The 72,089-nt window shown below is 42.2% G+C and overlaps 2 protein-coding genes across 2 annotated transcripts; one reads left to right on the forward strand and one right to left on the reverse strand.

Annotated features, from left to right (window-relative positions):
* Positions 1 to 329: 329 nt before the first annotated feature.
* spg11 (SPG11 vesicle trafficking associated, spatacsin) lies at positions 330 to 42,813 on the reverse strand. Its single transcript, XM_080736782.1, has 43 exons — positions 42,655 to 42,813; positions 41,187 to 41,374; positions 40,201 to 40,419; positions 39,037 to 39,241; positions 37,340 to 37,477; positions 36,085 to 36,476; positions 35,683 to 35,828; positions 35,196 to 35,313; positions 33,908 to 34,063; positions 33,358 to 33,533; positions 32,546 to 32,722; positions 32,301 to 32,372; positions 31,728 to 31,855; positions 30,816 to 30,994; positions 29,834 to 30,044; positions 29,219 to 29,401; positions 28,687 to 28,793; positions 27,867 to 28,012; positions 27,213 to 27,380; positions 26,763 to 26,829; positions 26,120 to 26,282; positions 25,479 to 25,687; positions 23,932 to 24,040; positions 23,635 to 23,794; positions 23,178 to 23,474; positions 20,801 to 21,001; positions 18,642 to 18,749; positions 18,379 to 18,544; positions 15,656 to 15,870; positions 14,903 to 15,109; positions 14,290 to 14,522; positions 12,419 to 12,510; positions 11,294 to 11,533; positions 10,406 to 10,557; positions 8,871 to 9,075; positions 8,190 to 8,327; positions 7,236 to 7,369; positions 6,127 to 6,246; positions 5,155 to 5,323; positions 2,510 to 2,586; positions 1,974 to 2,129; positions 1,556 to 1,707; positions 330 to 1,133 (listed from the first exon to the last, which is right to left on the reverse strand). Exons 1-43 carry the CDS (start codon positions 42,765 to 42,767, stop codon positions 953 to 955), a joined length of 7,173 nt encoding a protein of 2,390 aa, XP_080592908.1. The 5' UTR covers positions 42,768 to 42,813; the 3' UTR covers positions 330 to 952.
* A 1,410-nt stretch (positions 42,814 to 44,223) lies between these two features.
* Positions 44,224 to 52,127, forward strand: ciao2a (cytosolic iron-sulfur assembly component 2A). The gene is made up of 5 exons (XM_080737504.1): positions 44,224 to 44,468; positions 46,108 to 46,272; positions 48,248 to 48,297; positions 49,313 to 49,358; positions 51,339 to 52,127. Exons 1-5 carry the CDS (start codon positions 44,345 to 44,347, stop codon positions 51,437 to 51,439), a joined length of 486 nt encoding a protein of 161 aa, XP_080593630.1. The 5' UTR covers positions 44,224 to 44,344; the 3' UTR covers positions 51,440 to 52,127.
* Positions 52,128 to 72,089: the final 19,962 nt, after the last annotated feature.

Here is a 72,089-nt window from a genome sequence, read left to right on the forward strand (position 1 = left end):
ACCTATCTTTGTACTTTTGCAAACTGTTAATAAAGTATCCAATCAATGTATGTATGTATGTATGTACATACTAGACTTACAGGCCTGAAAATCTAAATTAAAGGGGTTTCCATATATGGACATGTTAAGTTTGTAACGCCCACACCGTCCATCTCCATATAATGGGTATGTTACATCCACCCACAAAGAAAATGTAATTTAAACATACCGGTAATCTTATCAACTATAGGTTCGGGCTGCTGAGTGGCCCTCACATAACCTTATCTAAGTAAATCAGTTTCAACCTTCAGTTATTTAATCAATAGACAATTTATTCCATTCAGTAACAGTTTTCATTTAATCTCCACAGAAGACATTGTAGAAAGCATTTAGATTTGATGAGAAATGTGCATTCAACAAGAAGTTAATAATGTTAGACATAGCCTATCTAACAGGACGATCTGTTGGTCTCCATTAGCTGGTAGAAACACAAACTCAATGTGATGATGCATGAACAGTCACTCTCACACAATGAACCAGTTAGGTCCATTTAGCCTCGCAAGCCAGACAGCTCTTCCAACATCTTCGAATGCTACACTCTTGTATCTGTGTCTCGCAAATGATGTTAGGAAGCCGTCATCTGTTTGTTATTTCCATTCAGCAGTATCTATTTTAAGATATCTTAAAGTAGAATTCCCATTTCTGCTAAGCAGCAAGTTATTATGCTTAGACTCATTTTATTTACAGTAGGATTTATTTACGTGACTGCAGAAGAGAAACGGAAGTGAGGGTGGTGAAGGATATCCGTTTTATTTTCTGTGCATTTTCAGTGATTCTGATGTACAGACTGTTAGGCGGAAGCATTTGAAAATTGAGTGAGACAATAGTCTTTCTAGACAGATCACACACTCTTTCAATCAGAGAACCAGATGGTCAGTCACTTAAACAGTCACTCAGTCATTCAGGCGGTCAGTCAGTTAGCCAAGCGGTCAGTGAGATAGCTGCTGCTCTTGCAGTCTTGTAACAGTAGGTTGGCCAGGTCAGTGAGCTGGTGTTGGTAGGCCAGTCTGTACAATGTAGAAACATCATCACAGAAGCGCAGGAACCTACGCAGGTTCTGACTGCTAGCGCCTGCTGGACGACTCAGAGTCCACCTGGGAGAAAAAGCAAAGTGTGAAGCAGGGTGTTGTAACCATCAAGGACGATGACACATGAAAGAAGTTGTCAAAGGGTATTGCATGATTTGTAAATTCTCGGAGGCAGTGGTTCTCAACCTTTTCAGACCGCGACCCCCAAAATAATCATATTTTAACACCCTGACGAGCACTAAGAGTTGAGGCATTACATTTTGTATAACATGGTTCTGTTGTGAAAATAGCAGATCTACATGTAGATCGGCTATTTTCACAATTTCTGCCTAATATTTGTCAATTTGCCAATGTTTAATTTGTCATTTTAAAGGTATTAAAAAGTACTTAATACACTTAAACATAATTTGGGGACCCCCCCTGAGGGTCCCGACCCACAGGTTGAGAACCACTGCTCTAAGGATCAAAGTTTGTAGTTCAAATCGTACTTCTTGGAGACGTCTTCAAACAGACTGGAGGTCAGCGGCCGGTGTCGTTTCAGCTCCTCTAGGTACTGGAAGTCTCCATGAACAAGGACCTTCTGGTAGACTAGCTCCGCCCAGTCTGGACTGTAGTCGTAAGCCTCGGACACCACAAACACCTACGCACACACATACACACATAAGTACAGTACACTATCTGGGAGCTTGTGTGTGGTGGCTGTGTGCACAGTTCTAGTTTTTTTTTGGAGGGCATACGATAATTATTCCCTGCACGACATGCGCTCGTATAGGCCATACGCTCGCGAGTGGTCAATGGATGAAATGGTTAGTAGACGGTATACGCTTAAAAAAATACTTCTGCAACACAGTTAGTAGAACACACCACTGAGTGTGCATGTGATAATGTGTGTATGTGTGTGTGTACCTGGTAACATCGTGGCAGGGCTAGGGTAGCGATGGCCAGCTCAGCCTGATGCAGATTGACGATGCGTTGCTGTGAGCCCTCTTTCAGGAAGTGACTCTGCAGTAGCACCAGCTTAGCCATCCTCACACAACGAGTTGCTTGACGCACACACTGGTCCTAAGACAAATACACACACACACACACACACACACGCACACGCACACGCACACGCACACGCACACACACACACACACACACACACACACACACACACACACACACACAAGATCTTTGTTCCAGTCGAGCCAATGTAGTTGTTATTTAGTCATAAGCTGTTATAATCATTTCCGTTGGTTCAGTATTCATAGCATGCTGCATCACATTGGCTATCTTCTCTACTTTAGCGTGACACTGTTGTGTTGTACGATTAACTTATGAGAAAATATGGCGATACTAAGTTTTTGCCCGACAGTGCTGTATTGGAGCCATGAGCCCTCACACAGTATTTAGATAAAGGAGACATACATTATTTGAAACATTTTGAACAGCAGCGTTACCTTGGAGTAGCTCTCTGCGGCATCTTTAAGCAGATCAAACACCTTGGACAGACTTTTCTCCAACTCAGGAGTCACCACTGGATACACACAAAAGAAGATTAATGACAGCCCTGCCTATCTGCCTGTCTGTGTGCCTAGACAAACGAGTGCTCTCTGTCAAGCTTGGAATGACAGATTAAGGTTAAAACAGTGTCATCAGACAGTGTCAGGTCTACTTGGTCTCTGGTGAATTCTGTTCATCAGAGTAACACTTGTCTCTTAAATAGTTTCAGGACTGAGGGACATCTGTCTATATCACCTGCTGTCTGTCCCACCTGCTGTATGTCTCACCTACTGTCTGTCTGTCTGTCTGTCTGTCTCACCTACTGTCTGTCTGTCTCACTTACTGCCGCTAGAGGGCGCTATCCCCCTGGGCCATGGCTATTTTTTGTCATGGAATTCCCAAGAACTGTGTTCCAGAAATAAACAAACCACCCAGGAATTTTACTTAAAGGGGAAGACCACCCATTTTCAATATTGAACAATGTCATTAATATACCTTAGAGGAGTTGTGTGGAAATAATAAAAAAGTTCCCCCTCTTCTATGTTGCCTAAAACTGGAGGATTTTGGGGTTTGCATTGCAAATTACAACTTGATGACATCACACATCGTACTTTACAATACAAACCTCAAAATCAATCCTCCAGTTCTAGGCAACACAGAAGAGGGGGAACTTTTTTTTTATTTCCACACAACTCCTCTAAGGTATATTAATGACATAGTTCAATATTGAAAATGGGTGGTCTTCCCCTTTAAGTAATGACTTTATATTAAGTATCAACTGATGGTGGAAAAGTACATTTGTTTTTCCTCAAAATACAGAACGACAAAGAGTCACATACCTGACAAAATTACCCAGGTGGTTTGTTTATTTTTGGAACACAGTTCTTATATGATGCGATCGAAGATTCCCCTTAGAAGACAAAGAATAATGCCGTGTCCATGACCCGGTGAAGTCAGGACTTCAGTGCTCCATTATAGTCTTAATGGTTAAAAAGCTTCATAGAACATACAATAAAGCTACATAGAACTGACAAGTTAAGTCATTTGGATGCAAGGGGAGAGGGAGAACAGGTTAGATTTTTCTATTTTGGAACAACAGTTCCCTCAGGTTCTCCCAATACAACTACCTTCAACTTCCTCCCTGTGTCCATGTGGTGCCTGTCGCTGCCAACTGACAGTCTCCAGAGGGTCCAGAGTCCCACCGTTTCACAACCACCCTATCAATCAAATATTACAAACTAGAAGCTGTTTGCCTGCTCTGATCCACACAGACTCAGAGTCAACACGTGAAGGTTCATGTCATCTTCCTCAGTTCTACTCCCCTGCTGAACAGGTGCCCTGTCTAACCCCTAGGAGCCGCTAGTGTACCGACACGGTACACACCCTGTTGACTTCACAAACACTTAAAGGGGCACTCCACCACTTTTCAACCTATCTTCATATAATAGGTCCTCACTAATGTTCATGATAAAATATCATATTTTTTTTCTACTCAGTTTGGGTCTCATAGGAGAGCTGTGGGTGGGTCAAATCCTTCTACCGGTGACATCATCAATGGGAAATGCAAGCTAATAGAAACTGCAGGCTTTCTATTCCTGAAAAAGTTGCAATGTTAAAGTGGAAGCCATTGTTCTCGTGATAATAAAAATCTAAATATTCTTTTTCAAAAAAATATATATATTTTTTTTTTTGTCAAACGATGATGTCACCGGTAGAAGGATTTGACAGCTCGCCTATGAGACCCAGACTGAATAGAAAAAAAATTGTGCTATTTTATTATGAACATTAGTGAGGACCTATTATATGAAGACAGGTTGAAAAGTGGTGAACTAGTGAACTACTCCTTTAACAATGCATTAACCACTTAAGCCATATACTGTATTCTCTCGTACAGAAAATAGGAAATCGAAAACTGCAACGAGGTTGTAGATCTGCTATTGTTTTACAGAATGTTTCACTTATTTGAGAAAAATGATTATTATGGCATGCCCAGAATATACTATAGACATATGCTAGGGTTCATGTACCGAAGGCCTTAAAGGAGTGTGGATCCCTAGCATCCTTTAAAATCGCCCTAGCAAACCTAGCCCAAACTTACCCTCCCCTGACCCTTCTTTGTATTTTCCTACTGTATATATATTTTTTGCACTGTTTTTTTTTCCCCCTGACTATAACTACTGCATAGTACTGTGTTCTATCCGTCTGTCATTCAATGTTTTATGAGATACTTCAATGGTTTCCTGTGGAAATAAGCCAAGTGCATTTCTAGGATCTCCTTTTAGTTGACCTTGTACCAGTGAACTGTACCGTCATGAAACTGTACCTTTTCCTATGCAAACTTCTAATAAAGTCATCAATCAATCAATCAATGTGGTTATAACACCAATTGTATTTGCAGATGAAACCCAGGATCTCTGTAGTAGTCGGTGAGTGTTCCCTCTACACCACAACTGACAACCCTCTATGGTAAATCCCCCCTTTTCATCAGTGGGGGCACGTATATCACAATGCACCTCTTAAGGGGTAGAGCCCGCCCAATGTGGATCCTGATTTACCACCAATTACAGATGTTTTGACGGAGTTATTTTAGCACAAGTCTCACCCCAGGGTTGGGACTCAATGATCTTGAGTTGCGTCCTGGCGGCCATTTCGTGGTTCTCTCCGATCTCTCGCCTCATGCTGAAACAGAGGGCCACCATGTTGTGTTTTTCACTGTCTCCGGGAAGACAGCGCTTGATGTAGTCCAACAGAGCAGCCTTCAGACTGGAGCTCTACACACCACCAACACACAACATTGGGTTTTTAATGGGTTAATCACTTAAGCCTTATATACTGTAGTCTTAATATATAAGTCTGTCCCAAAAGGTAGATCGTGATCTACCTGTAGATCACAAAGGCTGTGCAGGTAGACCACATGACATGCCCATAAAAAAAATATATATATATCATTAAATTAAAAGAAAATATATTTTGATTGGACATCGAGAAGGGCCTGTCAGCTCCCTTCATGGCTTCTAAAGTAGGCAAACCCCTACAATGCAATGCTTTGTGCTTTTGTCAGTAGCATTACAAAGAACCCAAAAACCTAACACTTCCATACAGAATGGGATGAAGATTTCTTTCCCCACTATTTCCAAGTGCGTTTTTCTTATATGCAATGCCAGTGCCGCTATTCCAAAAATATTTTTGGGTGGGTAGATAATGTTGAGCTATTTAAAAAGTAGCTTGCAAGTCAAAGAACTATGGGCACCCGACAACATAGCAAAAGTAGATCTGCTATTTTTTAAGCATTTTGGAAAGCTTTGGACAATAATTTGACAATAATGACATACAGGGATGACAGTTTAAAAGTGGCAGTTTAACAGATTTCTTTTGTACTGTGCTTCACTTTGATGTGACACGAGGGAGTTAGGCATGTTAAAATTACAGTCTTGTACTATAGTAAGGCCTCATCTCCCCAGTTGTGATCTTTAGTGCCCAGACCCCATGTTGGGAACAAACAGTACTGAGCATTATAGTATAGTGTGTAGTGTTGGTGTACATTTATGATCTTGTGTGTGTTAGTGTGTGTTACCTGTCCAGGTGGTCTGTCTACATTCTTCCTCAGGAGTATCTCAAACCTGTGGTTCTGATGAAGCAGGTCAAAGATGTAGGTCATGTCATTATACCTGCCGATACCTGTCAACAAACGCACCTGCACACACACACACGCCCACGCCCACGCCCACACACACACACACACACACACACACACACACACACACACACACACACACACACACACACACACACACACTTTGTCAGCACGATTCATGTATAATGTGTTTACTGTGGCTCTGGTTTTAATTTGAATTAAAGTTCAGTTGGTTTCTGTTAGACTTATTTATAGTCTTGTCTGCGTTGTTTTATTTATTGTTATAAGTTCCTCTATATTGATGATATCTGTTGTATATTCAAGGGCAGCTGTAATGAAGTCCAAGAAGTTGTCACACAAACAAACAAAAAAAAACATCAAGTTCACATTGGAGTCGTGCATAGTGGATATATCTGGATAATATCTTTAGCGCCTAAATTCCCCCAGCAGTATCAAGAAAGGTCTTATCTTAATATTAATGGTTGTTTATCTGCCACAATAGTGCTGTTGTCTATTGCAGAGTGTGACTTACTGTAGATGAGAGCTGAGGAGGCAAGGTCTACCTTAATAGATCACAATCCTTTTTAAATGTATTTATACATCATCACTGTCACAAAAGCTTTGTACTGTTTTCTTTTTTTTTTCATGAATCAACACCCTGCTTTGTCATACAAGAGCTTGGCGAAGCAACGTGCGTCTTTACTCCATCTGCGACCCCTAGCGTCCCGAGTGTTGTGTAAAAGCAGTGAAAATATTCAATCCACAAGCTCATTGTATTGTAGATGGGCTACTTCTGCTATTTGATATTGAAAGTGAAAGTGGTTTGTGGGTTTTCTAAATATTGAACCAGTGAAAAGTATTAACAAGAGCTTGTGCCTAAATAATAACTACATTGCATCAATTGGATTATTGGAACACAGGTTTGTTTTCTTTTCCATTTGCTGAAAAGTAACAGTTTTGGGCAGGCAAGTTTTCCACCCGACAGCGACCATATATATTTAAATGACATCACAGGGCATGGCTGCTCAGAGTGATGGGTAGAGTCTCACCAGCAGGCCGTACTGCTCGCTGGGAGCCAGGTGGGCGTGGCTCAGGTGTCGGGCTGCCTGGAGAACTCGGACGATCCCCTCCATGTTACAACTCAGACTGAAACAGTCATGGACCACGATCAACACCTCCACGACTACACAGAGACAGAAATACCCACACACAGAGAGACAGAAAGACAGATGAGTGTGTTTCATTTATAAAACTTTGTCAAAGCTTTAGTCATTGCTGATTCCTTCCATGTGCACTGCCAGCACCCCGTTGTCACATGGAGTGTTTAGTGTGTACAGTACACCCCCCACCATTTGACAACAGGGAGTTGTCTACACCAGTGGCTCCCAAATTCATTAGCTCATGACCCAATAGAGAAATTAGACTTTTTCCACTGGACCGATCTACAAGCTCAAAGCGCCATGTTGTGAGCTTGTAGATCAGAATTTCTTTGATTTATTAATGAAATGACTTAGTAAAATCTCCAGCTCCCCTCCCTGCTGATCAGACATCAAGACCAACCAGTAGGAGTTTTAAAGTGCAGTGAAGAGGACACGGTCACCTGCCAGCTTCCCACCCACTAATACATGATTTATACATGGTTGTGTGCGCTGTTGTGCACCAAAAACAGTGGTGAGCTTGTAGATCAAACAAGACCTTGTTGTGCTTTCATCTCTTTTTATGCCACCCAGACTTTGACAAATGTTTAGAATCTCTTGTTTCGGTTTTCAATATTGAGAAAAAAGTACCCCTGGGGGGTACATTTGCCCTTTGCAAAGTTAATTCATGCGTCTTTTCTTTGTAATTATCAATATACTTCCCCCTCTTTCTTTTACTAACTATTTGAAACAGAGTGCCTCTGAATGTAGTGTGTGTGTGTGTGTGTGTGTGTGTGTGTGTGTGTGTGTGTGTGTGTGTGTGTGTGTGTGTGTGTGTGTGTGTGTGTGTGTGTGTGTGTGTCTTACTGCAGTCCAGTTTGCTCAGTGGTACAGTGGAAAGGAGGTCAAGTAGACTGAGTCCAACCAGGTTGGGGTCACCACATAGTTTGGCCAGCTGGACAAAACTCTCTCTCCCTTCTGATGGCCTATACACTTGTCTCTCAACTGGATTAATAAACAGACATAACAGTTAAAAAATAAAATCACAATACAATAATTAAAAGGCAAGGTGACACATGTGAGCTTGAATATCAGTGTCACTCAAACCTTTGAGTGACCATAGTGCTTAAGTGGTTAATTAATCTACACCTCCAACTTCTCAATTATTCCAAAAAGTAACTAATAGAATAATCGTTAAAAACATGAATGAGCAGGGGGCAGAGTGCCTTCCACAGTTCTGCACTTCCGCCAGTCCTATTTTACCAGTCGCGCCATGAACTGCAGCGGCGGATGAGGTATCTAGCTTTTTATATCTGTGGATGCTAGGGTTTTCACAATTATTACATAATCGTCTAATCGCAATTATTTGACATAATCGCAATTATTGCGATTATATATATATTTACATGTTGAAAAAATGTTTATATATGTTCAAACATTTAAAAAATAGCAGATCTACAAGCTCACAACACGTCGCAATGGTGGTAAAATGTCATAATCGTGACAGCCCTAGTTGTTGCAGCACCTACAAAAGCTAGTGTGTCTCACCAGTGAGTGTGTCTTGTGTGGAGGACAGTATTCCCTGTACTGTGGCGTTAGCAACCAGCTGGGCTACCGTGTTGGGTTGAAGGTTCTGGACTTTGATAAACGCCTGAGCCTTCTGGTAGCGCTCCGGCTGAGAAGACATGAGGACCTGAGAGAGCACAGCCTGGGGATCCTCTTTGTAGAGATCACTGAAAGAACAGTCCAACTCCTGGAGGGGAAGATTTTGTATTTTTATTTTCTTGGTAATGTCCCATAGGAATTAATGCAAAACAATGTCAACTGTGCACTTTCTGGTCCACACTGGATGAAAATGGCCGTCTCAGGGCATTGGTGATATTTTACAATAAATACAGAGACACGCTTTCTGAAAGCGAACATTATATTTTTCAGCGAGAGAAGCGTAGAGGAGCAACACATTACCTGAAAACAGTAGGTACTCAATACATCGATGGTTAGATATCAAGTTTAGTAAGCTTGTTTTTACTGCGGTCATTAAAAAAAACAAAGGAGGATGAAGTCTCTTTGAACACACACCTGACAAACAATAACACCTATTCCTTTTACTGTAGTTTCCCGATCAATGTCTGATGAATGGGCATGACAAACCTACCTTACCTTGGCAGTGGCAACTGTTATACAATAATTTTCAAGTTGGAGCCATACTTAGTAGGTAATCTTGGAAAGAAATGGTTCTAGGGCCATGTGGCCCATCTCTCTATGCCTATCTTTACCACTAATTTCGCACCAACACCAGGATGTTGTAATTTCCATGTTTGTACATGGAATAATACAATGGAAGGGCCATTTAACATTGCCAGCCAAATCGGATGGTTTGCATTGAGCCTAGCGGCTAGCAGAGGCTAATGTAAACAGGAAGGCCTGGTTTAGCAGTGACGTCATAATTGTATCCTTTTTTTTCACGGTTTACGTGTTGATACCATCCGAAGGTAAGCTAACCATTTCGCTCCGTCTATTAACCCAAATAAAAGCTTAAACAATGCTTTTATATAAAAGTCGATTAAAGTCGCTTGGCAGGGAAGTCCATAGTGAGATAGTTGATCTGAAAGTCGACTGGCGTCCAAGTTGTTAATTTAAGTGGACAGCTAAATTCCAACAAAGATGATTTAAAGGTTATGCAGCCATCGACCATTTGCCAGATATTGTACAGTAGTTGTCATGGAATATAATAAAACAGTTGTATGTAGTCATTGGTTAGCGCCTGTTGACTGGAGAATGGTTGGATAAAGAAATTGACTTCACAGTGGTTGAAGTTTAACCTCTTCAAATTAGAAATGTATGACTTCCTGTTGTGTCAGGAAGGAAGGCAGTATTATCCCTGGCCTTCATCCACCATGCACAGTCAACATCCTACCCTACAGCAACTTAAACTATACAGAAGTTCCATTGATCCAAGTTGGAACACAATCAATCGATTGATCGTTAAAATAAACATGCTCTGAATCGGCTGCCGTGTTGTCTGCCGTGGTCAGATAGGTAGGCCGCGAACGTTAGGATCTAGATATAAAGTAAAAGTGTACCTTGGAGAGCTCGTACAGGCTGAGGACCTGCTTACAGTAGTTACTGCCATGGCGACAACTGTTGACCAGTGTCTTCAGCTGACAAAGCACCTGGTCGTCAGTCGGGGGAGAATATGTGAAGTCAAAGGACAACAGAGTGCTGACTGATGGAGCTGAGAGAGAGAGAGAGATGGGTGGTGGGGTTATATTCAGAACATACCGTACCACTGAGTTTATAGATCACATGAAGACATTCTAGTGTAGACAAGTTCATGAAGGGAAAAAGGAGAGAGGGGGAATAGAATAAGGGATGTGCAACATCAAGGTTAAAGCACCTCTCCATTTTATTTATTTTGTCTTTTATTTTACAGCTACTCATTGATGCCCAGCATGAATCTGTGTATTGATCCTATAGGCACCATAAACATTTTTGACAAAAAGAAAAAAAGTGCTTTATGAGTGCAAAGTTCAATATTCTATTCTACATTTGAGGTGGTATTTGGCTAGCCTGGTAAACCCTCCTTCAGGAAAGCACATTTGCAAAAATGCAATGCAATTTCCAGGTAGGGTGGTTTATCAGGCTAGTATTTGGATAAAAGGGATAAAACAAAAGTATGATTATTATCCAGATCCCACTGACTGGTTATTTGGTTGACAAATCTAGGCTCTACCGTTCTGGATTCCAGAGGTGAATCAAAGCGGTGCTCTGAGACATCGCTTTTGCTTTCAATTTCACTTTATATCACCTTCACGAGAATTGGCCTAGTCTACCTGGCTGCCATGGCAGCGTGAGTTGTGATTTCAAAGCACCACCAAAACGCAGATTGGTGAGTAAGTTATTCTGGAGGGTGGTTTTAAAGGTCACAATATGAAGATTAAATTAATGTCAGGGGTCAAACGGATGCTTACAGGTAGTGAGGTTTCTCCCAGCCTGTGCCTCGGTCACTTCCTGGGTGTCAGGCTGGAGTTCTCCAGAGGCCAACCCACGGCACCGTAGCACCACCCGCATGTCACTGTGGTAATAGGAGAAATAGCGACACACGCGGCTCGCCTCGTGGACACGCCCCTCATCCAACAACTGGCCAATGAGCTCAGAGAGGACTTCCTGTTCCTCGGAATTCCCTGCCGAGTCATGGTTGGCAGCCTCCTCTGTGGGCGTGGACAGACAGGGTTATTATAGTTGACTAAAACTGACAAAGTAACAGATCTAGAATTGACAAAAGATTTTAGTCAACTGAAATAAAAACTAAAAACAAGGCTTTACAAAATGTATTGTGTTTTTCTTGAGTGCCAATCCCGAACTAGTTCGGCTTTATTATCGTATCGCAGAGTGCCGATCCCGAACTAGTTCGGCTTTAAAAAAAAAAAAAAAAAAAAAATTGAAAAATTTTTTTTAAAATTTTTTTTTTTGGACCCCATCAAATCTGGTGAACATGATTTCAATCGCGATTTTGCATGTTCCACCCCCATACAACCCCATCTAACATACAGGGCAGCCATTTTTGTTTACATAACATGTAAAACATAATGGCTATTATCTCAAGAATGCCTGAACGGATTTCCAATCGGATTTTTTTGTTTGAAAGCTGTGAACAAACTGCACAAATCCACTCCAATGCAATGGATTTTTTAGAGCTCATTCTTCTCTGTTTTTTTCCCATGCATGAGGTGTGCAAGGTTTAATCGTGGCTAAATTGCAGAAAATAGATCTTCTAAAATGCTTGGTAGCCAATAGCTAACTTCAAGCTAACTTCATCCTCTTCCTGTACATGCACAAAGGAAAGTGTTCAGGCATGTCATGGCTGCAGGGCTTGTGCATATACCAGCACTGTCTAAGTAGAATTCTCTGGTCATTGGGGCCCTCTAGTGGTGAAAAAGGGGGCACTCAAAGAGTTAAAATCTCTTTGCAAATATTTCATCCATAAGCCTATAACTTTCGCTACTTTCTCCAAAAATAGCGTAAAAACCTAATGAAAAAAAACGAAATTACGATAAAAAGATAAAAACAAATGAAAAATTCAAAATTGTAATAACCTTGGGGCAGATCATCCATTGTGAGGTCACTCTCCTGGTTCAGAGCAGAGATCTTGGAGAAACAGAACTGTTCGTTGACCAGCACCTCGTACCTAGGGTTGTCACCATCAGTTCACCATTAATTAAGTGTGCCTGCTATGCAATAGCAGAACACTTATTGTAATCCGCCATACTTAAGTCAGTCAGTCAGTCAGTAAGTAATGTTCTTGCAAATTTCTGCTCGTAATAACTGCCGCACAATTTACGCCACCGCCGCAATATATACATCAAAACGTGCGGCTCGGCCGGGAATGGTGTGCTATTACTTTTCTTTCCGATCCGCGTTACCATTGCGACGTAATTCGCAAAAAACGACGCCAAAAAACCCCATTGACTTAGAATGGGGGAAACTTCGGCACGTAATAACTGCCGCACAATTTACGCCACCCCCGCAATATATACATCAAAATGTGCGGCTCGGCCGGGAATGGTGTGCTATTACTTTTCTTTCCGATCCGCGATACGATTGCGATGTAATTCGCAAAAAACGACGCCCAAAAACCCCATTGACTTAGAATGGGGGACTCCGAAAAAAACCCAGAAACCTTGGCGCCACATAACTCTGCCATACTTTTGCCTAGCAACGTGATTTAAACTTTAAAATGCACACACAACTTTGGTCTTTTTCCGGCCAATAGGGATGAGCTGTAATTGATTAAGCCCCGCCCCCTCTGTAACAGGAAGTGTCCTTCGCCAAACAGGAAGTGCCTCTATAACTCATGAACCGTTTGTCGTACAGACTCGCGGCTGGTATCATAATTCTTTTTTTTTCTCAATTTTTTTTTTCTCAAATTTTTTTTCTCATTTTTTTTCTCAAAATTCTTTTTTCTCAAAAATTTTTTTTTTCTCAAAAATTTTTTTTCTCAAAAATTTTTTTTTCTCAATTTTTTTTTTCTCAATTTTTTTTTTCTTTCCGATCCGCGATACGATTGCGATGTAATTCGCAAAAAACTACGCCCAAAAACCCCATTGACTTAGAATGGGGGACTCCGAAAAAAACCCAGAAACTTTGGCGCCACATAACTCTGCCATACTTTTGCCTAGCAACGTGATTTAAACTTTAAAATGCACACACAACTTTGGTCTTTTTCCGGCCAATAGGGATGAGCTGTAATTGATTAAGCCCCGCCCCCTCTGTAACAGGAAGTGTCCTTCGCCAAACAGGAAGTGCCTCTATAACTCATGAACCGTTTTCTCAAAAAAAAAAAATCTCAAATTTTTTTTTTCTCAAAATTTTTTTTCTCAAATTTTTTTTTCTCAAAATTTTTTTTTCTCAATTTTTTTTTCTCAAAATTTTTTTTCTCAAAATTTTTTTTTCTCAAAAAATTGTTTTTCCTCAATTTTTTTTTCTCAAAAAACTTTTTTTTTCTCACAAAACAATTTTTTTCTCACAAAAAATTTTTTCTCAAAAAAACTGTCGTTAAAGTGCGACCCGTGATAACGGCCAAAAATGCGCCAAAACGCCACTAATTAGTCGAAATGGCTGTGGGTGGTGTCATATGAAGAACCATAATGTTAAAGCTTATGCAAAAAATGCTAATGTTAAAAAATGTAACGCTAATGCTAACACCAACCGCTACACAAGGTTGCACAGACTTAGCGAGCTGCAGGCACACTTAAAATTTCTTGGAAATTTTCTTTTCTAGTTGTCATATAATATTAATTGTTTTAGGCACCGAACATTACATTAAAATTTGAATTTCTGTTTGTTTAAAATAAATTGCAAATGACAAAGAAATGACTGACAATCCCTGGTGCCATGCAATTAATCAGTTTATAATCATTTATATCAAAATTCTGCAGAGAAATAGGGAATCAAATAGCGGAAATACCATGAAGACAAAGAGGAAAAGGAAGACGAGTCGGCCTCCTCTGAACCGACAGGTGACAGCGGTGGGAACGGGAGGCTGAACATGCCCTCTGTCTCCATGGAAACACGCAGGAGAACCCGCTCCTGGATACGATTGGTCCAGAGGCATTTCTCCAGAAGGCGAAGGCGGGGCAGGGGAACCGGATCGACCCGGGACAGCCAATGGCCTGCCAGACTCAGCAGCACACGCCGCTCCTGTCAAAGGTCACACATTACAGTTTAGATGCCAATGATATGGGAAGTACATGTTGTGAATTTGTCAACTCACAGTCTAATATTATCTTTAACCGGATACACATTATTAAGCATTATTTTATGCTTTAACTATTAAAAAATAGCAGATGTACAAGCTCACAGCGCGGCACCGAGTGCCGCGCTGCGAGCTTGTAGATCTGCTATTTTTGAAAAATTGTGAACATTTTTGTGCAAGTCTGAGCTTGTATATCATCAGCTATTTTTCAGTAGCTAAAGTATAACATAATCCCAGGCTTAAATGATTTAATAAACTAGTCTAGGACTCAAAATCGGGATCAGCATCTGGCCCAAAAAATCTCATCTCATCTCATCTCATTCACCTGGGTTCTCAGCAGTTCTGTCTGGGTTGAGGAGATGTGAGGAGTGGTGTTGTCTTCTTCAGTCTGGGACCAGAAGAACTGGGCGGCTGGTTCTGGACGGGTACCGTTGGTCTCAAACTGCTCATGGCATCTCCTCCAGAAACACACCCTCGCCTCCCTCCGCCCCCAATGCCGCTTGCCCTTCTGGGTAATTAACTCCTGGTGCAACTGATCAGAGAAAAATAGGTTGAAATGTATCACCCGCAGTGATGACGGTCACAGTGAAGATGGTTGTTCTCAATGATGGACCCACAAGTACCCTTTGATGATCTGGGATCAGATCCCACTAGAACCAAATGTATTTACCAAAACCTCAGTCTGGACCCATTTGTGGGTTATGGACCCATTTTTATGGGTCACGACGAGTAGATATTCATTTATTTTTAGTTTCCTACATTTAGTTTTTAAACATTATTTCAAAAGATTTAAAAAAATTATCCGAAAAACGTTTCATTAATTAGACGTTTTGATGTGCTATTTTCACTTAACTAGTTTGGGTCGCGGGTAGATAAAATGTAATCTTTTGGGTCTCGAGCTAAACAGTTTGGGAACCACTGGTCTATCCTACACTGTATGCCTCTCAACTTTCGGTCCCCCTCCTACGCCGTCTGCTTTCCTAGATGTTGACTCATTCTATGTCTCTGGGTATATTAGCATCAGATAAATTACCTCAAAGATCGAATCTGAACTTTGTTTTCCGTGTTGACGTCTCACCTGATTGATCAACAGGCTGTCTACAGGCAGGGCTGCCAGCTCCGCCACCTGCCTGGCCTGGGGGAAGAGGCCTGCAGCCTGCAAGCTGTCCACCAGGCCCTGGTACTCTGTCTGGAGCTCCTGCTGGGAGCACGGCTGCAGGAGTCTGCTAGAGACACACACTGGACCAGCCTGAAGAACCTCTGACAACTGGCTCAGCTTTTTAAAGTCAGGACCTGGACCAACACAAGAGAGAGTTGAACGCACCCATACACAAACAGACACGCATGTATGCATGCGCGCACACACAGAAACAGACGTGCATAAATATATACTGTATGCAGGTCTATGCATCCATGGACACACACACACACACACACACACACACACACACACACACACACACACACACACACACACACACACACACACACACACACACACACACACACACACACACACACACACACACACACAGTATAGTATACAAACTGTATATTGTCTATATAAAGTGTATCAAGTATGTTAAGATATTAATTACCCAGGCCAGTACACACCATTACACACACACACACACATATATATTATATATATATATATATATTATATATATATATATATTTTCTTTTTTTTTTTTAAGACTTGAAATAATGCTTAACCGATTTCGTGCCACCGACATGAAAGGGTTAATTGTCCAAAGTGCCGGTCGATTTCTCCGTCCGCGGCCAGTCTCTTATTTTGAAGGCCGGAAGTAGATCGAGCTCACAATTCCCACTTGACGATGTTCAAGATTCACCCGTGACTAGTTCCGGTCCCGAGCGTACACAATGATCTAAGATGGATGCCTCCATGGTTTTGCTATTCAAAAGTGTTTTTTGGATTGGTTTCTATAGGATAGGATCACTATTGTGTGCACGTGGATGCGCGATGATGATGAATTGGCGACTTCACCCGTGCCAAGGGTTTTCACCGGACCGAAGGTAACCAGCGCCACGTTTACTGTATATACAGTATATTTCGCCAGTCATCCCGCGATCAGCACTGTAGACACCTTTTAATATTTTGCAAGTCATCGTGGGATTGGCATTAATTGAGTTAATATGTTTTGCTGGCCTCTTTGCTCTGTCTCAAGTCTAAAAATCACAACCAAGTGTGAAGTGAGCAGTGCTATTTATGAGTTCATTTCATTAAGCGTCCTGCGAAGCTTGGCCAATGTGACTGGGTGTACAACAAACTTTGAACGCTTTGTGCCAAGATGTAGGCCAGATGTAGGCCACGCTTCGCGTCCCTGACAAAGCCAGGGGCACAGCTCAAAAAACTCTAAGAAGTGATGTTCTATACTCCTGGTATGCAAAGGATTATTCATTTACGAACATGTTTCATTATTGCATCAGTCGGCAAATGTTCAAAAGGGGATCTCTGATAATAAAACCAAAGAACTCAGTCGGCACCCAGAAGCAACAGCAGTGCCTTGATGAAATAATATTCTGTATTCTGTAATGCCTTTTTCATCCTCGCCACCACCACAGGTGATATCCCAGGCCAGGATACTTCATACGGTATCCAGAAATTAAATGGATTCTCACGGTGGAATAACTACCTGTCAAAACATGGTATTTCACGTAAGTACTGCGGACATGAAAGACCATGTTTTCTCAGTGTCCTGCGGACATGAAAGACCATGTTCTATCTGAGCCAATTTCTACATCTGTCACTTCAAAATTAGATGAGGCCTCTCATTTAAACTAATACATCAAGTGAGAAGCATCTTGCATTAGTTTTGACAGCTGACAGAAGAACAGAGGGAGTTTGATGTTGTAGCGGCAGCCCTGCGGGGTGGATTATCCTTAGGTTTGGTGTTATTTGTAAAGCTGCTGTCCTGTCTTATTATGTATCTGCTTATCTGAATCAATATCACACTGACACAGGAGTGTCTGGTGGTGATATTGATTCAGGCATCTAAATAATTAATTATGCTATTGTTATTTAATATAAAAGCGATATCCAAGCACACCGCGGCTGGGTTTGAAATCCCGACATTAGTAAATGGTAAATGGTGCATTTGTATAGCGCCTTTATCTAAGGCGCTGTACAGAAAATGTGCATTACATTCACCCATTCATACACACACATTCATACACCGATGGCAGAGGAAACCATGCAAGGCAGAGCCTTCTACCTACGGATAGCTGCGTCACTCCTGTTCACTTCATGGAGCCAGATCTTCTACGCACACATCTATTGGCGTATAGTGACAAACCGCGAACCGGATGCATTACAGAATGCATTGAAGTCTATGAGGGGTAAAGGGACAACGAACCACGTGACCAGCGCCGCTTCTGACCCCGCAATGGCAGAACTCTCTGATTAGACGACTCTGAAGCAAGGCACCAACCTGCTCACCGGGAGCAACTAGGGGTTCAGAGTCTTGCTCAAGGACTCTTCGACACTAACTCTGGGGGAGCCTGGGATCGAACTGGGAACCCTTCGGGAACCCTCTGTGTTCTAATGACGGCCACTCTACCCCTGAGCCACTGCTGCCCCACTCAATGTGTTAAAGAAAACCAGTTCCCTGGTTTGATTCCCATTTGTTGCATGCCACTGCTCCTACTCTCTCTCCCTGTTTCCTGTTTCTTTACAGTACCTGTCAAATAAAAAAGCTCCAAATCTACTTAAGAAAAGGACCATTTGGTTAAATGGGTAAAATTAATAATCAGGATTTGGCTGCATATGAACGTTCTCACCGTTGGACTTGAGCAGTCCGTCCATCCCCGCCAGGAGCACCAGCAGTCTGTGGAGTTCGTAGCGAGTAGCGCATCGCTGCAACATCGTCATCAACAACACCGATGCCTGGCTCTCCACCCACTGGACCGGGAGGCCCCCAGGGACCACACACACACTAGACCGCAACTACAACACAAGGACAGAAACAGAGAGGGGTTACAGAGAGAGAGGAGATGAGGCCGTGGTCGTCGTGACATGGGTGTCACTATGGCGGTATGCTTACAGCTACGAGGCTCCGCTGGAAATCCAACAGTTTGTCCTTGGCCTGAGAGAAGTTCTTATGGTCTGAACATAACTCAAACATCTGGAGGACATGAACCAACACACAGTCCTGTTAGAGAGACAGAGAGAGACAGGAAGTCAGTCTCAGGAGAATCATTATTTCCCCTCAAGTCATTGAAAGTAAAAAAAATCACACCAGTGTGAACTGAGCGGTGGTGTCCATTCATTTCAAAGCTGTGTGTGTGTGTATGCGCACGCGCGCATGCGTGTACATTTCAAGGCTGCTCAACAGCACCTCTCTGGTCACTTAGCGGTATTGCAGGCCAGGCTCAGGCTACAGACACACATAGGGCGGATTCACACTGCAATCCGTTTGATTAGAACTGATTCTGAAAACGGTTGCTGGTTCACGCTGGCCAGCATTCACATTGGCATGCCTTCTGGCCTCCCTGGAGATCACTAGCACTATACGTCCCGATCCTATAGGTGGCGGTATGCACATAGTGCCTCGCTGTTGAATACAGACGTCATCAACTATGCGACATTGCTGATTCTGGTCGCCAAGAAATTCAGGCACGAAAGTTGATGTAACAATACAATGACGCGCGACAGCGCAGTGTGGAACAGTGTTACAGTGATCCCCGACGACCAAACCTTTTCTGAGTCGGGGTCTCGCACCCCCCGAAGTTCACACCTCGAGAACTGTTTAACAAAGAAACAAGCCTATTTGCATATCAATAGACCTGTATAGTAGGCGTCGAGTGACGTTCGCTGATCTACCAGCTCACAATGCCTCGCATCCGCGACGCGTTGTGAGCTTGTAGATCTGCTATTTTCCAGGCGCAGAAATGAATGAATGATGACGAGCGAGTCACTGTGTCAGACTTCCAGCGCAGCGCACGTTATTATTTTTATTATTTAATAATCAACATAGCCTACAATTGAAACGCTTTCACAAGCCACAGTGTGGCTTAATTAATGTTCACATTAAGGGTAACAAGCACGTCAAGCAGGCACACTGCATGCACTGCACATTACATTAGAACAAGTGTGCTAGTGAGTGCAAATCAGTGGCTTCCTCAAAGAAAAAGAAACGAGGCGAAAAAGCGTTGGTACACTAGTATTAACGCTACGACACCAAAACGGGACATGCCCGTGCTGTCTTCGGCTGGAGAGTGGAGTCGGAGATGCTACTGGTGCTGCTGATGATGATGATGATGATGATGAAGAGAAGTTGGCGGTGTTGACGGACTCGGATTTATTGGACGGGTGATGGGTTGTGATTCTAGGTCTAGGATGTCAGGGTTAAATAAATGTATCTTTTTCATCTGTGGAGCTGCCAGTTTTTAGCAGAGCATCCTTAACTTTATGATAGTGTAGTTTGAGCCACTTGACTTTAGCACGGCATTGTTCTATTGTTCTGTTAAATCCACGCTCACGCATATAGGCCTACTCACTGATTACCGAAAATATGTCTGCATTTTTGTGGGTATTGTCTAATTGCGTTTGGATGTCAGCGTCTGCGCAAATCTCCAGCAAGCAAGCAATCTAACGCGTCGCTGATCTTATGGCCATGTCGACAACTGTTACCTAGTGTTTATTTGTGGCGACGCCTGACTCGTCGAATTTATATGAGGTCACGTTCAACATCAAAACCGGTTTTGTGGACGGTTGCTTCACACTGCAGCTCACCATTCACAAGGTCGCATCAAGCAGCCTCGAGACTACCTCTTGAGGTGGTTTCGAGGCTATCCGGTTCTGAGGAAAACCGCAGGCTTCACACTGTCAAAACCGGTCTAAACATCTGCCAAGTAGCCTCGAGACCGGTCCCGAGACTGCAGTGTGAATCCGCCCATAGACACACGCATAGCTACACACACGGTCACGCTAAGGAGACGGTGTGACCACCGCTCAAAAACAGACATTATCGATGTGTATCTATAACAGTGGTTTTCTTTTTTTTTCAAGGAATTTCAAGGAACGCCATAACTCTCAAAGTGTACAAAAAAAATGTAATGTAAATGTTCCATTTGTACACTTTCAGAGTTACAGACCTGTGAGAGTCACACTGACCCCCCCCCCCCCCCACGGAACCCAGAGGGTTACTCAACCTCACTTTGAGAACCACTGATCCATATGTTCATTGGTTATCTCATCTACCTTCTGGAAGAGCTGGAAACCTCGGAGGAGGGGCCTAACGTGGCCCCGCCCCAGCAAGACCCTCCAGATGATTGACAGGTCATGGAGACTCCAGGAGTGATGACGCCAGCTCTCCTCCAGGTGGGCGGTGGCTTCCGTGGCTGTGACATCATCGACGGAGGACAGCAGCCATACGCACAGACACTGCAGAAGCTCAGCCTCCTGTCAATCAAAAGCACAGAGACACACTCACACACACAAACACAGCAGTATAGTTCTGAAGCCAGAATTTAGAAGATGACATGCCACTGGAGAACTGTTTATATGCTAACCAGTCTGTTAATAGCTTAGTTCTTTTACATTCCTTGTCAGCAAAAAAATCATGATGTAGGGTCCAGGGTAGGGGACCACCAGGGGTCCAAAAAGACCCTTTTGGGAGTGTAAAAATGTAACAGGACCAAAGGCCCTTTGTACACACTCAGAGTCAAATAAATACATTTTACAGTTTTACTGTATTGCACTCAGAGTCAAATAAATACATTTTACAGTTTTACTGTATTGAATGGGCTAGCAAACTGGAGGTCCTTGAAATTAACGATAAAAAATGTATGCACACACTGCCAACTTGCACGGTCAAGGGAAAAGTATTAACGAAGCAACATTTTGGTCATGTTGACCTTCCACAGGCATCTGAGAAAGGTCTACGTGACCGTAACATGTCCTTGAAATGAAAAGGGTTGTGAATGGAGAACCGAAGTCTGACATCACTGCCGCTAGAAGCCACTATCCCACTGGGTCACAGAGTTAATCTTTCCATTGCAAATTCCTTAGGGTCATTTTAGATCGTGTCATACCAGTAAGACTACCTAATCGGGAGATAAGCAACCGTCAGGTCGCATGTATACACAAATTGGCCTTACCAACCTCATGGTGGCGCTAGAAGAGGGGCATGTGAGAAATCAGTGGCGGAGGTTGTGGTTTGCCAGCCAAGGAGTGTGTGTGCAGTTTGACATGGATAGGGGCAACGGTGCCGGAGATAAGAGTAGGGCCGTGACGTGACGGACAGCCGGTGGAGGTTTTCATAGTAACTTGCGACCTGACGGTCGCAATAAGAACTGTGTTAAAAAAACAAACAAATCAGCCCTATCTGATGATTTTACTCATATTGAATGAAGCATCAAATGTACTAATTTATCCAAAGAGCATATTTTTCTTTGCTCCAAACACAGACATTATCAAATGTAAAGGTCTTTGCACACTGCTGCGTTTTTCTGGCCGAATATCGGAGCGAATTTGGGAGCCCGTAAATAAAAAAATCACACCCGTGTGAAGTGGAGCTGTGTGTGTGTGTGTGTGTGTGTGTGTGTGTGTGTGTGTGTGTGTGTGTGTGTGTGTGTGTGTGTGTGTGTGTGTGGATCATGTGTACCGATTTTTGTGACATTTGAAGAAAATATGTAGGAAAAGGAGGAAAAAGGGTGTTTTGGAGAAAATTCAAGATGGCGGAAAATCTATCATGGCGCAAATGGGCGTGGCCTATATGGGAGATGCGTCATGACCCAAGGAATCCAGGGAAAACATATTTTTAATTTTCCGACCTACGGTTCAAGAGTTACAGGCCAAAACGTAAAGTGGGGTGTTATGGCGCCACCATGCGGCCAAATGACACAATTATTTTTTATTTAATCCTTGAAATCATTATGAACCTCCTCTCCAAGTCTTGAAACTCTAGCCCCTATGGTTTGCGAGAGACAAATAATTGAATGTGAGTTTTTGCGATTCCCATTATAAGTCAATGGGGAAAATTAATTCACTAATAAATTAATATCAATTAAACTATTGAACCTTTCTCTTAGCAAGTTACTAGCCCACGATTCCCGAGTAAGCCGGTCGATTTGACATATGGCGCGAGTGTGTGGTGGCAAAACTGTGGGACTAGTAGCGTGCCGAAGTTTAGGAAGTTCAGGCTACATACACACAGACACACACACACACACACAGACAGACAGACAGACAGACCCACACGGCCACGTATAGGGAGCCTGTGCTTCACACAGCTCCAAAAATCAACCTCACCTTACGTCAATCACGTTTGCACACTGCCGCCCGTTTCATATTTATTTTCGGACCAAGGTTGATTTTTTTCCGAACTGTTGCCACTGAGTCCCTTGCTCTATCTCTCTTTCCGCTCTCTCTCCCTGGCCTCCGGATACCGGATTTCCAAAATGCAACGAAAACCAGCTTAACTCAATACGTGACACAGTCACATACCTGACAGAATCGCACAGGAACACAGTTCTTACATAACGCGATCTAAGATACTTCTGTGCCCCAGGGATAGTGGGAGTGACGTCAGGACGTCGGTATGCCATCACTGTTGCAGAGCGATTGTCATTCTGACCTGGTAGCAGGCAGCCAGTATGGCCAGTAAGGGGCAGCGTTGTGCCAGTGCCTCTCCCAGCAGGTGAGTCCAGGAGCGGGGCTCCTCCTGGCTCCGCAGAAGCACCTGAAACAACTCCCTGGGGGGCTCAGGGCCAGGGCCGGGCTCAGGGACCTCCGCCTTCACGCTCTCCTCCTGCTCTTCGTCCTCCTCATCCTCTCTGACCCCGCGCTGCCGGCTGTTGAACTGCAGCTCCTGGAAGGCCAGTGACAGGTGCGCCTGGAGGGCGGGGCCAAACTGTGTGGCCAGCAACCGCACCTGGAGGAGTGACCAAATTATGGTTAAAGGAGTCGGTAATAACTGACAAGGGTTCATGATTTTTTTATTTGTCTTTCTCTGTGAGTTGTTTATTATTTACGTACTAGTTGAATTAGTAGTAGTTAGCAGTAGTATTATTAGTTCTTATTAGTAGTAGTACCTGTTGAGGAGGATAGCTGTGTAATTGGACAAACAGCAGGAAGTTGATCCAGTGTCCGTCAGCCGCACAGTGGGCGGGGTAAACAGAGGTGATTGGCAGGTGGTGGAGCTGACAGAACTGGACTGGCACCGCCCACTCCTGACCCGCCTCATAGGAAGTCCTGCAGACAAAATATGGATTCCAGATTAATAATGTGTGCATGCACGCACAGTCGCACACGCACACACACACACACACACACACACAGGCATACGTCAGTACATGTTGCAGTCATGTGGCTCAGGAGATGTAGCTAACCTGCTGATGCCTCTGTGTTCCAAGCTGTCGATCACAGCTGACTCCAGGTAGCCAATCAGCTCCTCTGCTGCCGTTTGCTCCACCTCCAGCAACCCATTGCCTTTAGCCACTGGGAGGAAGACAAAGCACTGGTTGGACGGGATGACGGAGGCCGTACAGTACAGTACGGCAGCCTGTTGCACCAGCTGTGCTTCATAACATAACAACTTCTACAGTAGACCATCTAAAAGCTCACAACGCGCCGCAAGTGAGCTTGTAGATTGGCTATTTTTGGGTGAAGGGATTTAGCGTAGGTTGAAGAAAGTGCACCAAGTGGTTCCTGTGGAAATAAGCCTTGGCTTTCAAGGATTCCTGAGTGATTTGTGCTGTCATGAAACTGTACTTTTTTCTAATGCAAACTTCTAATAAATTCTTCAATCAATCAATCAAAAACTCAGGTCCATTTGACTAAGAATAAAGGGTTCAAGTGGTAATCTGTTACGGAGAACGCGTTGCCCATGCCTATAATTTGCTGCTCCTCTTGCTCCAAGATATTCAAATGAGCTGCCAAGATAATCACTGTTTTATAAAGGACTTTACACATACTGTACTATGGACTAGGTGTAAGAATTAAGTTGTAACTCATGCCTACGTTGGAACTACTTCAGCAGTTGCAAGCCGTGTGTGTGTGTGTGTGTGTGTGTGTGTGTGTGTGTGTGTGTGTGTGTGTGTGTGTGTTAGAGATGCGCGGTTGGCGGTTTTAGCCACGGTGCACCGCGGTGCAGTCGGATTTGGATCAATCAAATATAATTATTAATTAATTTCGGATAACCGCGGATGAAATAATGCAGGAAATAAATTATGACATTATATATCTATCAATGAAAAGCGAAATCTATGTATGCTTGTGTCTGTGTGAGAGTGTGTTATTTTGTATAATTTGTAAAGTAAGCATCATTTTTCATGAGGCAATGTCCAGTCCATGATAGAACTAAACAGCTGTGTCCACTTAAAGGCAACGGCATCATGCCTTGTCGCGCTCATTACTTTACCTCTGGTCACGCCGCACTAAAAAGTGAATCTCTCTCAGCTCCATAGTCCATAATCACATTCACATTGCAAAGTACTGTAGGTAAGTTAAACTTCCCACTAAGTTGTGTGTTTGTTCTCGCTCTCGTGTGTCAGTGTGTCTGCCTGCCTGCATGTCTGTCTGCATCGACGCAGCACCGACTGAAAAGAAAAAAGACGAACGGACATTCCGTAGGCTAAATCAATGCATTTCTGTGATCCCACAACTAAGAAAACTAACGGGGAATAGCCTACCAGAAAATAATAATAATAATAATAGTTTGGAAGTTGCGGATGAGGATGGATGCGGATCTATAAATTGGATAATATAATTAATGCGGTTGGATAATGGGCGGATAATTAATTTGCGCGGGTGGATTTGGATGACATCAAAAGCCTATCCGCGCATCACTAGCGTGTGTGTGTGTGTGTGTGTGTGTGTGTGTGTGTGTGTGCGCGCGTGCGTGCGTGCGTGCATGCGTGCGTGCGTGTAAACGTACCCAGGTTTTGCGTGTGTGTAGCAGGGCTGATGAGTGTGTAGCTGTGTGTCCAGTGATGCAGTATCATTATGAGGACCCTCAGGTCCATGCGGAGCTTGAGGCTGCAGACTCCCAGCAGTTCACAGAAACACACACAGGCTGAAGCTACAGACGGCACGTTGAAACTCTGCAGGGCGACATGGTAGGCCTGCTCTGCTGCAGCACACAGCCTACAACACGCACACGCACGCGCACGCACACACACACACACACACACACACACACACACACACACACACACACACACACACACACACACACACACACACACACACACACACACACACACACACACACACAATATTTTTTGTCTTTGTCGCATTGATTCCGGATGGAAAATGCATTCGGGTCCCCATCCGGAAATCAATGGGGGTACATTTATTGAAATCAAATTATTGCCTTAGGAATGCGACAAAAACAAAAAAATATTATTGAACTCAAGTCTCCATGGTGTGAGTAACCAATAGAAATAAATGTCATTTTGGGGGTGAACTACTCCTTTAATGGTGGCACTTGACAAAACAAATCCCCACCCCCCTCACCAGGGACAGATAAAACCCTGGGGGAAACATGTGGTACACAGTAAATATTCATACACTCACAGCATGGTGACATCACTGCAGCCCGGTAGGTTCTGCAGCAGGAAGGTGACGTAGGCAGAGGCGGGGCGGCCATGACGGAGGTAGTAGGCAGCGTCCAACCTCTCCATCAGAGCGAACCTGTTGACCAGGTCTGGACTGGAGAAGTGAGGCAGCTCTGATACGTCTACGGACCACAGCAGCAGCAGCAGCAAACAGGACAGTTTCCGTGGCAACACCCATAACATGCAAATTCAAGGTCAGGTCTCATTAAGAGGCAATCACAGGAAGTATTCCTGTTATTCACACAGCTCCATTTCTGCTCAATCCACCAGTCTATTCATGTATTCATCTACACTGTAGTTATTGTTGCTTGCATATAAATGTCATCAAATAGAGCAGTCAATGTCAACTTTAATGACCTACAATAATTATGGAAATGGAATAGAACAGACCAGACAAACAGGGCAATTTCCGCGCACACACACGCACGACGCATGCACGCACTGCACACACACACACACACACACACACACACACACACACACACACACACACACACACACACACACACACACACACACACACACACACACACACACACACACACACACACACACACACACACACACACACACACACACACACACACACACACACACAGTACCATTGGGGCTTAGAGTGTTGGCCGTCTGCCAAACAAACAGGCGTGACGGATCCAGCGGATGGAGAGACTGAAACGGAGAGGAAGGTAAAGAGAGAAAAGAAGAGAGAGAGAGACAGAAGAGTGAAAAATGAATAAACTTGATTATGATTCCGCTGCCTGAGGAGCAAAATGTTCAATCTAAATGACAGCCTGTTTCTCATTAAACAGACAGCGGTACATTTTCACAGAGAACAGATTCAAATGAAATGAACAGCCAGAAATCTTTTTTCTTCTTTTTTATAGGTTTTGACAAAACAAACCTTTTGTTTGGGGTTCGGCACTATTGTAATTGATTCACTGAGTTTTCATTACCCGAGAGTAACAGGTTTACAGATACAAAGCTCTGTATACAATACTATGCAGTCCATGAAAGGGAAACATCTGTTCAGAAGAGTTCAGATCGAGCTGTACCTGCATCAGGTGGTAGATAGAAAGGTCGGAGGTCGTGGGGTTGCTGCGGGGGCCCCCCGCTGGGAAGAGGGCGGCTCTGAGTTTGGGGTACGGGGTCAGGGTCATCTTTAAGAGCTGGGGGTCAACTCTCCACGCCGGGCTCCCTGACCCGTCTCCCTGACGTAACACCTGAACCGCCAGTCAGACAGAGAGACAGACACCCCGTTACAGTTACTGCTGGTTCTCAATGTGAGGTCCTGGAGGGGGTGCCAGGAGGTCTCCAGATAAATGATTGTTAATTAGGAACCAAAATGGACCCTTACAGGTCTATAACTCGGAGAATATAAATGGAACCAAATAGACCTGTGAAGAGTTAGATTAACACTGAGGATTTCACAGTGTAGACCAAGATTAAATCACATCAAACTATGGGTCCTTGAATCAGAAGTCATACTTATTGACGGTTCAAGTGGTTAAATATCTGAAAACACAAATTGACATGAATCCAAAATACACTGATGATTGTGCAGTCAAATGATGAAACTATATGGAATCTATGAAGAGGTTGTGGGGGTCCCTGCTTCATCTCTCTCTCAACTAAGGGGTCCTTGGCCTGAAAATGTTGAAGACCCCTGAGCTAAATGACTGAAAGGTGGACTGGGACAGTGTGGTTACCTGGTCTATTCCTCCAGGGGTGAACATGATGGTGGCGAGGGCCAGCAGGCTGTGTCCCTCTAGCAGCATACTGGACACTGACGCCTGGCCCCCTGGTAGGACCACCTGGGCACTGGTTAGACTGGTCCAGAACACACACTCTGGGTCTGCAATGACAACAAACATTGTTGCGTAATGCTCAGGAGACAAATGCAAGGTGCAATGGTTAGTGTATGCCATTGTGTGCACTTAATACTGCTGGTACAGCACTTTATATGATAAACTGTGAACCTTATTATATAATAATATATAATATAATATTTAAAATGGGTTATATCCATTTACCACACATCTCTAGGGTAAACATTTCTAAAATTGCATTGTTGCACATTGTTTTAGAGTCTAAGTTATGATGTCCCCATATCTCTGTTATGAAATGTATTGATATCTGTTATGTATTGCTGTTGTGATGTCTTTGTTTTAGTGTTTTCTGTTGAAGAGGATTGCAATGGAAATAAGACCTCTGGCTTTATTGTGTTTTCTGTTTTCATCTTTGCTGAAGCATTGACTGTATGTCGGAAATAATCAATCAATCAATCAATCAATCAATCAAATATGGCGACTGAAGTATAAATGTCACTAAGAGTTTCACATAATCGTGAAACAAAATCACGACTGTCAATTATTTTCAATTAAATAAAATGAATACTATCAATGCGGGACATACAGATCGACAGTATGCTCTTTAGTCAAATGGACAAACATTGTTGTGTGTATCTGTAGGACAGACAGTGTTGTGTATCTCTGTAAGACAGACAGTTGGCGAGGGACATCTGTGTACCTGTCAAGTCTCTGCTGATCTCTTGGGTTTTGACCAGCATATCAAACCAGGGCTGGTTCTCAGATAGTGTCCTGTTGGACAGACTGGGACAGTTCCTGGGAGTCAGCCTGGAAAGACAGTGGAGACAGAGCAGTCTATTAGTATAGTATAATAAAATTTCAGGAAATGGAAAAAAGAACCTGTGTTCCACGGTAGTTAGTAAATGGTAAATGGTGCATTTACATAGCACCTTTATCCAAGGTGCTTTACAGAGATTTTGCATTACATTCACCCATTCACACACACATTCATACACCGATGGCAGAGGAAACCATTCAACAATAACTCTGGGGGAGCCCGGGATCAAACTGGGAACCTTTCGGGAACCCTCTATGTTCTAATCACGGTTTCTCTACCCCTGAGCCACTGCCGCCCCCCATTTAGTCACCATCTCTTAATTAAATACTTAGTTAATACTTTTCATTGGTTTTTAAAATAGCAGTATGGCATTCATTTACAGGGGGAAAATGATTGTGTTCTTTTTTTACTGTACCTGTAATATTGTAGGTATGTATAGAGTAGATACTGTAGGCTGTGGTCTAGACAGAACTGTATGAATCTTTTATGGAGGTTTGGAGGCAGCGGGGTGCCAGCTGTCATCACGCCCCCAGCCTGAGACATTCGCCATAACAGCTGGTCAAAGTCACTCAGCTCAGCCTTTGTCAGCATGCCTCGCCTGAACACAAACACACTGTTATGTTAGTAGATAGTTTGATTCTATCTATCCTATGATCAACAAAGGACTCTCCTCTGATCCCTCAATCAGAAAAACACAGTCAAATAAGTAACACATATAAACTTTTGTTTAAAACAGTGGTTCTCAAACAGTGGTTTTATTACAAGGACACCCAGTTTTGGTATGCATTAGACCAAGGACCCCCTTAAGAATGTACAAATGGAACCAAAGGAATCCTTATGGGTCCATTACACCCAGGGTTACAGAGCCGTAAGGGTCCCTTTGGTTCCCAAATACCAATCATTTAGCTGGGGACCCCTGGGGGTCTACAGAACCCACTTTGGGAACAGATGGATTAGAATAAAAGAAAAACTAAAACTAAAGTGTGAATAGAAGCGTAAACTACCACAGAAGGACAAATGATCAGCGTACCTGGCCAGCAGGTGCAGTATGTGCTCTCTGAGTGTTCTGCTGCAGTGTGTGTTGTTGTTCACCAGGTCAGAGGTCAGCTCTGGCCAGCAGGGGGCATCAGAAGGCTGAGTGTCCTGACCCACAGCACTCTGGATCCAACAGACCAGGCGGTCACGGTCATGGAGAGACGTCAGGTAACCCCACAACACCACGGGGTCACTGGAAGCAACGGCTGGTGGACACCACAGGTAGACATGTACCCCAGACAAGCAGACAGATGGTGGGACAGACAGGTGGTTAGATACAGACAGATAGGCAGAGACACACATAAAACAGGCATTTAAACCCTGTAGGAGCCAAAAGATATTTTGTTTGGTTTTCCCATGCTTTGCTTTGATTTGTTTCATTTCCGTTAATTGATTGCTTAGCTCCTGTCTGGCGTCTCATTATCTTTTGATTTATGTCAAAAGAGCTCACCCCGCTTCACAGTGAGTGATATTACTAGGCTCGATATTTTCTGTTTATCTCACTGTTTACCATTAATTTGTCTTGTTTTATTTTTGTACGTTTCAGTACCTGTTGTCATTTTCAGTTAATAAATCACCTTCAAGTTGTCAGGTTTTGTTTGGAGTTGAAATGTGTCACAGTAGGCTTACATGCCGAAGCTCAGCCATCTACAAGCTTACAGTACAACGACTTGCAACGTGACATGTTGTGAGCTTATCGACCAGCTAGTTTTGCGGAATGTTCACCCCCAGAATTTATTGGGATGCTAGTTTGAAGAGAATCTAAATTTCATCCAGATGTTTACTGGCGATGTATCTGATATATTGATGCACAGAGATGATAGCGTTACTTTTTATTCTGCTCTGTTCTACTGTATATGTCTATTCTCTTCTGTTCCATTACAATAATTACATATATTACAATACTATATTCTATACTATTCTAGTCTATAATTGTAATGTATTCTTCCATTCTACATGCTGGTTACAGTGGGTACCTGTGTCCTGGACTCTGGACAGCTGGACTGTCCTCTGGGAGTTGTGGTCCCAGTGTCGGACCCAGTCCAGTCTCAGAGAGCTCCACAGATCGGCTGGGTCTGACTGGGACCTGCTGTCCCCCATCACGCCCTCCAGTACCACTCGACAACCTGGGTCTGACTGGGCCAGCTGGAGAACTCTGGGAGAGATGAGACAAGACGAGCGGATGATGAGTAGACACACACATACACGCATGCACGTCATGTTGTGAGCTGATAGATCTAATGTTTTCTAAACATTTTGAACAACACAAATCTTCTCTTATGGGAGCTCTACAAAGCATTTTCAGACAGGCGTCTGTAGCCAAATACATACTGTATCAGCTTTATGAGCCTATATAGATGGGCTACTTTCGCTATTTTTGAAAAGGGGGGCTTCAGTGGTTAAAGATGGTGGTGTTGTGTTTTTATACGTAGACATAGAAAGGTAGACACCTCCTCATGGCTCTGGGGCGTTGGTAAAAAAGGATAGGCAATTTTTACAGAATTCTTCCGTGTGTGTCACAGAAACAGAAGTTCGGTAGACCAATCAGAGGCAGTACCATAGAGTTATAATATTGGGCAGTACTCCCTCTTTCCCAGAGGCACTAGCTTTGTTAATGTAAATGTTTGTCTCCTCATGCCAATAAAGCTCCTTTGGATTGAATTGAAGTCCCGGAAAAGACACACTGTGATTGGATCTAGCTTTTTATAACGGTATGTTTCTATAGCTATAGCTCCAGTGATGTCAGCATGACCAATCCAGAGCAACAACACTGCTTGCTTGTCCGAGAACCTTATCTGAAACCAAGCCATAGTGTATGGGGAAGAAAATAATTACACTGCACGGCATGGTTCTCTTATGTCTTAATGTAGTCAAAAAGAGCCATGTACCTTGTTGTGTGTGTGAGTCGTGAGCAGCGAGTGGTAGGCTGTGAACCCAACACCTGCATCTGTCTGAGGAACGCCACTCTCTGCATCTCCTCCTCAGACAGATAACCCTGTGTCGCCAGCTCCTCCACCTCAACAGAAACACAATTAACAACAATTAACATCTGGGGGCGCCCGCTGGCCTACCGGTCCAGGCGCATGCTACATGGGCTCAGTGTAGCCTGACAGCATGTCGTTGGTTTGATTCCCGGTCCCAACTACCTTTGCTGCGTGTCACTCCCCGTCTCTCTCCCCATTTCCTGTCGGTCTACCGTCCTATCAATAAAGGCATAAAATGCCCCAGAACATATCTTTAAAAATATATATATATATTAATATAATAACATCTAGTAATCCTCATTAAGACCACATCGGCAGAAGAAAATTCAATCAGAAGTAACTTATAAACATTACTGTGAGTAGAGAAACTGATAAACATTACTGTGAGTGACGGTGAGTGTGTGTGTGTGTGTGTGTGTGTGTGTGTGTGTGTGTGTGTGTGTGTGTGTGTGTGTGTGTGTGTGTTGCCCTTCTCACCACAAACTCCCTGAGGTCCTTATCGTCAGTGTAGAGACAGACAGAGTGAAGCTGTTTCTTCACATTAAAACCCTGAAAACATAACAGACTTGAAACACACTGCAATAACTCTGCAATCCATTTGATCAACTACGTGTTTTTTTTTAAGTGTGTGTGTGTGTGTGTGTGTGTGTGTGTGTGTGTGTGTGTGTGTGTGTCTGTGTGTGTGCGTGTGTGTGTGTGTGTGTGTGTGTGTGTGTGTGTACCATATTTCTCAGCAGTGTTTTAGCCTGCTGTAGGTCTCTGTTCGACAGGCAGTTGAAGACGAGGCGAAGACCTGTGCATCTCAGATCTGAGATCGTTCGATCGGGTCTGCCCTGCCTCTGCAGGAAGGCCTGGACCCGTGGGATCTGATTAGTCAGTACAGCCTTCTGGACCAGAGCCTGGAAACACACAGAGAAGAGATCAAAAACAAATCACCAATAGATCAACAGGGTTCCCACACAGTTTTACCAATTAATTTCCAAAACTTTTCCAGAATATTTAACCCAATTTCCAGGACTATATAACAATAATTCAGCTCAATAACAAGTCGCTTACTCCTACGCGCAATGCCCAAAGACAGGTAGTGTATGCCAGTGGTTCTCAACCTTTTCAGGCTGTGACCCCCGAAATAATCATATTTTTACTGGGGACCCGGCACCCTGATGAGCACTAAGAGTTGAGGAATTTTGTATAACACGTTTCTATTGTGAAAATAGCAGATCTACATGCTCACATGTTGTGAGCACGTAGATCGGATATTTTCACAATTTCTGCCTCTAATATTTGACAACTTGGCCAATGTTTAATTTGCCATTTCAGAGGTATTAACAAACTCAATAACCAAAGACAATGCATAGCTATTTTTTCCAGGACCTTCCAGGACCCTTGATCAATTCCAAATTCAAAACTTTTCCAGTACTGGAAAAATATTTTTCTAATTTCAAAATATTTCCAGGAATTTCATGACCGTGGGAACCCTGATCAACTAATGTGAGCTATATGAACACATTTTGTGTACATCTCCCAGCCTCACCTCTGTTGTGAGGAGGTCCCATCCCTCCTCCTTCCTCCCCTCCTCTTGCTGCTGAGGAGATGCTGGGGTGTGTATGTCGCTCCCTGCCGTCCAGGGGAACTTCTTCATGTAGACTCTGAGCTCCGTGATGTAAGCGTCCAAGATCTCCACACAGCGCTCAGAGTCAGCATCTAAAACTACACACATCACACTACGTAAGACGACATTAACTAATAGTAAGACGCCCTGGTACTGACTAGAATGATGTGTGTGTGTGTGTGTGTGTGTGTGTGTGTGTGTGTGTGTGTGTGTGTGTGTGTGTGTGTGTGACACACACACACACACACACACACACACACACACACACACACACACACACACACACACACACACACACACACACACACACACACACACACACACACACACACACACACACACACACACACACACACACACACACATACACACAAAACGGTTACCAAAACATATTGTTGAACACAGTAATAATAAACTGTGAAAGCCAGTCTGAGAATACAGAGTGTGCGTGTGTGTCTGTGTGCAGTCTTACCCTGCGTGTTGTTGAGTATGGTAGTGACCTGTGTGTTGAGGAAAGACAATGTGAGGCTGAGTAGCTGTTCGGAGAACTGTCTGCTCTGAGCTTCATTGTGAGAGTCTCTGATGGACGAACACAGCAGGTCCAACGCAGGGCACAGCTCCTGGATGGCTGCGAAGAGGAAGGACACACTATTACACTTGGCACAGTGACAGGGTATTTCAGTCACCTCTGGCCATGTGTGTGTCTGTAGGAACCACAGCTGTTATGGTAAGATTAGGATGAAATGTTGCACATAGGCTGAAAAGAAATGGGTCGACAAGTGCTATTTTGTATACATTTTAAGCAATGTATAATGAATTCCAATGTGAAACAGTAGATGCTACACCATCTACACCAAGTGCTCTGTCCACTTGTGCGTGCATGTAGGCATCTCTCCAAGGGCCATTATTATTCTATTAGGGCTGAATATTTAACAAAATCAAGTATCAAAATACTTTTTGATATACCTCAATATCAATGAAAAGGTGCGCTTCCTCTGTTTGCCTCCTTGGCCGTGGGTGCTCAGCTAACAATTAATATTCAACAATGAAAAACCACAGAGGTGGAAAAACTCAGAAACAACTTTTTTTATTCCTCCATCTGCTAACACATTTTGGTGTATAGCCTTAAGCAGAGCAAATTTTTCTTGCTCTGATGAAGGCTACACACAGGAGGCTACACACCAAAACACATCTTTATTGTTGGACCTCAAAATCAATATTGTAGTGTGATAACATCCTATCCTATTACAATTACAATTTAGGCATTTAGAGCGATTTACAAGGACAGCACAAGGTTCAACACAACTTCCTGCCAAGTGCCAACCACCATGGATGTGGTCAATACTGTAAGCCAGGGAGGGGTCTTCAACAGGGGTCCTCAGAGTTACTACAGGGGGTCCTCCAAATCTTTCTGTGATAGAAACTTTTTTTCTCCTTTTTTATATTACCGGTAACCACTTGAATCCTAGGTCCATATTCGGAGAAGTTTAGCCAAAAATAGCAGATCTACAAGCTCACAACGTAGATCGGCTATTTTTAGCAAAGAGGTTTGGTGTAGAGGGAAAAAAGAGCAGACTAAGTACAGAGCGAAAGGTCAAGTATTGACGCTTTAAGTGGTTAAATATCTGAAAACACAAATTGACATGAATCCAACTTACTATCAAACAAAAATAATTGTGCTGTCAAACAATGAAACTATATGGAATCTATGAACAGATTGTTGAAGACCCCTGCTGTAAGCTTATAGATCACATTCTTACTGCTGAGCTGACTGGGTGTGTCCCCATCAGACACACTGCTGCCTGCAGGATTCAAAATGTTCTCTTTACTCTTCAGGAAAAAGTCCACTGTGTCCAGCTGACGGTTCTTCAAACCCGCCTGTAACACAGAACATTACATGTTAGTCTGAAATTCAAGACAGCCATTTGTAAAATCTGTCAGGGGGACGAAGATTTACGATTCTGTCCCTATCGGTACATAACTCGGACAGCGCTGAGTCGGCTCGAGCGGACTTCGCAACGTTCGACACAGCAACTCGGTCGCTTTAGCTCGTTCAGCAGTGTCTCACGTGGATCAAGTCCGCTTGAGACGGCAGCGCCTCCATCGTCTCCACCAAAAACAAGCGCTCCCTTACATCTGACACCCACCCGCGCCCCCACCGGTGTGCTCAGACCAGTTGGTAAACCCGCACACGAGAGAGGAAGACAGAGACAGACAGTAGGAAAGCTGAGAGGGAAAACCATGGACCTGCAGTGCATGGAGAGGAATGGAACAGCGCCCCCAGCTGTTGAGGTGACACAGGGCGTCAACAGTGGCAGCGCTGCCAAACACCATCAGTCTGTTTAACAGCTCCTCCTGAGTCACTCCAAACAGAACCTGGACTAGACCACTACCTGCAAACATGTAGATGAAAGGACAGAGAGACAGACAGGAGAGAGATAAACGATCATATTTTGAACGAGCGCATGTCTAAATATAAGTGTAAGATGTAACAACTTCACCGTACCAGATTACTAAGTGGTTAAAACATAAACCAGTACTCTCCTAATCACACTAATGCTAATATGCTTCAATGGAATTCCGGGATTGTTCCTAGCAGTCTGCGTATTCGTGCACTTTTACTATAAACACATTCGCTATCAGGCTGACCTTTCAACAGCAGACTGTGTTGCTGTTCTCCACATCGCTGTACAGGCACTGCCTGGCAATTCGCCCTGTGGTAGCTCACACTCTGCGACTGCAAATCCCACAATGCCACAGTAGCCTGGTGTTCTCCAGAGTTCGAAGACACGTAGGTGAGCACGGCAGAGAACTCGGACACAGAGAGCAGGGACAGGGAGGCAGAGTCCGGGATGGATAGACTGACAGCTGCTCCGCCGGGAGGGGCTCTGCTCTGGCAGAGCCGGGCTGAGGAGAGGGCCTGTAGACACTCTGGATGGGGGAGGTCAGAGAACCAGGGCTGGGGGACAGAGATAGGGGGCTGGGGGACAGCGCCAGCCTTGGCTCTGTTGTACATGGATGACAGACGTGCCTCCCAGGAGCTGATGGAGAAAAGAGAGAGAGAGAGAGAGAGAGAGAGAAAGGATGGAAAATTAACAGACAGAAGTCAGGAGGAGATGTGATATTGGTTTGGTCTATTGGCCTTTTCTTTTCTATTACTGTTGAAAATGTACTCCCAACATTATCTGTCCCTTTCCCTGACTATCAGTGTATCTGTCTGTCAATCTATCCCTATTTTCATTGGCCTTTTCCAAGGGCATCTTCGGGTCAATGAACAATTTTACATTCAGTCATATTTACAGTCCACAATTATTTATTCAAATTGTATTTTTCTTAATGACTGAGGATTAATACATTTTAAACATCAACAGAAGAAAAGAAAAAAGAAAAAAAAAACATTGCTGCATCAAAAGTCAACAAACTATACTATAAAAAATGTTACATTGGCTTAATTGTCAAATAATATAAAAAAAAAGAGGCAAAACAAATGAAAATAGCTGATCTACAAGGCTATTTTCACAATATCTATCTGTGGAATCGGGACAAACTAAATGCAATGCCTCAACTAAAATAAGATATTATTTTTAGGGGGGGTAGATTCTCCTTGTTTATCAACAGGAGTGCACTGAGGACACTAGCCTCATTCAGTGCTATTTTGACTATGCTTGCATTTCATGGAAAACTAGCATCGGCAAGCCATTTTTATAATGATTATCATTATTATAATGATCCTTATTATTATTCTTACCCTTTGCTCTAAGCTGAATCTTTTTTTCTGTATGTGTCCTGTATTTCATTACTGCAGTATTGTTATGAATTTCCCTCATGGGATAAAGGCCTGTCTGTCTGTCTGTCTGTCTGTCTGTCTATCTGTCTGTCATTCTGTCTAATGCTTGCATATTACCGGTCAGAGGTGAATGCGGTGCCCAGGGCATGGTGACTCCACGTGGAGCTGAGCGTACTGTCCTGGTCTCTGGGATCTGGGGGTTGCATGGAGGGTCGTCCCGAGGTCACACGACAGAGCAAATGGTCTGGGAAGGTCCTGGTTGGAGGTGGGACAGACATGCAGTATGTTGAAGAAAGATTGATTGATTGAAGAATTTATTAGAAGTTTGCAATAGAAAAAAGTACAGTTTCATGACAGTACAAATCACTGGTACAAGGTCAACTAAAAGGAGATCCTAGAAAGCCGAGGCTTATTTCCACAGGAACCACACTTTAAGTATCTCATATAACATTGAAAGACAGACGGATAGAACATAGTACTTTATCTAGGATAATATCAGTTTCAAAAGCATAACATCAAAAACAAAAAAAAGAGAAAAGGGGGGGGGGGCATGGGGGCTTAGTCACGGGTAGCAGCTGTCTGAAGGTGACTTTTCATACCAATTTTGAAGGAGGCTAGGGATTTGCTCTCCTTTAGGGCTTGTGGAAGGGCGTTCCACATGTTGATGGTGTAGCAGGAGAACGAGTTAGAGCCTTGTTTAGTGTTAAATCTACGTTGATGATGATTAGTGGAGCTGCCTCTGGTGTTGTGATTGTGAACATCCTTGACCTTTAAGACGTAGTTTGTCAGGTACATGGGAATCTTGGAGGTGTAGTGTATCTTGTACACCAGGCCCATTGCAAGATGCTGTACTCTGTCAGAGACAATGTCCTGAATATGAAAGTATGTTGTAGCTTCCATCAACCAGTGTAACATAATGTTAGCCAACGATGGACGGGGTCAGGGAGAGAGAAACCAAATGATCGGTTCTCCCAGTGGTATTTATATTTTCATCATAATACCTAATGGACATACGTAGCTACTTATCCACACTAACATCTGACTAACAGGGCTAACAGAACAGAGGTTCCTATGGGTTTGGAATGTTCACTATAGTTATTGTTATCAGTTGGAACAGCACTGAGGATGTGTCTCGGATTAAAGTGGGCGTGTCAAAAACAAGGTAAATCTTCTTCTTTCGTGTATCATCGGCATTGATGATTGGTTGACGACATTTTATTTCACAAGATTTCTTGTTACTTAGGTAAATCTTAGGCAACTTTTGGCTAAAATTGTTGATGACGTCACGACGCGTCCGTACCATAGAGTTATAATGTACTGTACCTACAATGTACATTCTCTTCCCATCGCCCGCAGGGACGCACTCGCAGCCCACAGAAAGCAACTTCCTTTGCTCGCACAGGGCTACTGGGCCAGCACTAAAGCTAAAGACACGAAATATGTTTGTTTATGTTTATTTGTTGAAATGGCGGATTCGCTCAAATTCACCGAGAGGGGATGCTGCCTCTCGCCGGGCAGTGGGGCTCTAAAAGCGGGGGGCTTGCCACCTTTTTCCACGCCGCTCCCCGTAGCGGGGCGTGTCAGCGGCACTTTAAGTGTAAGCATTTTAATTACTATTTTATACTTTGTCGTTCAATAGTGTTGCACTGGGAAATGGCCGATCTACTTGTGTTTGACCAGGTTCGAAATGTTTAAAATAAATTCTTAAAAAACGTTGTAAAGATCATTGAACGTTTTAATGACATGCCCATAATAGTGACGTCAGGTGGTTAAATGGGTCCAGCCCCCACATTGCCCTCCTGAAGAACGGTTACCTGAAATAGTGGTTGAGGTCGACCGCTACGGCCTCGTGGGACAGACTGACGGCAACGACTGTACTGAGGTCAGCAGACACCTGCAGGACACAGAAGGAGGAGGGGCAGGGGGAAGAGGTCTGCTCCTCTTCCTCCAGCCCAGAGCTCATGTACAGAGGGAGGTTCACCATGGCCAGTTGTCTGCCGTCCACGCTGTCAAACACATCTGGAGCTCACAGATAAAGAAACATGCTCACCGAGACACAGGTAGGGCCGTCACCAGTCACGACCATAATGTTTTTTTGATGATGATGATTATACAAATAATTGCGATTAACAATTTAGTTAACAACAATAAACAAAAATAAATAATGTACTATGGCCAACGTATTGCGATGCATCTCATCTCATTCTTCAACATTTTACAACAATTATGCAAAAATAATTGTGATTATCTCAAATAATTGAGATCAACGATTATGTAATAATTGTGACTGGCCTAGACACAGGATGTGATGTAAATATCCTCCGCAAGAGGTGATGCAACTGTAACTACTGCTCCTGCTGTCAAAGGGGATAGAACAGCAACCTTGATGGATGTTTTTGCATCAAGGCTGGAGTGTGCAAATAAAAAGGTTTTAGCGTAAGGCACTCGGTAAAGAAAATGGCCTCTGGACTGTGTCTGCAGTTCTCAACACCAGCCAAAGCAAAACATGGATATAATAAGTAAGTCTTATAACTTTTAATTGGATTGTCCAAGAACATATTTATGGATTCAGTATCAGGAGCAGCACATATTTATTCTGGCATCGGTGCATTTCCACAAGAACAGTCAGAAGAGGTCTATTCCAACAGGTACACCTAGCATTAATAATTACCATTTTTGTCTCCACTACCCATATTATCTACTTTGATAACTAGCTTTACAGTGGCTTGCTGTGTACATTTTTATTACTTGCGCCAGCAGAGCGTGCAAGTACTGCATTCGGCTGCGTATGTAGGTAGGTAGGTAGGCCATACATGGGCATACGTGCACAAGATGCAATTTGGCACCTCGACAGAGTGCAGTTCTAGTTATTATTATATTTTCACACCACATTGCTTTGTATTGCTTACGTCCTCCCCTTTCCTCTACTCACTGTACCGCCTCTGTGCACTCTTTGTGAAACAAGGATTTGAGGATACAAATGACTCCGTTGGTGGAGAGAACAAACAGAGTTCCTCTACAGAGACGATACTGGCATGCTGGGCTAGGCAGAGGGAGGTGACAGCAGGAGAGAGGCTGCGGGTCGTCTCCTGCTCCCTGCTCCCATTTCAACCACAGCAAGGAGCTGTCATTCAGCAGCAAACAGCACCTCCCGTCCACGAAACACAGCATGCGGATGGACACTGGCTCACACACACCTGCAGGGGAGACACGGACGCAGAGAATTGTGATGACCCGTACATGTATATGCCCCCACGATCTGCACCAATAAACTGCCTCTCTATCAGTACAAAGCTTCACTCATCCTGCAGGTCCCAGAAGTCCAATTAGGAAGATCTGCTTTTTGTTATTGTGACAATTGCCAAGTGTATTTATTTTAGCAGTCATTGCCTTTAGCCATCTTTCTTGTTCTGTTTCGCATACATTTTGTTTAATTGATAATTCCAAGACTACACATTCTTGTGGTCTTTTTGCATCTGCAATTAAGCCCTTTGCACACAGGACAGTTGCGTTTCTTCCGTTTGCTGTATGAATAAAACGCATTGGATTTGGTGTGCAATGCTGTGCGGAATCGGCGCTGCGGATCCCAAAAGGAGTCATAAAAGGAGTGATGAGTTTTTCACCGCATGCGACAAGACGCACGAGTCGAACTGGGTTCGATCGAGAAAAAAACGCACGGCGGCAGCCACTCGTCCCACGGCTAATTCGGAGCCGGTGTGCATGAGGTCATAGAGAATTGTTTTCTTTTCAAAAAATTATATTGTCCATTTTATCCGTGCGGTTAAACGCACCTGTGTGCAAAGGGCTTTACTGTATGCCAGGCTGTACCTCAGCAGCATTGAAAACGAGGGTTCTCCCTCAATGTATTTCTGAGGTTTTAAATAAATAATGGTGGTGATGATGATGATGTTGATGATGATGAATGGACAAACAGCCATGGCCGAGAAATTATAACAACACTTACTGAGGTCCTTGTCTTTGAGCATCTGTACCAGGCTGCCTGCAGGACACTGACACAGGCAGACCAGAGTAGTAGATCCAGATCGCTTTACTTCCACCTCAAACAGCTTCAGTTCGCACTGTGAGCCCACGGCCAACAGTCTGAGACCGCTGACAGAGCCTGTATAGACAGTCATCTCTTCCCAGGAAAAACTAAAGCAAAGCAGAAAAGAGAAGAACAGAATACATTAAACCAATTGTAGCCTAATTTGTTGAACATTGAGAGACTGGAAACCTATTTTTAATTAACATGTAATAAATCCCTATGCTGATGAATCTCATCACAGCAACATTTTTAGTAGAACTGCTGATCCAACCAATATGCCCATAAAAGGGACAAGGACTGACAGATACATAGATCTCCATATATGGGCACATATGCGATTTACATCACACTAACACCCACAGACATAGTCCTACTGATGTCATCTAGGGATCACTGACACTGACACCCTCTAGAATCCCTGATCGTAACCTCAAGTTGAAACTAAGTAGGCGCACCAGTCATGCTGATTAGAAACCTGCAAGCAGGTCCCGAGTCCGACTGCACTCTCAAGAATGGCACCAGAATGATGGTAATGCAAAAGATGGACAAAGTCATTGAGTGTGAGACTGCAGTAGGCACAAACAGGGAAAAACAATCTTCCTCCCAAGAATACCTCACAATGACAGAGGTGATGAGCTTCTAATCACCTTCGTTAGACGACAGTTCCCTATCCACTTAGCTTTCTCTGTTACCGTCAAGAGAATGAATGAGTTGGCATCTACTTGCCTCAACCTGTGTTCGCTCATGGCCAACTCTATAGCCTTCTCCAGGGGAAAGAGAGACAGCGCCGTAAAGGTTTTCATTGTGGATAATGACTAAGCCATTACGCATTACTGACAACATTGTTTATAGCAAACTCCTTTAATTAGCCAATCATTCAAACAGTCTTTACATTACAAATGTAACTCTGCTGTTACTACTGCTATAGATACACTTTGCAGACTATTATTCTATTTTGCCTACCACACACACATTGCATTTGCTACTATCTGGATGCATACTGACAAATGACTTTCATTCTTCAACAGATCTTTGCCATTTCCCCCCTGAAACAACACACAGATCTATGCTGAAACAAATGCTGGAAAGAAATACATTGTCATCATTTCTTAGTCTCATCACTTCATCATTTCACTTTTCACTCTGTATCCTGATTCCTGAAAGACACATGGAGACTCCTGTTACTGAACTGAATATAGAGATATTTAACACTTACCCCACCTTTACATTTTAGATGTACTTGTCTTGCATGTTGTTGTTGTTGTTGTTTTATTGTTTTTCTAATGCTACACAGTAAAAATGTTGTGTTCATTTACCCATTTGTAACTCCAAAGAGTGCAAGTACAAAATGTATGCTAGCTTGTGTCAGTGTGAGTGTACTACTCACTCTGAGTAGGTTCCTTCCAGTGTGGTCCCCAGCGCCTCTCTGTGTGTGACATCAGCGACCAGCAGCCCTCCTGTCCTCCCCAACACACAGACCAGAGAACAGCCCTGGGCCATCCGGACCTTCTGGGCCTCCTCCACAACACTTCCACACAGACTGCTCTCCTGGATCAGACAGACCTCTGTGGAGCTCCCCTCCTCCTCCTCCTCCTCCTCCTCCTGCTGTTGTTCAGACATGTTCAACATCACGTCTGCTCCAATAACAATAGACCAGGAGTCAGGCTTTTGCTCGTGGAACCATTTTCTACCAACACTAAACTAAACACTAAATAGCATTATTGCAGGAAGGCAGTGGCTGCAGCAACAACAACAGTGGACATGATTTGGTTATCTTCCTGGTCGGTCAGTCAGTCACGTGTCATGTGACTTCTTTCTTTTCGCTCCTCCCATAGTGTCAGCAGTGGTGGAAAAAGTACTCAAGCGTTTTACTTGAGTAAAAAAGTATCAATACCTCCATTTAGAAATATTCTGTTTACAAGTAGAAGTCCTGAATTCTAAATGTAATTGAGTAAAAGTACAACCGTATTGGTATCAAAATGTACTTAAAGTAATACATTAGAAAGTACTCATGCAGAATTTCTCATTTCACAAGTTTACAAGTTTTTTTTTTACAAGAAATATTTCACAACACATTAGTGAGCTTGTAGATCTGCTATTTTCAAATGGCCAAAATGTATTAGGAAGTGGTTAATGTATGTTTTTGAATAATAATCAAAACCTACAAAGTAAATGGTAACTAAGTTTTCAAATAAATGTAGTGGAGTAAAAGTACAGTATTTGTCTCTCAGGTGTAAGTAAGTATTGGAAATTAAATTAAAGAAATACATTTTTAATTTAATTAATTTTCTTTAATTTTTTTAATTAAAGAAAATTAAAGAAATTAAAGAATACTCAGGTAAAGTACAAATAATAAATTTTTACTTAGGGTGCCCTCTACTGGCAAAAAATGCTCCATTCTCATTGACATGCATTGGCGGATTCCACTCTAGGAATTTTGGTCTGAGGGGCACCTTATAAGTTATAAGTACAGTACTTCAGTAAATGTACTTAGTTACTTTCCACCACTGCCGAAACCGTCCAATCAGGAGCGGAACGAAACAGAAACACGGAAGAGACGAAGAGTCCAACTTCATTGACAGCCGATGTAGATGTTCAGAACATGCGATCAACTACCATCACAACGTTGTCATTTAAAAGCAAATACGTGTGCTTTATGTAGACATTGTGGGGCACCTTTGAACAAAATAACGTTGTAAATGTCGCAGGTGCAACGAAAGTACTCAGAACATCGTGTGTATATCGATCGTTAGTCGATTGCTTCTTCCTGCAACAAATAAAGCTACAAAGTGTTGCGCCCCGAAAATAGCCGATCTACAAGCTGACGACGTGTCGAATCGCGACGCGTTGTGAGCTTGTAGATCGGCTATTTTCGGTGCGCGACACGCATACGCAAACAAACAGCGATGTCCAATGGTCTGAAGATGTCAACCGCCATATCGCAGCAAACAAGCAAAGATACACTGACCCCCCATCCACAGTAGTATTAGATCTATTGTAAACTAGACAGACACAGACTAGTTGTTTACCTGTTGAAGTCATACGTTGTCAGTCTTCATTATGGCGTTTTTTGAAAGATGGAAGTAGTGTCGAGTCTCGTGTCTCTCACTGTCACTAAAGTTTTACAGTTTTCTGGACTTTATGACAAGAAGAATGCAATCAGGACCAAGAAAATGGAAGAGAAGGCATTAGAAGTGTATGGTAAGCTAACAGAAACTGGCTAGCTCAGTGGTTCTCATATACCTTTTAATTTCAAGGATCCCCATAAGAGTTACAGATCTGTGTTAGGGTCCATTTGGAACCCTGAGGGTCCCTGGAGTGGACACCACTTTGAGAACCACTGATAGTTGCACTCATGATTAGGCTACATTACATTCCAAAATCGTTAAATGTGCAACTTGAAACAGACAAGATATCAGTTGGTGGTGCTGATCAAAGTGTTTAAGTCTGATTAAATGTATTGTTTTGCTATATTTGAACTTTGAACTGTACTAGATTATAATGTGTTATATTGGTGTCACTGTCGAATGGTTGTGTCTCCATTGGTGACTCATGTCTGTCACAACATGTGACTCTCTTGGTGGACTGTTATCTTTTATAATGTGTCCTAACCGCGATTCTAATCCCTGTCTCTGGCATGGGAGAATAAACAGCTGTCTGTCATTCAAGAGGCAATACACGTTTGGTCAAGGGATATAATATTTGTGCTTGAGATTCAGGTGGGCAGCAGTAGTCCTACTTAGTATGTTTCACAGAACAGTACAGATCCATCTCATAAAATTAAATTAGAATCATATTGTGTAAAAAGAAAAGCATTGCAGATGCCATAGAACCCCAAATCAAAACTGACTGCAGAAACTTCCCACTGGAATTCAAGCACCACTGCAACTTCATAAGGCTGCCATTTCTCTATTATAAATCCTTGTTTTGAGTGGTCTTGTGTAATATTTTGAAATATGGACTTTTGATATTCATGAGCTGTGTCACTGTGTGTATGCCATAAAAATTTTAACTAAAATGGTTTTGAATAATTCACTGAATGTGCAATGTATCTAGAATATATGAAAGTCTCAAGAAATATATGAAAGTTTCAAGAAAATGTACTTTTACACAATATTCTTATTTTTTTTAGATGGATCTGTAATTCTGTATAGGTGTCCTATCCCACATCAATGGGAGGAGAGTAGGGAGACCACACTACTGCACGTAAAAATTAACGCCTTTTAATCACTGAACTTAGTTTTTGCACCACAGAACCTTCAGTTTTGGGCATTCCGATCATAGCGATGCACTAACCAAGAAGAGACAACAAACGCAAAGGGAGAAGTAGCCGATCAGAGTGCTTTGCTTGGCCCAGTGGATGCGAAATTTAGATTAAAAAAACTCACTCGTTGATTCACTCGTACAACAAAATGTGTTTTACTTGAAAAAAATGATTCTCAGGTCAAATATTAATTGCGATTAATTAATTAATTAATTACAAAGCCTGTAATTAATTCGATTTTTTTTAATCGCATCCCAGCCCTATATATGATAAATGAATCATAACATTATATAAATTCATCGATTTGGGAGGAAAAGAAAAAGAGCATCTAAAATACCATACATTCTTAAAAAATAGCCCTAACAGCAGATTTACATCCTTAGTCAGAATAGCCTAATGTGGGTGCTGCTGATTATGTTGGTCTATCAGTAGATGCATATGCCACGTCTTGTATTGTACGAACATATACCACACAAATTTGTTAAAATAAAAATGTGAATACATTTTTATTTTAATTAAACATATTTCCAGCTTTAACTTCTCCAGTGCTGTAACTCAACTCTCCTCGTTCCTCAGATGTGATTCGGTCGATCCGGGACCCAGAGAAGCCTAACACCCTGGAGGAGTTGGAAGTAGTGACAGAGAAATGTGTGGAGGTCCAGGAGATTGGAGAGGAGGAGTATCTCATCATTATCAAGTTCTCGCCAACTGTTCCACACTGCTCCCTGGCCACACTGATTGGTACGATGTCCCTGAGCTGATAACACAGCAGTTAACAGACTGTGTGTGTGTGTGTGTTTGTGTGTTGCTATTTATGTGGTTGTTTTCATTGATTGAAGCCCTGGCTGCAAATCAATTGTCCCTCTCCATAATAGTGTTTCAAATGTGAATTGAATATATCTCCTTGGGCATGAACAATTTCCTCTAATTTTCTCTCTCCTGGGACTGAACAAACAGGCACAATGCAGGTGTCTGAACCAGATAATATGAATCAGCGGTCCACTGTGTGACTCACAAAATAGGAACACTGTGTATCAGATTGAAACAAAGCAATATGCTCAAAAACGCACACCTTGATACATGCACAGAAAAAAATCAATTATGTTATCGGCACACACAAAAATCCATTCACATTATATTGGCAGAAATGTTGGCACTTGGCAATTTTGGGAGAATAGAAAACATGATGTGGGACTATAACTATGCTATGATAATAACAATAATCATACACTTTATAAAGCACTTTTCGAAATAGGCTTACAAACTGCTTTAAAATAGTGTTTTATATTCTTGGCTGCACAGCACAGCAATTTTTGCTGTTCCGCTGGCATGGTGGAAAGTTTGTGCAGCTGTTTTGACAACTTTGGCACAGTCAGCCAATTCAATTTAAAACACTAATGTGAAAGGGTCTCTGGAGCCTTCTGGGAATAACCTGAGATCTTAATTTAACTGTCATTGTGCAGACACTTTGTCAACTCTCTCCCTGCATCCCCATTTAACAATAGTACTGTATACTGTAGCTCTCCTCACTAACACTTTGCTATATTGTACACGTGTTCCTTCTAACGTCCAAACCTTTTGTGTGTGTGTGTGTGTGTGTGTGTGTGTGTGTGTGTGTGTGTGTGTGTGTGTGTGTGTGTGTGTGTGTGTGTGTGTGTGTGTGTGTGTGTGTGTGTGTGTGTGTGTGTGTGTGTGTGTGTGTGAAATAACTACATTTTCACATTTTCTACATTTTTCTTTCTTTTCTTAACTCATTTAGTGCCACCCTATCACCACTAGAGGGCGCCCAGTGGCCATAGAATAATAGAGATATGCTGGTAATGCATGCCCAAGCCCTGGAGCCATGACTTGCCAGAACACTTTCCTTTGTGCATGTACAGGAAGAGAATGAAGTTAGCTTGAAGTTAGCTATTGGCTACCAAGCATTTTAGAAGATCTATTTTCGGCAATTTAGCCACGATTAAACCTTGCACACCTCATGCATGGGAAAAAAACAGAGAAGAATGAGCTCTAAAAAGAGTGGATTTGTGCAGTTTGTTCACAGCTTTCAAACAAAAAAATCCGATTGGAAATCCGTTCAGGCATTCTTGAGATTATAGCCATTATGTTTTACATGTTATGTAAACAAAAATGGCTGCCCTGTATGTTAGATGGTGTTGTATGGGGGTGGAACATGCAAAATCTCGATTGAAATCATGTTCACTAGATTTGATGGGGTCCAAAAAAAAAAATCAAAAAAAATTTTTTCAATTTTTTTTTTTTTTTTTTTTTTATATCCCGAACTAGTTCGGGATAGGCACTCTGGGATGCGATAATAATCCCGAACTAGTTCGGGATAGGCACTCAATGAGTTAATAATGATAATATAATATAGGCCCTACTCTGTGGGGTGTTTTTTGTCTGAATATTCGTCTGCATTTGCACCCATCCTAGGAGCAGTGAGTAGCCATGATTGTGTGTGCTCTGGGAGCAATATTAGGGGTTAAGAGTCTTGCTCAGGGACACATTACTGGCCTGGAATCGAACCTGCGACAAACAGGACCTGGCTGCCCTGATGGGCTCACTAACCACGGAAACTAGTTCTGAAAGCCCTTCCGAAACTGATCTTTTCCGACATCGGAAGGAGCATATAATGACCTTTAGTCGGCTCATTGAACTCATGGCTCATCTCATATATTATCAGTTTCTAACAGTTACTTGCTTTGCATGTTTTCAGGCCTGTGCTTACAAGTCAAACTGCAGCGATGCTTACCATTCAAACACAAGGTGAGTACCAGTACAGAACCAGAGTGGGTGTTGGCTAATAGGTTATGGGCCAGTTACACTTATCCGTTCTCCCTACGGGGGGAGATTATGCCAGATTCATACAAGGAATTTAGTTTCAAGGTCAAGATAAACTTTATTTGTCCACAAGGGAAATTTGTCTTGGGCTTTCACCACTGCTACAGCCACAAAATACATAATAGAAATACATAACACAGCAGGGGGGACACAACATTACACAAGTGCACAGTGATTAATCAATACTCTCAGTCAGTGCTGTTTCAGAGCCTCGTTCAACAATTTAGTGGCTACGGGTACAAATGATTTTTTAAACCTGATGTACTTCCACTTAGGTTCACTGTACCTTCTCCCAGAAGGTAGAAGTACAAACCTTTCATGTAACACATCGCCGACTATTTTCTGCCTCATAAATAGACTGCAGAGAGGGGAGTTGTCTTACCCCTATAATCTTCCCTGCAGTGTGAACCAATCTCAACAATTTGGACCTCAGTTGCATTGAGAGATTACCGAACCAAACTGTAATGTCAAATCTAGCCAGACTCTCCAAGACCGCCCGTGGAAAACTCAATGTCCAAATAGAGGTAGTAAGTACCCAAGTGCGAAGGTACCCAAATTAGACATACTAGCTAGTAATTATGGGTATACTGACTGAGACACCATAATAAGCAGGTAGTGCACGATACAGCAGTGTTTGTTTTCAGATCATTTTCTTTAAAACAATGACTACCTTGCCGAACCAAATCACATGTGAAAAATGTCATCTGACGGAGAAGGCTAATGACAACAAGATACAAGAATCAAGAAACAAAAGTTCCATCATTCACTCACTCACGCAATCCATAGTTTTTGCAGGATGCTGGTCTGTCATTGTAATTAAGACGTTTTTACTTTATTTAACTCCCTGATAAAAAGTAAATCAATAATATATACACATCACACAACATACAGATATTGCCTTTTTAACTTTTCATTAACTTCAAATTCTTTACCTCTCCAGTTGGAAATTTACATTTCTGAGGGAACTCACTCTACAGAAGAAGACAGTAAGTGTTTATTTTTAACCAGCACTTGGTGTCTACTCAGAGATTAGAGTCTAAGCAGTAATGGAGCATGTTGGTGTTTTGGACGAAAAGCAGATGAATTGAATTAACTGATACAGCTGTACTAGATAACCAAGAGCAGCTTTAATTTAAAGCTGCTTTTGTTTATCTAGTACAGCTGTATCAGTTAATTCAATTCATCTGCTTTCTGTACAGTATGTGTTAGGGCTGTCACAATATGCCTAATCCACGATTAAATTACATTTTCGATTCTAAGGTCACGATTCAATTAGATTTTTGATACAATATAGGATATAATATTAAAAATATCAGCACCGAGACTAATTTAGGCTATTGTCTTGATTTGTAAAGGAAAACACTTGTTTCTCAATAGGTCACTTTTATTCCAATAATAACATGAGAATGAGAATAACAAAAGGTTTGAGGGTGCGACGCTCCCTTGCGCCGCCGGGCCTGATTTGAAGTGTTGCCTGGGTGAGGGGGGATACGGCACTTTCTGCAAACAGTAGCCGTTTGCCAACGACCTGTCAAGTGCCTTCATAACTTGCAGGGAAACCAAAATATTTCCACACCTTTGACCTGTGTGAAGCTGGAGGGTTTTCCAATTCTTCCATGGGGTTATCATCATCGCTGACTGCAGCATTGGCCCGTGAAGTGGAACGGCTTTGTGTCTCTCGCTCTCTCTCTCTCTCTCTCTCTCTCTCTCTCTTTCTTTCTCTCTCTCTCTCTCTCTCTTTGTGAGTCTCCTCTGTCTCTCTTTGTGAGTATCCTCTGTGTGTGTGTGTGTGTGTGTGTGTGTGTGTGTGTGTGTGTGTGTGTGTGTGTGTGTGTGTGTCGCCTCTCTTTTTTTTCTCTCCCCCGCCAGAAGCACGCATGCAATGAATGCACAAAACATAACAGACTTGTGATTGAACATGCAATTGGACGTTCGCAAGCGAGGAAGCTGAATGGGCCGTCAATTTCAATTAATTTTAGTTCAAATCGAAAATTGTGACAGACCGTAGTATGTATGTGTTACAAAGGATACCACACCCAGCATGAGATCACCTAATCAATGCCGTGATGATCGTGATGATGTCACAACATGACGTCACATTTCTAGATATATGGTGGCCGAACTAGAGACAGGAGAGATTCAGCAGACACATCTCTATTCCATCAGAGAAATAGCGATAATAGATAAGGTTACCGTCGTATAGGAGCTCCTTAGTGGCAAGAGGTACTGTAAACATTGTACAGTCAATCATATTTATGTACTGTAGCTAGAGGACTCCCTACTATTACTCTGAACCTTATCCTATTATCTTTATTCTCATTACAAAAAAGGTCCCCATCAGACATTGAAGATTGAAATCATTGTATTCAAAGCTACTTGTTTTAACATGAGATAACAGCAATACTAAAACGTTATACACAACATCCATTCACACAATGACATAAGACTATTATTAGTCTTGGCAATGATGCCTCCTTCAAGCATTGATACTGTAATTGGGAAGAACTCCCAATTTTAATATATATATTATATACCAGTAATACGCGAAAGGGCAAAAAGCAAGGTTGCGCAGGACGGAATTCATTTGCAAGTGTGATTTGAATTGCGATTGGTTGTTTAAGTTGGACAAAATGTCGACAAAATATTTTCCCAAATATGGATATGACTGACGTCTGACATCATAGATGTCTTATGTTATAGACCACATGAGACTCACACAATTATGTCCATATATGGGGATTCCAAGCTATGGGCTTAATATTGATGATATCAGGGATCTCCATATATGGGCATACAAGGGACAAAATGGTCATCCAGATCAGGTAGCTTAAGCTATTGGCTTAGGATATTGGGCCAATATATTTTGTGACATCCCAAGACTATACATAAGACACAGTATCCATCCAGCCAGAGTAGACGGTACATTATGTGATGACTGATGATGTCTTGTCTCTGTGTCTCCGCAGTTAACAAGCAGATCAATGACAAGGAAAGAGTGGCTGCAGCCATGGAGAACCCCAACCTCAGGGAGATCGTGGAACAGTGTGTCACTGAACCTGATGACTGAGAGAGACACATAGTCAGTCTGTGTGTGTGTGTGTGTGTGTGTGTGTGTGTGTGTGTGTGTGTGTGTGTGTGTGTGTGTGTGTGTGTGTGTGTGTGTGTGTGTGTGTGTGTGTGTGTGTGTGTGTGTGTGTGTGTGTGTGTGTGTGTTGTTAGTCTCATACTGTGCACTGTGGGAGACATAATCTACGACGAGTCACACACTCTGTGTGTGTGTGTGTGTGTGTGTGTGTGTGTGTGTGTGTGTGTGTGTGTGTGTGTGTGTACTGTAGCTGAAAATGTTTGGTCTCATTGTGGGGGGACAGAATGCTCTCCACAGCATACCCCTTGGAGGTATGCTATACAATATACTAACATCAACAGAAACTGATTCACTATATTTTTATTTGAGGAGCTTTTCCTCCCCATCTCCAAGTTACTGACTGGAGCTGTCAGTCATATGAGAGACATTGGAGAGGAAATGATAGCAAAAATACAGGTTCAGATTCTGACTCATCTCTTTGCAACAGGGAGGCTTATCACTTCTCCTCTCTCAAATGGGATTCCAGGCTGTCTGTCAGTCACTCGACCTGAACCAGAGCCTGGGATTCATGGCTCATCTTTGATTCCTCTGCCTTTTACTGTCTCACAATTCTGCCCTATAATGCCTATTTAACCACTTCAACCCTGGTGTCACAATTTGGGGCATTTCATTAAAGGACGACAATAAAATGTAGGTTTTTCTAGTGGATGTGTAAGCTCTCTTTATTTTATCGTAATTTGTTTATCACACACCCATTGCCCTATTGATGTATACTGTACACACAAGGACAATTGTACCAATTCGACCACAGTGATACAGTACATTTCCTTTAAGTAGCTAGGTTGCTTGCGGTGTCAGTTCAGCTTGCAAAGTAAGCTTAGCCTTCAATTTGTCAGCTGCTGTGAAACCTATACTATTTAGGTAAAATACAGCTTTAGCTTCAGTTGCAGCATAAACTCTTGGGAAGATATAATAATAATAATAATAATAAACTTTATTTGTATAGCACCTTTCATGACATGAAATGCAGCTCAAAGTGCTTTACAGAGCAGAAATGAAGCACAAATGATTAACAGAAAAAGTACACATGATTAACAATAACACTACTTTGTGTATATATAAACAATTAACAATATGTATATATGTCAGCTCAGCTGACCAAACAGCATAAGCTTGTGTAAAGCTTGTTTTATTTTATCGTAATTTGTATAACATACCCATTGTTGCCCGGTTGATGTATACTGTAGTGTACACACAAAGACATTGAGAAAATAATGCAAACAACACTTAAATAATGAAATGGTATTCCTAACAGTGTGAGGAGAGACTTGTCTCAGAACACAGAAGTTGCTTCTTGTGTGTCATACCTTTTAAAACTTTTTCTTTTCACCCTGATAAACTCCAGCTGTGAATTGTACCAATTCAACCACAGCATTAATGTTTGATAGGGTAAATTTCTTAAGTAGCGAGGTTGCTTGCAGTGCCAGTTAAGCGTGCAAAAGGAGGTTTAACCATATCAAAAAGAAGTGGAAGGAACAAGCAGAATTTTACATTTTGAGTTAACGCGGAACCATGCAAAATTGAGAATGATGGCTGTATGGTATGACTTCCTAATATATTCAGTAAGTAGTGTTCAGTGTTTTCTAAGAGCATAAACTAAACATAATATGAATTATTTCCACATATGAAAAGCAGAGTGTGATTACTCATGGTACAGCTTCACTGAGAAGGTTGTAGAAATATGTTGAGACATGCATACAGTATGCTATTATGCTTGCTTGCATGTGTGGGTGAGGGTGTGTGTGTGCAGGTGTGTGTGTGCAGAGTCTGCAGACTGTGCACTGGAATGACGGAGGTCACTGAAACAAACAAAACACAAGCAATCCACAAGGTGACTTCTTCACAATCAACTCTTGCTCACATGGAGTGCACCCAAGTTAAAAGTGTACGATTAGGCACTTCAAAGGAACATTTCACTCACAAAATTGGCCTTTAATTACTGAAACAGCAGTCAACCAAAGAGCGAGTGCGTTTTGACCCTTCTGGCCTTCATCAGCGTTTTCAGATTAGGTACTATATCTGTTTTCTTATTAATTGGAGCAACCTCCCATACCATCAGTGAAGAATAATTAAATTACAGTTTTTTTTTAATTATATGTCAAAATAATCCGTCACCCATACTTTCATCTGTGTGATGGAGATGTCAGCTCGGTCTGAGATTAATAGAATACGCTACAGCCAGTGGTCATTAAACACCCCTTGAAATAAGCCACCTGGGTTCATTTCTAGCAGTATGTTGAACTGGGTTCACTATTGGTTCAGGGTTCACAGATGGCTACAGTGGACCCCATAAACTACATTTAGAACACTTTTACATTTTCTGTGTCTACAATATTACGACGTCCCATTGGTCCGGCTGACCCCATGCATTATAACTAACCCTATCCCTAACCTCACACTAACCTAATATTGGGATGTCGGAATTATGAGCGGACCTCTAGTGGACCCAAGCTAAACATAGAACACATTTACATTTTATGTGTCTACATTCTCATTTTAAGGATTTAGCGGTGCTAGTTATTTTACTTAATTGAATTTTAAATGGCCCGCTGACCTGACTGTCTGGACCAGTTATTGCCTTAATTTATTAAAAGCTTTTGTGAAATTGTCTTGTTAATTACTGCTATAACTTCAATGTTTCATATTCCCATTGTCTCATCGTTCAGAATCAGAAACATCAGAATCATCTTTGTCACTTTACATGTTTACAGGTGTAAATTCTTAAAAAGAGACAAAGTATCTACATTATTTACACAGTGGCGTTATATATAGCTCTGCACTCTGGGCCTTAATACACTTGTAAAGATGGTGCCATTCCAACTCTTCGAGCTTCCTTGATCTTTTCCTGAAAATGTTGACACCCATTTTGTAAATGCATGTTTTCCCCCAGGTTCTTTTCACTGTATAGCCTTGCTAATTCTTCTCTTTTGTTACTGAAAAGAAGTTAACTCCTCAACACTTCTGTTCAGTAGCAAAACAGAATCTGAACAACATTTGCATAATAACACTTGGCAATGAATGCCCTACTTACTGAATCTAGTGACTTGCCAATGACAGGACGTGTGAAGTCCTCAAATGGCACATCCGTAAATGTTAATTATTTATCTCCTATTGGAACAGAGTTTCAGAGAAAGTTACATTGTTGCTCCAAAATATATAGGACCCATGCAGCACAGCATTCGTTTAGAGCAGTAGCAGCTGCTTCTGTGGTTTTGTTTTGAAATGAATTACTCAGTGCTACCATAGACAGACGCTGTAGCTACCAGAGGTGTGGCGATTTGCTGTTGGACAAAATCAGAAGCAGTAAATATGAAATAAATTGGCGCTATAACAGGCCGAGGTAAACATCTTGGGGAAGAGGCTCTGCTCCAGGGAGTGTGTTTCACACTGAAGGTTAGCTGCTCTATGGACAGACACACACAGACGGATGGACAGGGGCAGAGACAATAATATTTACAGTAGATGTTACATAACATAATGAATGTTCTCAAACACTGAAATACTAGAATGCCATAAAGAATTGGTGCTTTTAAGGTGAAGGTGTTCAGCAGCAGTAGTTGATGCTCTGGAGTACTGTCGACCAGGCAAACAATACAGAAGTATCGCGATTAGCACCACAAGACTCATAGTTTTTTCCCATCAGCACATAGAATGCTGAATAAGAGATAATGATGATAGTGCCCCCTCATAGAGACTGTGACTGCATTGTGGTTTTATTGGTCTCTCTGCACACAATGTTTTATGAATATGTACTTTAGATATTCCTTTATTACTAAGATTAGTTATATATACCATGCACTTTATTTCAACTGCAATGATGGGTCTGCACAAATAAAAATTTCACCCATACTTGTAATGTGATGTGACAAATAAAGATTGATTGAGGGTATTGCGCCCTAGGAAATAGTTTTTAGAGATATATATTGAACCACCTGAATACATACATTTCCCACCAGGTTCGTTGTACAGGTAAGAGGCAGAAACGGTTTTACAAAAGTAAAAAAATCGTTTTTATTTAAACATGTTAGTTCATTAAGATCATACATCATATATCAATAAAGGATAGAATGTATCAATAAAAGATAGAATGTATTCATGGGGGAGTAGTAACACAGAGTCCATATACTCTGCATCTTTAGTCCAGGGCTGGGAACTGGGAAGAGGGGCAGGCTAACCGGCCCCATAGCAGTGGCACCCCCAATGATCACAGTAAAGCAAAAATAATATAACTGAAAACCAACCACAAGGGGGACCACCACAGGCGGCCGTTACTTGCCCCCAGACGTAAGCCCCAGCACCAGGCCTGTAGATAGAAACAGCAATTAGTAATATATATGCAGATCAATTATTCAAGATTCACTGGACAGTGTTTGTTAGAGGCCTATGAGTCAGGCCGTCTCTAACATAACAAACACATTAAAACACCAGTCAAGAGTTGTAGATGGTTTTCTACCACACGTCCTGGTAATGACGTCAAGATCATCCCCATATGGGCTGTGACCGGAGTCACCGGAGGACGTTATCATAACATTACGTCATCATGACGTCATTTTGCTTGTAGGGGGCATTCATTTGCATTCTGGGACCAGAAATACTGTACTTGTAAATAGTAGGGTGGTAACGATATAGTAACTGAATCGAAAAATCGATTTTAATTTGCAATGATCTACTATATCGATATTCAAAATCAAAATATCGTACCGTTTTGTCATTTTCACAATGCAAATCATTGAATTGAATCGAATCGTATCGCCATGACTGAATCGATATCGTCCATGTATCGTATAGTCTACCATGTATTGTGATGCGTATCGTATTGCTATTAAATGTATTGTTACACCCCTAGTAAATAGCTTCATTGCCAGTCACAGAAAAACGAAATATCTTCCATGATGACCTTGTGTATAAAGCCCAATGCCCAATGTGAGTATCTCCTCAGTTTTCACATAATTATAACCTAAGACACCTTGAAAAAGCCACAACACTCCAACTACAAAACAATTCAAGTCTAGACAGGAACAGATAATTGTCTCCTCTGAGACAATACCAACATGCTGTAAGTAACTGCGTCACTAAATACGCAGGTTTGACCTGAAGCCTGTTGAGCATGAGCAGCCTGACCATGATTACAAAGGTCGATGCTCTCATACAAAGCAGCGATCAGACAATGAAGCACTGACTTCTGACTATTTCCACCAGCCGGGAAGGCAGAAAGGCGGAGATTATGTTTTTGCTCATCCATGTGTGTCTGTCTTTGCACAGTAGCCTATAGACCGATCAGTCAAACTTTCTGTGCATGCAGCCAGTAGGCTAAGGAAGAAACTCGAATTAAATGCACCCCTTGCAAGTTCAAGTGTGCATCCTTTCTTTCAGTATATAACATTACCCATCTGTGTCTAATGTGTAATTCTATTCTTGCTGAAAAATTATTGTATTAAGTTGTTATTGCATCGGTTCATTTCCTTCATTACATGGGTCGTTATTTGAAGAATAACATGGGTCTGTGGTTACAATGGTGGGGCCAGGGACTTACCATTTACAGTTTAACAGTCAAATTTTAGATTTCTATACTCTTATCTATATTCTAGAGGAAATGTCAACAGCAGAATAAACTTCTGTTCAAAATTAACGGACTATGCATCCACATTCCAGGGGGTCCACATTCCTTATTGATATTTATGAACCAAATGGATCCTTACAGGTATGTAGCTGAGAGTTAAACTCACACTGAGGATTCTACAGTGTAGATTATGGCCAATTGAAATAGAAAGGGTTGAGAATCACTGCCCTATAACACATCCCCTCTGCCCAGCCTCTCTTCTCCTTTAAACATCCAACATAATGGTCCCCTAATGCAGTGCTTCTTGTAAATCCAGTGTCTTGTTTCCATTGAGGTCCATTAACTCAATTCATCAGTAATCCAGGCCAGCCACAGGCAACTTTGTTTATCCGTCTGCCCTACTAATACTTGTGCAAAAGCCTCCACACTATGCAGAAATATATACAGACAAAACATATACAAATAAAGCCATTTTTGAGCGGTTAGCCCCGCACGAAAACAGCTGCTATTACCATAGGAGCCATATTACCATATATGGAGCCAACACATAACACACCTGCATCACGGTGGCTATAAAAGGTATGGTTGTCTACTGAATCATCAGTTGCCGACCTTCAGTCTTCTGAGATAACCAGAAGAACAGGTAATGTACTATAGCTGATAAACTGCACAAGATGGGTGCCAATGACTGGGTCAAGGCAGAGTCCGATAAATTCCACAAGGCTGACAAAGCTGATAAACAGCCTTGCACTACAGTAAAGAGAGCCCAATTAACCAAAATAGAGCGGTTCCCAGTCCGGGACAAGTCCAAGGCTGACAACGTCAAGGCAGATGAACAGGGCAAGTCTAAGTCCAATAATAAGTCTTCATATGCCCCTGTCCGGGACATGTCCAAGGCTGTTAAACCGGTCAAGGCCCAGGTCAATAAATCGGACGGGGCTAACACGTGTAAGGTAAATGAACAGGCCAAGTCTAAGGACAATAAACACCCTTCAAACACTACAGTAAAGAAAGCCCAAGCAACCCGAATAGAGCGCTTCCCACTAGACAAGGCTGACGAAGAGAAGTCCATGGCCAAGGTCAATAAATTGGACAGGGCTGACAAGTCCAAGGCCAATGAACAGGGCAAGTCCGAGACTAGCAAACAAGACAAGTCCAAGGTCAATACAGAGCACAAGCCCACGACTATGGGTAAGGGGAGGAAAAATAAAGGCAACGAACGCAACAAGGCAGAGATCTATGACCACTCCAAGTCCAAGGTCAGTAAAGGGGGTAAGTCTAACAAATCCAAGGCAGATCAAAAGGACAAGTCCAAGGTCCATGAACAGGACAAGTCCAGAACTGATGAATGGGAAACGGCTGAGGCCGATGACCAAGACAAGTCCAAGGCAGATGAACAGTGCGAGGCTTACACTGATGACCCGGACCAACCCGGGTGGCTATGGATGAAGGGTGGCCCGTCTGAGAACTAGAAATGTACCAGTTCAATTAACTTCAACAAGGCTGTACAAAGGCTAGTAATACTACTCGGAAAGAACTCCTTTTTCTCTTTTGTTTCCCAGCAAGGCAAGACAAAATGGATTGTTTCCTGTTTCTCCAAGGCTAATCTAAAACACTGGACCAAGGAGTACTATATATCCCATCCACACTGCCAGTAGGCAGAGGAAGTAATACAAATATCCATCCATAATTGTATTATTACTGATTAATTGAGTGTTGAGTGTTGTTTCCACAGTGGAAACAAGCCCCTGGGGCTTTTTGTGTAATACTTTTAGCATAACCTTTGATAAGGTCCTTGTTGACAAGCTTGATGAACGTATTCAATCAATCAATCAATCTATCCATCCATTTTTTACTGCTCATTTGAAGTCAGGTCACGGAGGTAACTATTCCAGCATAGAACCCCAGTCTTCCCTTTCCCAGGCTACCTTGGTATAATAACTCTATCAGGGGATCCCAAGTCATGAACACGGTACAGCTCCTGCTGCTCTGATTCACTCACTGCATGATCTCCAACTACATCCTCCCCTCACACGTGAGTGAGACCCTGAGTTGCTTGAACTCCTTCATTTTGGATAAGAATTTACCTAATCACACATCATCTGCTAAAAGCAGTGCTGTAATCCTATCATTATGAGAACTTGTCCAACTTACTGCCGAGGACACATACACACACATCATTTATGTTTTATTTATGGGGTGGCCAGTCCGGAAATATCTGAGTGAGTAGAGACGCAGACAGATACACAGATATGTGGATTAGCCTATACAACAATACCAATACGTTCGATGGCAACATTTGTTGTGGACATGCTGGACATATATATTTTATTATATTTAATCCGGGCATCTGTGTCATTTAAGATATTGCTATAGCAAAACAAATTCGTTTAGTAGTATACTAGAGGTTCAGGCCCTCACAACTAGTCACTGTCACCATCATATCGAGTAGCGTAGAATATGGCCGATATATACACTATTATTTGTCCTAATACAAATCCCTCAGGTATGGGGTGGCTTGCGCTGCTTTGGGCATTTCATTATAAAATATACATCTGAACCTTCATTGCAAAAAGTGAATGTATTGCATGATCAATTTGCACTGATTATTATTGCATACATACCTATATTGGTTGCCGTAGGCTATATAGGCTAATGTTGGCTATCACTGTCAGCATGTCCACTTTTCAGGCAAGGAACAATAACCTGTTTTCCAGTGGATCCGATGTAGTTATTACTTAATAGTCACAGTCTCTTGTTAATACTATGTTCCCCAGGTTCTATAATTATGGGCCCCTCTTACCTAACCCTTATCTGTTTTAGAAAACGCAAGTTGCCAAATGTTACAGTATGTACATTTTGATGAGCAGATCAAAGTAGTCATACACTCATAGCTTCCGTGCCACAAACATATTATTAAGGACGAGAGACAGAGAGAGCCAAGGTTTTGGCAGCCACTCTGCCTTCCTTAGGGTGTAGTGTCCATTTTAACGCTATTCTCTATATATATATATATATATATATATATATATATATATATATATATATAATACGTAAAATATTGAATGCAGGACTTTTACTTGTAACAGAGTACTTTTACTTTTTGACTATTGCTAGTCTTACTTAAGTAACAAACACCACTGTTTGTGGTTTCCTCGTTGTAGCTATTTACAGTGTCAAGGTCTTTTGTCAAGCCCTTCAAAATGAAATTGCAACTTACAGTAACTGGGTAGGGGATTTACATACAATAGATAACCAAGCTGCCTATTTCCTGCCTTTGAAGTTACAATAAATGTTGTGGTAGCTTTCTATCAAGCAACATTGGCAGAGTAGCATATGTGGTTCAAACCCCATCAGAGACCTAAAGCGTGGCACATCCACTTCACTTCTATGACTAATTAATGTGTTAATTCAACAAAACAGACATATACTGTAGCACTGCCAGAGCAGCACAGTATCGGAGGAATAATAATGTATATTCTTATTTATTTAAAATGATTTGTTAATCAGTCCTAAACGGATAGTGAATTATTTGCACGTACATACTGTAGCTAACCGTGTACATTTATACTTAGTATGAAAGCCACAAGATCCTGTCTCAAAAATAAATCCCACATTAATTTGTCACTCTTCCTGTCACTCAAAATCCCTAATTAATTTGTCACTCTTTTTTGACACTCTTCTTTGTCAGTCTTCTGACATCACTATAGGAGTACTCTAACCTAACGCGGACCAGTTTGTGTAGGCAGATGGGCGGGCGCGGCGAATCTCTCCGCAAGTCTCTGGCCAATAGCATGTGTTCTCCCCTACCCCCCTCTGCTCCTCTGCTCAGCGCAGAGAACGCTGCTGCGTCATGACGTCAACACATTCGGTGCGACGCTCTCTGCACGCTGATTGGTTAAGGAAATTCTACACTTCCTCCAACAGTGCAAGCAACAGTGATCATAACGCGATCGCCCAGGCTTCTTTTTCTTCCTATCGCCAAAAGAAGCCTGAGTTTCGGAGGCTACTATAGGAGTTGCGTCGGGAAGATAGAGCTAAGAGTAGAGCTTCTGCTTGCATCTGAGCTCAAGGAGTAATGTCCACCCTTTATTGCGACCGTCAGGTCGCAGTTACTGTCAAAACCTCGACCAGCTGTCCGTCTGTCCGTCAGTCAGTCAGTCCTCAGTCCGTCAGTCAGTCCGTCAGTCACACGTCACACTTTTGCCCTGCTCATATCTCCGCAACCGTTGCCCCGATCCATGCCAAATGTTGCACACACACTCCTTGCCTTACTCATCAATTCTCACATGTCCCTCTTCTAGCGCCACCATGAGGCAGATTGTTGCAAAACACATTTTTGGACACTGCTCCTAAAATTTTTGCCCTAAAATCACGCAAATTGGTACACAGTATGTCTACACTCATCTCATCAACATGGATCTGTCCCATTTAGCGCCACCTTCAGGCCGATTTTTTAAAACACATTTTTGGACACTACTCCTACACATTTGGCCCTAAAATCACGCAAATCGCTACACATTATGTCTACACTCATGTCATCAACATGGATCTGTCCCATATAGCGCCACCATCAGGTCGATTTTTTCAAACACATTTTTGGACACTGCTCCTACAGATTTTGCCTTAAAATCACGCAAATCGGTACACAGTAGGTCTAACCTCATCTCATCAACATGGATCTGTCCCATATAGCGCCACCATCAGGCCGATCTTTTCAAACACATTTTTGGACACTGCTCCTACAGCTTTTGCCCTAAAATCATGCTGCGCGCTTATCTCCCGATTAGGGAGTCTTACTGGTTAAAATAATATCCCTAGTTTTTGTAGTTTTTTGGATAGGGGATACATGACATAATATATTAAATATATACATATATTGGTGGTTGTGGCCCTAAGCAACCGCTTAATGTTGCTTATGTCAAGAACCAGCCCTGTAGCCCATGTCATGTGAATCTCCCTCTCTACAGGTAGTCTGGTACTGTAAGCTTTAATAATGTATTCAATGGTCTCTGCCTCCCTGGTGAATCCTGCCGGTGCCCGTGCTTGTGTGTCCTGTTCCTGTATTCAGCCTGCTGTGAAAGTAAAATAGTTTTACCGAACAGTTCTTGCTTATTACGGTACTCATTCCTGTGCTTCATGGGGCCTGCTCAAGCATATGAATCCATTCACCAAGCTCATAGCCATAAGGACCTATCGCTTAAAGTAGAGCTGGTTAAAACTTATCACAGATGATGTGATTTGTTTTTCTTCTTTTCGTACACCGGACACAGGAGCGAGTCGTCTAGAAAAATGTTGTAGATGGACACACACATTTCCGTGTGTCCATGTGTCAGTAGTGTCCGTCTCATCTTGCTCAAATGTCAAAAAAGTACTTTTTTTGACATTTTGAAAAATATCTTTTTCACATTTTGTAAATTCATGATCCCAGATCCATCATCTCACCATCCCTCCATAATTGACCAAGACTCACAACTTCAATATGACATTGTCAATATATCCAATTTATTACAAAAAAGAAGACTGAAGAAGCCTTTCAGAGTGAAACGGCAGTGTAAAAAAAATGATTTGGAGTCTCTGGGCTAGCGTTGTGAGTGCATGTGAACCACTGAACCTCCTTATGTATGCAACCCCGTGGGTTCAATATTTCAGTCAGTGTCTTGCTCAACAATATTTAAAAACTGACGCATGACTGTTTCAAGGATGAAATAAATATGTGGCTTTGAAAAAGGGATCTCTAACCTTGCCGCCAAGTAGCCATTGATCATAAAAGAATAATGTCAGCTCACAGACCACTGACACACAATGCAAAATGGCCACATACAAAATTCAGACTATGGCTAGGGATCCAAATGTGAATGTGAACATTCATTCTTCCATGCTGTCTCTTTGGGAAAACATACACTGTTAGTGTTGAGCCTGAAATTAGAAGAATGAATAATTAGGGATATATACTGATGGAAAAGTTTGGTTAACAGTATTGATTTGTGTATCAATTTTGTCTAATGGTCAAAGTACATCATAGATTATCTTTTAATCGTGATGGTTGCCTTTTGTGTGTTCACAAACCCTGTTTGTTCTAACATTGTTATTAAAACATCTTAAATCTGCTACTTTGACACTGGACAAGTATCTGACATTTCACTGGTTAAGTAAACAATCTTTACCCTTATGAGAGGTTATAGGTCTGTTTTTGGGACGGCAGGAGCCGTCAACAACAAGATTACATCATCACATCAATAACTCTGTTCTATCCACTGATGAAGGTCATGTCGCAGGCACGATATGACATCATACTATTGTCTTGATCATATAAAAACCTTGTCAACTGTCTATTATTCAGAAGAACAAAATAACATGAGTATTGTACCACTGGATATTATTTTGTATGCTGATTGATTTAATACAATTACTTGAAACTGACTTATTTGGTGTGGTGTCTCTTCCTTGCATGGACTGTGGTTAAAATTTTTGGGGAAACTGAGTCTTCTGGAAATTGATTACCCGTAATTGCCGGACTATAAGCCGCGGCTTTTTACCCATGTTTTAAACCCTCCGGCTTATACAAAGGTGCGGCTTATATAAAGATTTTTACAGCTAACAGCCACTTAGTTAGTTTTACAGTGGTCTTTAACAAGGATTTATATATAGATTTATACAGATAACGGCCACCAGGGGCGCTTTAGCGGGAAGCAGGAGGGACACCTGCGGCTTATAGTCCGGTGCGGCTTATATATGTAAACCTTTGTTTTATTTTCTAAATTTTGCTGGTGCGGCTTATACTCAGGTGCGGCTTATAGTCCAGCAATTACGGTACTTCTAAAGCCTCGAACAGAGTCGGGTCCGCGGTGGAAGGCTATCCACCGCAGTGTAGTGCGGTGTAGTCTTGACCCGACTCTGTTAAAGGCTTTAGGAATTAATGTCCCAACATATACTAATACTGTTATTAGATACCCTACAAATGTAGATGTGTTCATTTTGTTCAGGAGTAGAGACCACCCTGCTTATCACAGCCACTCTCAGTCACTCCCTATTAGTGTGTTGGCTTAACCCTGGTTTTTGACATTATCAAAACGAAGCGGATAAAAGCGTCAAACTTTTTTTTAGGCTTCTTTAGGACCTAACAATGGATTTAAGCCTAGGGTTGGGTACCAAACTTTATTTAGAAAATTACCCATATAATTATCCATATCAAGTTGGCCTCCCATCGACTTTCTATACAGGAGGAAAATACCCAGAAAGAAATCTGCTTTAAGTAGGATGTGAGGGGTCTAACTAGGGGTTTGTCATGAATCTGAATCCATTGCAAGCATTTGTTTTGCAAAAAAAAAAAAAAAAAAAAGGTGACGACTCATCACTAAAACCCAAGGAAAGTTTTTTGTGCAAAATATAAATGGTAAGACGGAATTCATTTTCCAGCGGATTCCTCGTGACTCGCGTCACGGCAAGTCGGCAACCACACTTGCAATTTCCTAGAATTGCATATTTCTAGTTAGCATATTATAATATTCACTATGCTTCATTCATTAAAGACTGACATTCTGTCTGAGAGCATGCTAGACAGGCTGGTGAATTCTGCCCTCTTTCCTTTTGGAGTAGTGGAAGAGTTTATTGTGTAGTTTGCTGTGTGGAGGTCTAAGCAATAAGCATGGTTTATCATGAAGCTCTGCTGTGGTCTAAGAATGCTTCAAAGTCTCACTGTGGATTAGACTGGTGAATCAACCTTGATGTATACAGGGATTTCCAGTCCAGAGAGTACCACCTCATCCGCACTGCCTGAAGCCCACTTACAAATTAAAATAAAAAAACAGAACTAATGAGAGATGAGAGAAAACACACAATAAATGGATAGCCAAGGATGTAAATTAGCTATTTGCTACACACAACCAGTTATCTATAATTAGACACAGAGGGATTAATTATGTTAGTTGGGAATGTTTGTTGGACATGGATAATGAATGTCGTTATAGACTGGCCCCATGAGTTCCTCATGGACCCTGTCTTGTCATTTGATCTAAAAACCCTGGTATGGAACCCACCCAGTGATGTTTGTAAAGGGATTTCACTGCACCATCTGCACAGAATAAACATATTACTCCTCAGAAATTATTTAGGGTCATAATAACTCCTCAGGCGAGAGTCGTGAGACAGCGAGGCTTCAAGTTTGTCTCAGTTGGAGTCATTTCCTGTATTTCAAAATGTTGCTCTGCTTTAAAGTTTCACGATAAAGGAGACAAATATGCTTAAAGCGGGTTCAGGTTCTCGCAAATTTGTTCACGCTAACGTAAACAAAGCTGTGCATTCCATCCAAGGAAAAACGACTGTACATTCAACATGTGCGATTGGCTAGTTTGTTGTTAGGACAATGCTATAACTTCTGTCTGAACAATTAGTATACATTTTAACGGAAATATGACATTAGTGAAGAATTCCATTATTTCCCCCCACAGTTAGCTTCCAGTGGACATTTTTCAGTCACCTACAGTATCCCTGTGAGATCGGAACTGCGGAAGGTGAGCAGGATTATATTCTTTTTGTAAAAATGTGTACTGACTGACTGACCCAGACAGAGGGAGACAAGCTGCGACATTTCTCATGGTAAACTGCGACCTTCGGTCGCAATGAAGCATCAGTTGAAAAAGTGCTAATTTATCCAAAAGGCAATCAATTTTCTCCAAACACAGACGTTATCAAATGTAACTCAATATCATAAACGACACAGAGTCACAGACAGAATCGCCGGGCTGATTTGTTTATTTTTTGGAGCACAGTTCTTATATGATGCAGCTCTAAGATGATATGATATTTTCAATAGAAGAAAATACCGGAGGGATACCAGATTGACGTCAGGACTTTGATATACTCACATTATGTCTCTGGCTTTGGGGAAGATCAAAGATGAGACTCACCCTGCAGATTTATTTAATAACACTATCATCACCATCATTATTATGAGATACTGACAGACTGTTGGAGGTGAACAGTAGAGCTGCCTTGCCAGAAGCCACAAAACCTAATATCTTCCTTGGGGAGAGAGGATCACACATAGCACTTTGGTAGATGTGGTTCCAAGCCTGGTGGTTACATACCCAGCAAGCAGGACCTGGACCAATCAGTGACGTCTCGATTGGGGCCAGATCACAGCTCATATGGGGATGATCTTGACGTTATTACAGGACGTCATATGGACTTTTTTGTTTGACAGGATTATTGTTATTGTTTGTAATGTTAGTTGAAATATGAGCATATAAGGTTATATTATGGGACATATCTAACTAGTTATGATATTTATCTGGCCTAGAATATCACCTACTTTCAACCAACATAAATCCTGTCAAACAAAAAAGTCCATATGACGTCCTGGTAATGACGTCAAGATCATCCCCATATGGGCTGTGATCTGGCCCCAATCGAGATGTCACTGATTGGTCCAGGTCCTGACCGTGCTTGCTGGGTATGTCCTTGTCAGAAACAAACTACAATATTTGCACTAACGATATGTCTTACGTGGACAAACAACATTGTATGTTCTACAGGGACAAACAATATTATCTGTACTTCAAGACAAACAACACTGACTGTCCTACAATGTATACTGTCCTCCAGAGACAAACATTTTCTGTCATGAGTCCTACATGCAGACTTCAAGATGTGTATTGTTATACACATTATAGGCCTTAGGACTCGCATCCCCGTCCTCGCATCCCCGACACACACACACACACACACACACACACACACACACACACACACACACACACACACACACACACACACACACACACACACACACACACACACACACACACACCATACTGTATACTGGTGCACCAAGTCTATAGGATACTGTACATGTATAGGCCTAGATAGTGTGTGTAGACCAGCTTTGCTGGGTCTGCTGCTTCTCATGCATTTAAACCAAGTCCTTTATAACTTCAGTGTCAGACAACATTTTCTGTCTGACTAACACTGACTATCCTACAGAGACTCCCCAAGCCGTATAGCTGCTAGAGTGGTGAAAACTCAAGATATCTGCAGTGTTCAGTCTCCTGTCCTGTAGAATGTATGTGTGTGGACACTCAGCATTATTGTTTCTACTTCTTGGGGCGTATCATTTGATCATGGAACAAACCCTATTGTCATGGACTGTAAACAACACACAAAGAGCAGTAAAGATAAGGCTGTCCGTTATGGACAGAACCACATGCCTACATTTAGATAAGACAGACGGAAGGGGTGAGTGAATTGACAACTGCTGTTGAAATCATACCGAGGTATTGTTGTCTGTCAGTTTGGTCTCAGGGGACTGGTCTCAAACGCATGAAAGGAGGGGGAGAGAGAGAGAGAGAGAGAGAGAGAGAGAGAGAGAGCTTCTCTCTTGACGATAAAGTATCAATGATTTCTGCTATTAAAGATTCACGAGCAGGAGTAAATGTTCCTTCAAATCCTCCACGGTACCGGTAGTCCCAACAAACACAATTGGCCATGTTTGTGGTCTGGAAGCTGGCAGGGGAGGGCAATCTCTGTCACTGCACTACCAACACCTACAGGGTCGTCAGGGTGCTGGAAGTAAAGATATGTCCCTCTGCAGGTGTTACAGTCTCCTCAACGTCAGAAAAGACATGTCTGGAGACAGATATGGGGTTGTCCGTAGAGCAAATGTAGGGATTCTTAGCAGTGGTGATTACTGTACATGGTGGTTCTTGCACACTGAAGACAGCTTTTAGAGCCTAAACATCTGTTCTATCACTTCCCCTTTATCATTGTGCTGACTAAATGTAACAATAATGATTTGAAGCCTTTGGACTTTTGTGAGAGTAACTGTTTCACATATGCAGTCTAATTCTATTATCTGGGTCTATTATTCTATTTGTTGCAACAAGAAAAATCTGATGATGGTGGGGGGGGGGGGGGGTATTAGCTGCATCCCTCCATCAGGCTGTGTGACGCTGTGTACACAAAGACTCCCCAAATTCTCCAAAGCTGCCGGGGTTGCACGTTTCTGAAAATGAAACAGTAATATTACTGCTTTTAACAACCCTGACCTTAAATGAGAGGCTCATCTTCATACAGCCCCAACCCCACAGATTACTTTTACAGCCGTGGTCATTTATCTTATCGCTGTTAGAAAACATAATTGATAACCTTCAGCTTCAACAGGCTCTCTCCTGTTGTCAGATTTACAGAACCAGATGACAGGTGATAAGACAGGAAATAAGACTTGGATCTCATCTGTCTGTCTGCGTAGCTCCCTATCTGCCCTTCTGTCTGTCTGCATATCTCCTCGCCTGTCCTTCTGTCTGTCCGTCTGTCCATCTGTCCGTCTGTCCGTCTGTCCGTCAGAGTAACAATGATAATAGCACTTTTCCAAACAAGGTTACAAAGTGCTTTACACATAAACAAGCCGCATAGTAATCATACAGGTTAAAACAACATATAAATAAATCGACATAAATCAATGGATAACAATTCAAAACGAAAATAACAGAAGAAAAGAAAACTGCCACTAAAAGGCATAAAAACATGAAGATGGTTTTTAAAGGTGATTTAAAAGAGGACACTGTTTTTGTAGCCTCAGCTCCACGGGCAGGGCATTCCAAAGCGTGGGTGCCCAGAGTGCAAATGCCCGATCGCCCTGGGTAACAAGGTTAGGCATGGGGACTTCCAGGAGAGCCTACCTGAGGATCTAAGGCAGTGCCCAGGTTCATACCGGTATATAGGGGGGCAATAAGGCTTTGATATAGCTGGGGGCCAGTCCCTGCCGGGCTTTAAAAGTTACCAGTAAAATAAATCTTAAAATCTTTTCTGAATCTAACAGAGATTTCCAACAATATAAAGAGTAGACGGCAAAGTCTCTCTCTCTCTCTCTCTCTCTCTCTCTCTCTCTCTCTCTCTCTCTCTCTCTCTCTCTCTCTCTCTCACACACACACACACACACTTTGCAGAGGGTGCGTGGGTTGAAATGGAAAAAAATAAACAGAATAAAAAATGTCTCCCTAAATGTTTACAGTATACTCTTAGGTCTGTACTCATACCTCACTTTTTAATCATTTGGCTATAGACTGAAATCACAACCTAACCCCAATCTGTCCAAAATATGTTTTTTGGGGGATAGGGAATGTGATTTTCAGTGAGGAGGTTGTTCAGCAGAGTTTGTGTTGTGTTGTCGATGTCAATTTTGCAGGTGAACAATGGGAAAGGTTTCGTCATGACATTTAAAGCTGCACTATCTATGCGCCACCCAAGCGCCTCTTGCATACTTAATAGTACAGGTGGTAAAGTCAAAGTTTATGCTAAAAGGATAACACAAAAAGTCTCAGGGGATTGTTTCCAAAGTGGCCCATTGTACTCAATTCATCATTAATCCATGTAATAATACAATTCAAATCATACAATACAAATATACTACAAAACACATTTAAATCAAGCTCAATATCATAAGGTATATTTACAGAGAAAGGAGGGTCAGAGGATTCTACTATCAAAGTGTTCAAGGAGTTAAACTATTACTATAAACATTTGTTTTTTTGGATATTCTACTGTTAGGCTGATGATAGGCTCTTGGTTCACTTATGATCCTAGATTACTATTGCTATGCATTTCATGTATTACCTTGTGTTGTACTTGCTTACTGTAAATCGCTCTGGATTAAGAGCATCCGCTAAATGCCTAAATTGTAAATTGTATGTTCACTTGTATTTTGAGGACAGGAATTGTTTTAGGTTTGTTTGGAGTTTGGGTAAAGAGTCTAGAACCGTTGTGTCTTTTTGGTAGGTCATTCCACATTTGGCAGCATAGTAGAAGTCTCTTGTTTGAGCCGAATTTTGGGGGAACAAAGTCAGATAATCTCCTTCTGGTGTTATGCCCATGGGCATCATTCACTCTAGAGAAGTAGTTTGTCAGGTATCTGGGCACCTATCCTCTGAGTATCTTAAGGCAACTCCTTGCAGCTATTAGCAAACATTATCCTCATTATCCTGCCAATGGTCAGTCTAGACTCCAGACTCTAGACCGCTGCAATTTCTTACAACTGGTTGCAAGTTGTGACTAGATGGATTGGTGTGGACTGGACCAGACCCATTGAAATATGTTAGACTTGTCTTCTACATTGAACCAACCCAGACTAGCAAAATTAGCTGGGAGAAGGTGAGTCCTGGGGTAGAGGCCTAGAAGTAGTCTTATTAGTTTGTTTTGAGAGGTCTGCAATTTAGTTTTTAGTGAACCATGAGGTGCAAGCATTGAATGAGGGCTCCATCTAGAATCCTAATTTGTTCTGCCCAAAAATCTTGTTCTTTGGTTGACTTTCATAATCACCTTGGATTTTTTCACTGGAGAGTTTGTTATCCAAAATACAGCACAAATAGGGTAAATTGTAAATGGTGCATTTATATAGCGCTTTTATCCAAGGCGCTTTACAGAGATTGTGCATTACATTCACCCATTCGCGCACACATTCATACACCGGTGGCGGAGGAAACCATGCAAGGCACCAACCTACTCACCGGGAGCAATTAGGGGTTCAGAGTCTTGCCCAAGGACTCTTCGACATTAACTCAGGGGGAGCCCGGAGTGCTCTAATAACGGTTTCTCTACCCCTGAGCTATGCCGCCCAGGGTAAACTCCTTCTTTATACTTGTGATTACATGGTCACCAACAGTGAACGTAAAGTCTTCGGACTGAGGTTGATTTTAGACCCAAAAAGAAAAGATTCTGTTTTTGTTATCAAAGAGCCAAGTGTGTATATTGTTGAGCTCAGGGCTTTTTCAACAGACATCCGCGAACACGAACAATAAATGTAACTAAACCGAGCTGCACAGCTTGGTTTAGTTACATTACCGTAGTTTCATTTGGTTACTCCAACAGTTTATCATAAAAGTATACAATTACAATGAGGAGGATCAGGTGTCATGAAATGGAAAAAGAATGCACTTAGATAAAGTAGTTTCCTGTGGAATCTACCTGTAATACTAGCTGTCAGACAAGACAAGGTATTTTATTACTCAACTTCTGACACCAGGTCTAATTTGCTCTTGATCCCAGCCGTTTCTATGTTTTATGGATGTGCTCTATCGTGGTGCGTATCTCCTCTTATCTCTAGAATACATATCTGCCACCACCACACACACACACACACACACACACACACACACACACACACACACACACACACACACACACACACACTCACTCACTCACTCACTCACTCACTCACACACACACACACACACACACACACACACACACACACACACACACACACACACACACACACACACACACACACACACACACACACACACACACACACACACACACACACAGGCAAATGTGAGACTGATAAAACATTTTGTTATTTTGTATTTATTTAGTAGTTTGTTTATGACAGCAGGTGTCAGTTCTGGCCTTTCCATATCTCTAGGTATTAATAAACATGCGAGCAGTGTGAGCAAGTTGCCATGGTGATGAAGATGCCACGTTGAGATGGGGGAGGAGCGCTAAGAACAGCATGGCAGCTAGGGGCTCCATGACTCAATGGCTAGCTTAACACAGATATAAAAGTCATTTATTTCCATGGCAGTAAATGACTTTGCTTATCGCAGCATGTTGACACACTTTGTCCGCATGTTTGTGCAGCGCTCCTCCCATGCATCGTGGGCAGAGACTCTTCATAAAGTAACATCACACACATACACTTATCAGCCCTGGATTAACATGTGACGCCATTGTTGTTTTTTCCTTTCATCCTCTCTCATTCAATTTTAACGTTGTTTATTCTACCAGGAAAAGAGGAAATGAATGAGTTGACTCTTCATGGACAAGGCTCCTGTCCTGTCGAGAAAGATAGGTTTAATTGTCCTGTCAGTCAGATGTTTTTCCAAGGCTGGGACATGCAGTATGCCCAGCATATATTCCTGACATGCAATTACATGCACACACTTATACCCCGGAGGTGACAGGGAATAATTGGATTATGGCAGCAATTTGATTGAAGCGTTTACATGCATAGCATTA

Source organism: Nannobrachium achirus (assembly GCF_963921795.1).
Source record: "Nannobrachium achirus genome assembly, chromosome: 11".
NCBI classification, from domain to species: Eukaryota; Metazoa; Chordata; class Actinopteri; order Myctophiformes; family Myctophidae; genus Nannobrachium; species Nannobrachium achirus.

What these genes read in the sequence shown, in the direction of transcription:
- ciao2a (XM_080737504.1), top strand. Translation starts at nt 44,345, where the DNA reads ATGGAAGTAGTGTCGAGTCTCGTGTCTCTCACTGTCACTAAAGTTTTA. An exon ending in GAAGGCATTAGAAGTGTATG is followed by an intron (nt 44,469 to 46,107) that starts GTAAGCTAACAG and finishes CTCGTTCCTCAG; the next exon opens with ATGTGATTCGGTCGATCCGG. An exon ending in GCTTACCATTCAAACACAAG is followed by an intron (nt 48,298 to 49,312) that starts GTGAGTACCAGT and finishes TTACCTCTCCAG; the next exon opens with TTGGAAATTTACATTTCTGA.
- spg11 (XM_080736782.1), bottom strand. Translation starts at nt 42,767, where the DNA reads ATGGCCCAGGGCTGTTCTCTGGTCTGTGTGTTGGGGAGGACAGGAGGG. An exon ending in CCCCTGGAGGAATAGACCAG is followed by an intron (nt 27,381 to 27,866) that starts GTAACCACACTG and finishes CTGGCGGTTCAG; the next exon opens with GTGTTACGTCAGGGAGACGG. An exon ending in GAACACAGAGGCATCAGCAG is followed by an intron (nt 23,795 to 23,931) that starts GTTAGCTACATC and finishes TTTTGTCTGCAG; the next exon opens with GACTTCCTATGAGGCGGGTC.